General features: G+C 43.4%; 2 protein-coding genes across 3 annotated transcripts; one reads left to right on the top strand and one right to left on the bottom strand.

Moving 5' to 3' along the window:
* The first annotated feature begins 1,563 nt into the window (after positions 1-1,563).
* On the top strand, positions 1,564-29,096 carry FLACC1 (flagellum associated containing coiled-coil domains 1). Its single transcript, XM_066621844.1, has 15 exons — positions 1,564-1,628; positions 3,950-4,015; positions 6,125-6,182; positions 9,335-9,459; positions 10,588-10,608; positions 12,420-12,513; positions 13,472-13,533; positions 14,145-14,242; positions 15,350-15,402; positions 16,085-16,184; positions 19,907-20,010; positions 21,721-21,783; positions 23,438-23,527; positions 24,945-25,054; positions 29,006-29,096. Exons 1-15 carry the CDS (start codon positions 1,564-1,566, stop codon positions 29,094-29,096), a joined length of 1,200 nt encoding a protein of 399 aa, XP_066477941.1.
* Positions 29,097-29,730: 634 nt separating this feature from the next.
* On the bottom strand, positions 29,731-58,434 carry LOC136644903 (caspase-10-like). Of its 2 annotated transcripts, XM_066621155.1 has the most exons (11): positions 58,236-58,434; positions 50,947-51,292; positions 49,775-49,874; positions 48,446-48,581; positions 47,599-47,678; positions 45,624-45,657; positions 41,882-41,953; positions 39,982-40,067; positions 37,785-37,893; positions 35,394-35,919; positions 29,731-32,890 (listed from the first exon to the last, which is right to left on the bottom strand). In XM_066621155.1, exons 2-11 carry the CDS (start codon positions 51,261-51,263, stop codon positions 32,731-32,733), a joined length of 1,620 nt encoding a protein of 539 aa, XP_066477252.1. In that variant the 5' UTR covers positions 51,264-51,292; positions 58,236-58,434; the 3' UTR covers positions 29,731-32,730. The 2 variants fall into 2 exon arrangements, with proteins under 2 accessions (XP_066477252.1, XP_066477334.1); XM_066621237.1 differs by lacking the exon at positions 58,236-58,434 and having other exon boundaries at positions 49,775-49,870; positions 50,947-51,018.
* Positions 58,435-59,821: the final 1,387 nt, after the last annotated feature.

Raw genomic sequence — 59,821 nt, 5'->3', positions numbered from 1 at the left:
CCCTTATCCATGTTTTTTTCATGTGTTGGTTGTGCTACAGGAAACCAACAGTTCTTTACTACTTGCCCACCATCTTCCTCCTTCAGATTCTCTGAACCTCTTTGTGTTCAGAGAACCCAGTCTCTGTGCTGAGAAGTCTCACTTTAGCATATATTTGTCATACTTATTTAGAGAATTGCCTTGTTTCCCAGTGAGAACAATCTAACAGGGCATTATGAGTTCTGAAGCTATGTTTTACTTTCCACCTGCAGGTTTTTGATCACCCAAGTTTCCTGATCAGCAGACATGGCCCACTCACAGTTTGTGTACTGCCCTTGTTGGGATCCTTGGAAGATAGGATGTAAAAGGCTTTTAAGAACCAAAACCGGTCAACTGAATGAGAAGCCCAAGTAAGTTAAGGGTATTAGGGCAAATCTGGGAGGGGGGGTAGTGCACATATATGCATCTCACACACTATATAGACTACTGACCCAGAATTTTTCTGTAGAAAATAATTAATTTACTAACTTCTTTATTTATTTCAAGTGTGTATAAGCTGCTTCTCCAACACATGTTCAAAGCAGCTTACAAGAAATAGCACTTAGAAAGTAGTTATTGTAATAAAAACTAGAGCAAATGCATAACAAAGTAGCTGCAAAGTACAAAAGAGCCAGTCAAAGAGAAATTCATCTAGGAGGAGGACCAGTTATAAGGAGAAGTATTACAATACTTCCTAAATGAAAGCAAAGGGGAATAATTCCTCAACTCCAAAGGTAAATCAACAGGTTGCATGCAATGCAACACAATTGCAATGCATGCAATGCAAAAGGTTGCATTAAATTAAAATCTAAGAGAATTCTAGAAAGGGTCACTGGATTTCAAAATGCTGTAATGTTGATTTGGATGTAAAGCTAAAGGTGCCTGTAAATCACGGATGAATCTGTATGGTATGAATGGATTTTTGCAAAACTCATACTAGAGTTTGACAGCTTAACCCGAGTTACTGCTCCATTCCCCCAATTTCCTCACCTCCCAGCAGCATGCATGTGCAAGTGCATACACCAGCACACCCTTTGTACCAGAAGCCCCCACCCTGAGTATATACATGCACACATGTGGGGCGCCTATAAGTAAACTTGCCTTCTCCTGTTTTTTGTTAGCACATGTGCCATCACTTGTTTAGTGTTGCATATCCTTTGAGCAAGCCAGGCTACCACCACCCAGCTAGTTCAAAGGAAATGGTAGGGGAGGCGGTTGTGGGAACCCTGGCAGTAGCGGCCTTCTCTGCTAGTTCCTACATTTCTCCTGCCTTGTCTTCACTCCGTTTTGAAATCAAGCAGCTTCCTTTTTGGAAAGGGGGGCAGTGTTTCTCCCAACTTTCTTTGCTTTTGGTCTGCTTTGTTGCCCCATTTCAAGAAGGGGAAGGGAATAGGATCAAGATGAAGCAGCTGTGGAGGGTGACCAATGGATGCAGAGTGCTGGTGTTGCAAGGTCAGCAGCAAAGTTCAAAAGCAAACTCAGTAGGCAAGAGTGGTGATTGTCTGCAAGCTTTATCAACGGGCTTCTCATGAACTCTTGTCCAAAATGGAGAAAGCAATGAGAGTCATGTGGGAACTCTCAGTGCCGCCAGAGAAAAGCAACGTTCCAGTGTGAGCCTTTTGCTTATATAGCATTTTGGCTTCTTTGTTTGAAAATCTCACACTGTCATTGGCTGGGGTTATGACATCAGAAATAGATCACTTTACAAACATTTGATTGGCTAGTTTCAAGTTACAAACTGAAAACTTACATTGAGACATATATTTTAACAACCACTAGATGGCACTCTTTACTCATTTATTGGCTTCGGTATGTTTTGTGCTTATTTCGGATAGAGCTTTAATTTCCTTTATGTGACTGTTGTGATGCATAGTGGCATAAACTTATATTTAATTCAAAACAAACTAACTTTATTGTAAATAAAGATTTTAAGAGACTTTTCTCTTTATTTTAATTAAATCCAGCTTTCTCTGTCAGCTTAGGGGCTCTGACAGAGATTCTCAGGAATGTTTTGCTAATTAGGGTCTTTCTCATATTATCTTGTTCCTGTCCATTTCTGCTTATCTGTTCCTGTCTGTTTGCCAAACTCTATTTTAATTAGCAACAGATTTACTGTCTTTTCATTAAAACTGAGTTTCACCTGTGTATAACCCTTAGTTTTATGTTCTTGGTGTCAAGAGATATCGGCTTCCCTGATTAATTGGTGCAGGCATCCTGCCTCCTGCCTCCTTTCTAATTCTCTAATCCTACTTTGTTGTAAATCTGTCTCTGAGTTCCAATTAAACAGAACCTTGAGTTTACAGAGATATACAGAGTTCTTATCTGTAAGGAGTAACTTTGTACCACATTCCTTAGAGTCTCCTTGTTAGACTCTCTTTAATTAACTTTAACCAGACTTCTGCCTCTCCAGGGTTGCAGGGATATTCTATATCTGCAAGACAAATTACTTCTGCCAAGTTTGCTTCTGAATTACAATTTTCAAACCTGTGGCTCTAAGCCTCTTTAATAGTTTTCCCCTTTCTGTGTATTTACTTACTTTCAAACAGTAAAACTTATTCCTAAACTATTACATGTGTTACACTCTATAACTATTAACTATTAAAATACTGAAGAATATTTGGCGTACATGCTAACTTTGTGATCCTTTGACATGAAACTCTGGTTAGTACCATCTATCCAGACTGTATTTTAGTTTAAAAGGGAACTAATAGAATAATAGGTTCCAAAAAGCCTTTTCCAAGGGTATTCTCTGTTCGGTTTGGTTTCATTTATCATACTACTAATTAAACCTGACAGCTGGAAATTCCGGCTTCTAGGCTTTGAAGCTTGAACCTTATCTTGACTTTGACAGCTTTAGTTAAAAACATTCCTTGATTTACAGCTTGTTGGCTTTTGCTGTTTCAGGCCTGCTTCAGACAAACACAGTGATTTTTGCAAATTTGTTTGTGGGCATGCTAAACATATGGACATAACATTTGATTTGTTCTAAGCATACATTTTCCCTATTAAGCTGCTAAGCATATGAACTATAATGTGTGGGCATGGCATAACATTTGCTTCATTAAACATTTGGTCTGTTAGCATAAGTGACTTTCATGGCCTTGTCTCACTGGGAGGAAACTGGCCTGCTACAGTAGCTCTTTGGCTTGTAGATCCGATAACCCTGAAGTCATGTATAGGAGCTCAGGGACCCTTCTGCTGGGCTACAGCTGCAGAAGTTCATTTTGGTGCACATGGCACATTGTCCATGCTAGTGTGAGCCTGAATTAGAAGATGCTCATTTTCTGCAATTGATTTTCTATATTTCAAAGATTTTAGAGAGACTTAGGAGTGTGTTTGGTTTTCCATGTTACTTTATCTAATTGCCAGTGCCACATGGTCAGGTAGATCTGGGCTCCGCATCAAGAAGCCTGGTAGACCTGGGCTCCAAAGACTATTCTAGCTGTCAGCACCCTCCCCCTGCCCTATTTTGTCCTGGTTCTGCATGCCCCCCCATTGCCCCCCTCTCCCTTTGGGAAGGGGCCCAAAATAAATTTTGTACTCCCTGATCCTCACAGAGGCCCTGCATGGGTGGGTCAGCCCTGAGTACAGTATGTGCCTACACTGGCAATAAGATGATTGTTTTTCAGAGATTTGAAAGCAGTCTGAAAGGTGCATTGTCACCCATCCTTTGTCGTCTCCATAAACAAGCTTTTGCAATGCTTCAGAAACCTCCAATGCCTGCTAAAGAGCAGGGGCAGTGGAACAGACTAAATGCAGGCATTGGAATTGATGTCTCTTCCACACCACCAAAATCAAAAACTATTTTTAGCCTTCTATTTTATTGGTTACCTCTTTCCACTGCTGTTTTGAGAAGGCTGAGTAGCCGAAGTGTTTTAGGCACAACTTCTGACAATTTCTGAACAATACTGCTTGTATTTTTTAAAATTAGATCCACTGTGATCTCAGCTCACCAAAAACAGACCCCGTTTTCTCCAAAACCTACAACTACATCCATGTAAGTATTCTTGCGCATGAAAAATAAAAACGAAAATGAGACATATGCAAGATACCACTGGGTTTCCAAAGTGTAGAGCTCCAAATAGCTTTTCTAGAAATGTGCATTACAGGTGGTGCCTTTGTATCCGTGGGAGAGTCAATCCTGGATCCCTGCAGATACCCAAAACTGTGTATAATCAGGTCGGGTCTGGAGCCCTTCTGAGCCTCACAGAGGCCACATGTGGCCTGTCTGAGGCTCAGAATGCCGTCCGGAGCCTCTCTAATGCAATTTCCTGTTTTCAGCGAAACAGGAAGTCACGTTAGAAAGGTTCTAGATGGCATTCTGAGCCTCAGAGAGGCCATGTATGATGGCGTACAGTCTCTCCGAGGCTCAGAAAACCTCTCAGATGCGACCAGAACAAAGTTCTGGTTGTGTCTGGGAGGACTGCACGGGGGAGTGATCCCACAGCTCCTGAAACGTTCTGCAGCCACCTTTAAGTAAAAACACCCCCTTCCACCCCTGTTAGTGACACGATCCTGGGGATTGTCTCTCTGCCCGTGCCCCCTTCCCCACCCCTTAAAGGGATGGGGGACCTTTACATGAACTGGTGTGTCACGACCCACCAGTTTGAGAACCTCTGCTCTAAGGGTCAACTCAGTTGCACACATGGATGTATGGTTTTCACTCTCCATTTCCCCCCCTCTTTTTTAACTAATAGCACTCAGGAGCAGCAGAGACTTTAGTAAAGAGCCCCCATCAAGCATCCACTGGTAAGCAATGCAGCCATCTATGTTCTCAGGAGTTCTAAAGAGTCTTGCTTGCATGCTGGAGACTCTTTAAAATTCTGGAGCACACATGTGGCCACATTGCACCCTCTTCTGGCCTAGTACTCAAAGTGGACCGCCTCCCACTTGCACTGGACTAGAGAGCCTGCCAATTCTCTTACTGCAACCACTCCTTGTTTCTATGTGGTCCCCAGGCATAGGGAACCCAGTAAGAACAGGCACTGGTGACCATTCTCCACTTGGCTGAGTTGAGATCTAGTGTTCTCAGCCAGGAGCTGAGCACGTGAGCAAGCCCAGAAGCCCAGCAGGGAAGGTGGCGGGCTGACCCAGAATAGTAAATAAACATAGCCTTCGTCCCAGTAGTGTTCCTTATAATAGTGGAAGACATAGTACATCTGTGTAAAATAAGAGTGTTGCAATGTACCTAACAGGAGCACACTTATATGATGTTTTCAGGAATCTATTTTGAGTGAATTCCAAGAAAGCATCCCGACTGGATAGTCTGGGTTGTACCTGAAGTTATACAAGTAGTAGGAGTTTTTTAATTAGCAGAGTCCCACCAGAAATGTCAGGGAGAATAATGGATCCATGTTTTTCTTTTTTATCTTTCTGTTTCCCATTGCTTTCCCAGCAGCCGCTCTTGAAGAGTGGGTCATTTGCCCCCTGCCGGTCACCAATGTCCTTTCTCTATAAAGTTGGGTCATTTCTTGCACATTTTAGAGAAAAGAGTAGCCACCAGGATTGCTGTTGGCTCATCAAATTCTGCTCAGTTCACCATTGGCCACAGAGACATGGTTTTTAAAAAGTTTTTTTTAAAGTAAGTCCAACAAGAATAATAAAGGTAAGCCTCTGAAGCAGAGTTAAATCTGTCAGCAGTATTACTGGCAATCTTGTCTTTTTAAATGTCACAAAGCCATGTTCCAAGACAAATAGTTGTCTCCACACACACAGACACAGTTCAAGGACACATCTGGGACACAACTTGTCCCAGATATGTATTGTCTTCTCAGTAAAACGGTACCTTCCTCTCTGAAGAATTCCATGAGTCATGGTGACATTTTTGCAGTCTGCACTTCAGATGCCTGAGAAGACATGCTCGAGGCAACAGACCCACAGTTGTGCCTGGAAATCCCCCTACCAAAGAGTGTGTTTGGATCAGTAATAACCATTTTCTTCAGGACTCTTTTTTGAAATACATTTCAGAAGTAGTGTGTTCTCCCTGTTTCTAGTGTTTTTTTTTGTTTGTTTTGTTGTTGGACACTCTCCCTTGGCTTAGGTTTGCAAGGTTGTGGTTTGGTTTCTTTGCTTGTGATGTTTTAGTAACTATACTTTTCTCTTCCAGAACAGAAATGGCCCCCAAATCTTTTGTTCAATCACTAAGAACTAGGGAACGTCTGAAAGTAAGAAGATCAGGCTACTTCTCATTTTCAACCTAGTGATCTTAATCATTTGGAGACATTTGCAATATGAAAAGTGTTTTAACAACTTTATCTTTGCAACAACCTTGTGACATAGAAAATGAATGCTACTTTTGTATTTAAACAAAAAGTCTGACTTCCCACCTATTCTGGCTTTCAGTTGATGAACTATTCTGATATAGGTGAAAATATATGCCTAGTTAGGTTCTGTTCTGTATTTTCTGATAAAAATATTGGTTACTTATTTCCACTTCCATTTTGTCCTGTCCCAAAATTGCCTGTTACTTTATTTTGGCCATTGAATGCTACCTCAAAGAGGAACATTTTTACTGCTGTTCCAGAGTATATTCAAGTTAGGATTGATGGACCTAGAGGAAGTTCCACAGTTGAATTGTTACCATAGAGAAAAGACATGGTGTGCCTTTTCTGTTCAAATTTGGTATTCTGTTGTTATAGTCCGGAAGGCACTCTCAGTTGTTCTTGATGGTGATGATGGTACAAAAGTGGTCTCTAAAGTAGATAGAGCCCAAGGCACTTGGAGAAGACCTCTGCAACTAACCCCCACGATAGGATGCAGTGGTAGCATCCTATTGTGTAAGGATAGGACAGTTGGGGTAGTTCTCTCACCCTTGTAAGAGAACAAGCCACAGTGTAAAAAACATCATGAAGCATAAAACAGCAGTAACAATGAAATCACAATCAAAACACATATGAAAACACAGTGCAGTAAAACCAACATCAGCAGCATAAAAACTAAAACATAGGAAAGAAAAAATCTGAGAGTAAACCTTTGTGCTGGTCTTGTGTTCCTGATCTGGGACTCCTGCGAGGCCCACGCCAACCTGACTGTCTGCTCTTCCGCTGCCACCAGTCCTTAGCTTGTCAGGTTCTCACTTTCTGCAAGGCCTTGAGAGGTTGGGGACACTCTGTGTTCTTAACCCCTAAATTCAGTTTCCAGTAATCTGATGCTCTACCAGACCTTAGGGCAGGATTGTAGTAGACAGTACAGCTCTCCAGGAAGTAGCGTCACTAGAGTTTACATCACCTGGAGCAGGAAACCAGCGTGTCACCCCCATGACGGACTCCTCCCATGCAGTGGGTGAGGCAACACCCCTGGCAGTAAGCGTGATGATGCATCGTTGCATCATTGCCCCACCCCCGCATTATTAAAATTACACCTTTAAATAGCAATTTCATACACACAGCCTAAATGTACGTACTTATGTATTTATTTCTGTAAAAAACGAATAAGAACAAGTACACAAACAGCGCAACACTTATTCAACATCTTAACTTGTTTCTTTAAAAATGAGGAGGAACAAATAAAATGCACAAACAGTGCAAAACTTAGTGAACAGTTTCAGATGCGTCACTCTGGTATGGACACCCGCTGCAAGAGCTCTTTGAATCACCTGGACCTCGTCCATAATAATACTATAGGTCTCCCAACAAATCAGTAACCGACCAAAAACCAGTGGCCAACTTGATGACAGAGCTGAATGTTCTCGTATTAGCTCTGATCCATGGAAATGAGAGCTGACTCGTACTAACACCTTATTGGTTCCCTGCTGCGTCATAACAACACCTTATTGGTTCTCAGAACAATCAGTCTCGTTGGTCAGTTTTGAGTTAAGAAATTCCCGTTTTTGTTACATAAGGCTGTTGTGTTTTCCTTTTCTGGATATTTGTCTATAACTTTTGTTAAAATAGAGATATTTAAATGCTGTTTGTTTCATTGCATTCTGCATTGTATGATATACAACACAATGGTATTATTTGAAAATACCAAGATTTCACAATTTTGGCCAGTAGTGGTTTCACTCCCCCCCCCCCGTGCGTTACCCCATGCAGCCTGCACTCCCCTAGTGATGCCACTGTCTTCAGGTAAAGCTGGGTTTATTCACAAAGGACACTTCAGTAGCAATCTCTCTCTCTCTCTCTCAAAGTTTAACAGTGCAGTTCAGCAGTGATACTTTTCAGTAGCTTTTAGCTCTGCGTTTCAGCTCCAGATCCAGCTTCGCTCACTGAACAGATAGGAGCTCACCCTTGTATACCAGGGGTGTCAAACATAAGGCCCAGGGGCCAGATGTGGCCACCAGAAGCTTTTCATCCGGCCTTCAGGCTCTCAGATGCTGAGCAGTGCTAAAGTGTTACTGCTGAAACAGCAGTCCACATGAAAATTGGAAACTCCCATATCTTGAAATATGATCTAGATTTGTATATATTCTCTTCTGTCATTTGCAGTTAATGAGTTTCTTTGTGAGAACAAAATCCTGATTTCTGACCATCAGCTGCTTAATGATGTCACTTTCAGCCCTCAGCAGGTGGCCTGAATGCTGGCTTTGGCCCTCTGTATGAAATGAGTTTGACACCTCTGTTATATACATTTTGGGTTACTTACCTCCTCTTCCTTTCAGTAGACCATTTGGGAGAGCATCTCAAACCAAACTGCCCTTTCCACACTTTTTAAACTTAAATGGTTTTGAAAGGAAACCTGAAGTCAGGGATGGGCACCCAGTTTGACTCAACTCAAGTCATGCTAAGCAGCTGTTTTTGATGACTTGGGTCGACTTGAGTCATGAATTTCACTGATCCCAACTCAACTCAGGGCCAGTGACTCAAAAACAGTCCAGTGACTCGAGTCCCTATCTCTTTTGTGTGTGTGTTTGTTCTTGCTTACTTATACACCCCACCACTATCTTCCTTCATTATGTGCATGTTTGCTCAAGGACTTGCAACTCATGACTCAAAATTATTCAGACCCACGACTCAAAGAACTTGAAATTGTTCAAGTTGTGATGGGAGTGCACTATGACTCACGAGTGGAGTTGAGTTGTGGGGTCAGTGACTCACGACTCAACTTGCAACTTGAGCTTAGTGACTTGGGCACATTCCTGCCTGTGATTTGAATTCCATCCATCTCCAAATAGAAAACAATCTTTAATCTCTGCTCATGATAGGCCCATTGAACATAGTCGGACTGACTTCTGAGTAAAGATGTGCAGGATTGCATTGTTATTCAACAAAGAACAGCACCCTTGAGCTGTGTTTTATAAAAATGCATTGGACAGTTTTGCCTTTAATTTTAGGAAGTATGTAAGTGGTTTGAATTTCAAAATCTGTTTTTGCCCCAGATAATACCTGATGTTGAAATGATCTCTTCTGGTTTCACCTTGTCTCGCACTGCTGACCAAATTGAAGCCACACTAGAGGATAAATTATTTGAGAAGAAAAAACCTATCAAGCCCATTGTGCCCAGGTAATCTCATGCAATGGCAAGAAATGTCAACATATCTGTGATTAATGCTAGGGACTTCATCCTGGGGACTACTTCATGCACAACATGCTTTCTCTGTGCAGGTGTAGGAAGAAATATATAATCATTATATATACAACTGACATGTTTAGAATGCTCAAAGAATTTTACATGCGTTTTCTTGGAAAAACTTGGAATGACCTTGTCGAATAGACCAGTATTATTCCCATATCTATCTAGAGGTGGAACTGAAGTGGATGGTGGCTTAAGGTCAAACAACACATGACCCTAAATGTATAAGTAAGCCTTGCATTTTTGTCACTGTGTTTTGTTTTTTTTAAGTAACTAGCATACAGAGATGATGAAATGGGCTGACACTGTCCAGAGGTAGGGGGCGTTAGTACTTTGCCTCTACCATGGGTCCAATCCTGATTGTTACCTTGTGCTGTTTTTAATGGGGAAAAATGCATTCAGAGAAAACCAGTGGAAACTTTTTTCTCCCCGATTAAAAGTAGCATATGGAAGGGACATTAGGATAAGCTTTGCTCCGATTTATTGTTTTAATGTTTTATAATTGTTTTAACATTGTAAGCTGCTTTGATTACCTTCGTCAGGAGAAAGGTAATGTAAATTACCTGGATGTAAATTGTTTAATTGAATGAATGAATGAATGCCTCAGGGAGCACACAACAAGAGACCTTCATCCTGGTGTCCTCTGTTGCATCTGGTAGGTCACTGTGAGATACAGGAAGCTGGGCTACATGGGCCTTTGGCCTGATCCAGCAGGGCTCTTCTTTTCTTATGGTTGTTAATGGAAAAATCCTCAGTTCAGCAACTGGGAGGGGACACTTGTGTCAAGTATTGTGCAATCTGTTTGCTATGCTTCAGCCTGTGGGTCACATCCAGCCCATGGGATACAGTCTTTGTTGTAAAGTGATATGCCTTGATGCAGGTGACCACAGGCTGCAATGTTATTTCAATTGGCCAAGGTCATTTCCATAATTTCCACGTGCATTTCTATAGAATATAGATGACGCCTTAGATACAGCTGCTTTTGTGATTTGAGTGTGTTTGGCTGCCTGCTTCGGTTCCTTAATAGTGTCTCTCTCTCTTTTTCCACACCTTCTGCAGCTCTCCACCTAAGCTTGAGACGTAAGTACCAAATCCCGACTACCATCCTTTCTTGGATTGTAATCAAAATTGTTACTGAGCACCTCCTTCTTACTCTTCCTTCCTAGTTTGATCCCTTCTTCTGGGATATTTTTTTGACAGGTACTTGCAAGACGCACTGTGGCACAACAAGTCACTGAGCATTGTTACCCAGGCAACAAAGCCATTATGGTCCCAAGAAAAAATCAGAATCCCAGCCAGGCACTGGTTCAGTTGTTGACTAGTTCAGCACATGCACATACACCCAGGGCTAGCCCAAGACCTCCTGGTGCGGCTTGTCGAATGCTGCCTCTCATGTTGCTTCTATGCTAGCCCTTTCTTCTGGGCTTGCCATTCTTTGGTCAATCAAAGAAGTAAAAAGGTTTGTCCACACAACAATGATTATAACGGATTTATATGGCTAGCTTACTGGAGTAGCCATATGAGAGAGTATCTATTTGTCGGGAGGGCAGATAACTTGTCAGAGGAGCGATGCACTAGTTTATTAGTTTATTGTTTTGCATGTTCTCATCTTATCTGCTGTGCAATCATGGAGAGTCACTCTTCATTCACAAACTTTATCGTCTGAATGGTGGTTACGCAAATCTGTCTAGCCACTGCAGCTCTATAAGTGCACTCATGGTACTATATTTATCAGATTATTACTGCAGCATCAAGTGTCAGCTTGCATGTGTAATGCAGGATCATACAGCACAAACTGAACCTTCATGTCCCTTAAATGCCTTTTTTTTTTTTGCCCCCAATGGAATCCATTCCTGCTTTCAGTTGAATTAAATGTTGAGAAATCAAATGAAATACATGCTTACGTGAACCAGCCCTGTGTCAAATATTTATAAAACATTTGGTTTTTTCAGGGCGCAATCCTAACTGTACCCTGGGCTTGGTGCAAGTTCCTTGTGCCAACCCGGGAGGGTCGCAAATGTGCCAAAAAGCACATTTGCGCCTCCGTGGAAGTAAGTTGCGGTAAGCTGCCAGTGTACGGAGGTTGCTAGCCCATGGAGGCCAGATCCAGTCTCCGCAGTGGCAGCAGCAGATGAATTTGCGACAGCCGAGCTTGGCAGGGGTCTTTGGGCGTTGTGGGGAGGGCAGGGAGGAGGAGGGAGAGAGGCGTTCTGTGGGTGGGGAGTGGAAAGTGGGGCCAGGACATGGCAGTTATGCTGGATCCTAGCCCCATTCCCAGGCCGCGCAGCACAGCTCTGGGCTACTCCATTTTGCTTGGATCTGCGCCACCTTGTCAGATGGCACAGATTCAAGTAGACCCAGTGGGGCTGCTGCTGCTTTACCTGGGGTAAGGAGAAAAGTTTCCCCTTTCCTCGGGCTTAGTCAGCCCCAACCTTGAGCTGGATACAGTGCAGCACAAGTTAGGATTGCTCTGTCGATGTCTTTGTAACATCTGAGGGTGTGCTGGTGTAGATTCCTGCAGACTGATATTTTTCAGACAATGGGAAGCAAGTGAGTCCCTTTCAACCAAAACCAAAAAATAGCCCTTTTCGTCACATGGAGAAAAAGAGAGTGGGAAAGTGCTGCTCTAGTAATTGCCAATGGGAGCCTGAACTTGAGTTTCAGCAACTCGCTTCTTTTCCCTCACAGGCTTGTATATCCTTCCATGCTTTCTCTTCTATAAGACCAAGGCACCTGTGTTTCCTCTAGTGCTGCCTCCTTTTCACTTGCAGCACCGGGCAGTCATGAGTTTGTCTCATCCCTCCCTTTTCCCTCCCTTCTGACATGATAAGGTTGTTGCAGTCCTTCATTATGCACATTCAGATGTACTGAGGGACTGGCCTGTCTTGCAGGGAGGATGTTATTGCTGACCTCGTGGAACAGATTTCTGAGCTTACAGCCATAATGGAGCAACTGCGCCGAGATCACCACACTACGCACAAGCAGGCAAGCCAATGCAGTGGAGCAGCCTTTCTCTTTAATGGCAGAGGTTGACTCTATGGGGGGAAGGGCCTGAAGCAAGGGCAGTTTTGTCTTAAGATAAGTGTCCACAGTTGTAATTGGGGGTTTGGTGAGGGCGAGTGAAATTTATTACAAACAGTGTTGAGCCTCTCAGTCCAAGAAAGAAGCTCCTTGTGCAATAAACCACCCTGTAACCGGGATTTCTCTGATGGAAGTTTATACTATATATTTTATTTATTTATTTATTTAAGAAATGTATATCTCGCCTTTCCATGGCAAAGCAAATGCCCAAGGTGGCTTTTAAAGCTTTATTATAAAGTACAAAATATTACAACAAGTAAAAACATCAAACAAGGCATTAAAACATTGAATTTGTAACATTACACATTGAAACGTAAATCAAAACAGAGCAAAATCTAACAAATATCATTGGGCCAGTGGGGAACAAATTAACCCAAGAAAGCTATCAAGTCACGTGCATATTTCAGAGACCCAAAGGGCAAATATCCACTCAGCAATCAAATGCAAGACAGAACAGGTGTGTTTTGAGCCCTCACTAAAAGGCGATGAAGGAGAGAGTAGTTCTCAATTCCCCTGGGAGGAAATTCAATAATTGTGGGGTCACTACAGAGAAGACTTGGCCCCGGGCTGCTACCCCTCTCAGTTGGGACAGAGGTGGCACTTGTAGAAGAGCCCCCTCAGATGACCTTAGAGGGTGGGCTGGAATGTATGGAAGGAAGCGGTCTTTCAGATAGCCTGAACCCAGATCTTGGAGGGCCTTAAAAGTTAAAACTAGCACTTTGAATTGGGACTGGAAGCAGATGGGCAGCCAGTGTAGCTGCTGAAGCAGTGGTCCAGCCAAGTCATATTGTCTGGTTCCCATAACCACTCAAGCTGCTGTATTCTGTACCAACTGCATGTATTATCTTTGTTTCCCCCCTAGCTGGAGCAAGAAATGGCAGAAAGATGCACTGAGTTGCAAGAGGAACATGAGAAAAGAATCAAGTATGGCTACTGTTGTACACAAGGTTTATATTTATTTTATAGTCTGTGTTCTGGCACACTTATTTTTATTGCCTCCTCTGTCCCATGGGCAGAAGATGGATAACAACAAGGAGCTCTACATAAGTGATGATTCCTGTTCAAATGGGGGAACAAAATGGAATGTGACTTGAATTATAGTCCATGTTTACTCTTGGAAGAAAATCCAAATGAGTTCAAGGAGATTTACTCCTAAATAAGTATGCACAGGTTGCTTAGACAACACATTCCTAAACCCTATGCTTTTCACATCATATCTAGATATAGAGTGAGTCATGTCCTCCACCAACAGTATTCATTCATTATAGTATTCCTTAGCTAAATTCAAAGCCTCCTTAGGTTTTTGTTTGTTTATCCTCATCATTGCTCATCAAGAGTTACTTTCTTCAATTCATTACTTATCAAGGGTTACTTCCAACTTCTGAATTGGGCTCTCATAAAAGCCTTAAATGCACCCCTTAGACAAGGTCATTCATGGGGAAGAAAAAAAGATGGATGTCCTTTTTGGTTCAAATTTTGTTTTACCGCTTGTGGAACTGCATCATTTGTGCCCCTTTTGTACATTGTCTTTGCAGAGATATGAAAATACATCATGCAACAGAAATGGAAAACTTGGAAGAACAGTACAAGAAAGAATTGCGGTCTGAGAGGGCAACGGCACAAGAGAAAATGGGTACAATTCAGGATCTAATTACAGATTTCATGCAGGTGTATGTAATAGGACCCCCAGTGCTCCCTGTTGTATGCAGGAAAAAATTGCTGTGGGAGACAGTAATTGGGAGCGGAGAAGCGGCAGGGAGGAAAGGTATGCTTAAAACCTTTTCAACTTGTCGTTTCTCCTTTTCAAATCACACATCCTTGCAAATGCATTTGGAACTATACAGAAAAAGAGGAAAGCTACTGAGGAAATCTTCATCAATTCCGTTTCTCATCCGCGAGTGTGAAATGTGTGCCACTGAGTGCAAACACCTCCCCTTGTTCATTCACCAAACAGAAGGTTAACATGGGTTGGGGAGAGTTCCTGGAAGGAAAAGTATATTTAAATGACAGAAACTAAGATCAATCCAATGCCAGCATTCCACCAGTGCAGCAGCTGCTCTGCAAGCCAAAGGTGTTGTGAGCATGCCATAAAGCACGTTTGCGCCACCCTGGGAATAAGCAGCATCTGTGGGGAGGCCTGTGCCATCCCACTGATGCTATATCCTGTTGATTGACTGCTGGCAGAGGTAAGAATTCCAGTGAGTGACTGAGAGGTGGCTGGAGGGTAGATTGGAGGCAGGGAGGGGTTGTTTCAGGGTGGGGGAAGGGCGGAACAGGAGGAGGATCAGGCCCAAGAGAGGGCAGGATCAGTGCAGGCCTCCTACACTGTATCCTAACTCCCCTTCCAGGCCAGCTGGCATTACACCAGGCTGCTTGGACTTTGCCAACTATTTAGACTAACTGGCAGAGATCCAAGGCGCCCCATAGGAAAGGCTGGGGCTTTACTTGAGGTTGGGGACAAATATCCCCTTACCCCACGGAGACCTTCAGCCACCAACTAAGTTGTGCTGGATACAGCACAGGTCATGCAGCCTGGTTGTGCCAGTGCAGATTAGGATTGAGCTGTCCTAAACTTAAATAAATGCTGACTACAATCAGATTTCTAAGATGGTATTAATTTCTGGGCGGGCAAGTCACTGAATGAGTGCCCAGTTCACCTGCACTTCAGGAAAAAAAGACCTTTGGAAAGTGGTGCAGTGTGGGATACACAGAACATTTTATTCCTTTTCTTTTTTTCCAGCTGGGCTCCAGAAGGAATACAAGTATCTGAAAAATGCATTCCGTGTATACCAGGTTAGATTTAATTCCCACCACCACCACCCCAATATAGAGAGATGCATCTAATATGCAAAAAAAAAACAAAAACCCACACACAAAAAAATATGAAACATCTCAAAACCTTGTGACCCTTTATGCGAAACTATTGTGGCCTTACCTTTTGTAGACTAAAACCCACTTCATCAAATGTATGAAATGTTATTCTTTGTTGTTGAGATTCAAAATATACTTTTACTTTCTCTTCTTACCTGTTTAGATTTTACCAAAAAAATCCAATTCTCTGAGCTGCAGAGATTGTCCCACCATCGATCCCGTCACAATCTGTTGTGTATTTTGGGAGTTTCAAAGTCCCCATTTAAATTGCCATTGTCTGTTGGCAAATGATGGCAACAGGTGCCTTTTGGAATCAGCATGTAATCAAATAAATGAAATGCCCCAAATCACATTAAAGATAAACCTGCAGTGTAGAGGACTTGCAGAATGCTGAAAAGCTACTGTTCCTCCTTTCTAAACCCCATGTGGAACAGAAGGGCCATGGATGCCCCTGCATGGGACTTTTTCTTGTTCTCCTTCAGCAGGAAACCTATATCCTTATACTGTACAGTATTTTAAACATCTCCAGGTAAAAAGGAAGCTATAACTGCCATCTATACTTTTCATTTTGAGCAATTTCTTTCCGCCCCTCATTTTTTTGCAGGATAGCATTTCTGATGAAATGGAGGAAAAATGGTTAAGAAGACAAGCAGAATGGAAAAAAAGCGAGAGGACTGAACGGGAGAAGGCACTGTTACAGCAAAGTGAGGAGTCTTGCTCTTACCTATTAGGTGTATCATCCATGTGCAGTTACCTGTATCTTCTTTGTGTTGCCATCTCAATAATGATTGCAATTTCAGTAGAACCTCCAAAGTTGACCACCTCTCTATATTGACCACCTCCTTAAGCTGACCTAATTTCACGGTATGGACAGACACTGCATATACACTATGGGAGACCAACCTCTCTATATGGACCACCTCTGTAAGTTGTATCTTGACCACTTCAACCATTGCACAGAGTATTAATTTACCCTCTGTAAGTTGCCCACTGAACGCGATACTGTGGGCCTGTGTTTTGTCTGGTTTGTCCCATCTTGGAAAAGCAAGAAGCCACACGACAATCCCTTCCCTATCCCTGCTAGCGCGTGTGCAAAAGGGTTTCCATAGGTGCGCTCACTGCACATAGCTGACAGACCTGCGCTGGCTGCCGATTGTACCTGGACATGTACCAAGTTGTGAGGCACATGAGGTTGCTTGTGCATAGTGAAGCCACTGTCCTTTCACTTTGGTTTCCATCACCGGTGCATTACTTTACACTTATATTGAAACACAACTGCTATTTTGCTGCCTATTCTCCCTTCTGGAGCACTTCACAATCCCTTCTGGTCTTCACCACTCAGAAAAGTTTAGTGTCATCCACAAACTTGTCCACCTCCCTGCTTATCCCTGTTTCCAGGTCATTTATGAAGATGTTGAAAAGCACCAGTCCCAGGACAGATCCTTGAGGCACTCCACTTTCCACCTCTCTCCACTTATTTTTTCAATTGCCCATTGATACCCACTCTGTTTCCTGGTCCTCAACCAGTTCCCAATCAATGATAGAATCTGTCCTCTTATTCCCTGACTGTGGAGTTTTCTTTACAGCTTTTACTGAGGGACAGTATCAAACACCTTCTGGCATTTAGTGAATCTGAGGAGACTCAGTGGAGCCCAGGCAGCCTAAGTAAAAAAGTGTATGGTGTTTTTTTTTAGCTGTTGGGGCTATGTAACATGCTACATGCTATGGGCTGGCAAAGGATAGCATTGGTCTGCCTGTCTGCTATGAAACCAAGTATTTTTTTTAACATACAATTTTTTTTAAGCTTATGAATTTTCAGAGTTTTTTTTTAAACACTGATTGTGGGTTATTTATTCTCTGTCTCTTGATATAGATATAGATGATATAAATAGAAAGCATTACAAGAGGATAAATTCTCATTGATATTTGCAATAAAACTTTTTAAAAATCTAATCTAAATAATGACTTGGCCTTGCATTTGTTGTCCTGGGAGCTAAACACGATAATATTTAAATGCCTTTTTTCCCCCTGTATGTTGACCACCTCCCTATGTTGACCAATTTCCTCCAGTCCCTTGAGTGGTCAACTTAAAGAGGTTCTACTGTAGTTGTATGGTTGCCAGGTCTCCAGGATTGGCCTGGAGTCTTCCGGGATCAGTATTGATTTCCAGGTGACTAACCAAAGGAATCCTGGAAATATTAACAGGGCCTCAAACAGGGTCTTAGAACTGATGAGAGGGGAAGTGTCACTAGGTGTTAAATGTTGTGGAATAGTAACCATAGTGGCATACGGTTCAGCACATATATAATTAGAAAGTTACCAAGGCACAGACACTCTGTACTTTAACAATAAGGGGACTAGTAAAAAGGAAGTGAAAAGGGAAGTCAAATCAAGTCTATCCACAGTACATGGAGCTTATTTAAAACTTGGAATAATGGAAACTCAACAAGAATGTATACCGCGAAATAGGAAAGGCATAGTAAGGTCCAGGAGGTGTCCAGTAGTGTTCACAAGCAGAGTCAAGGTTAATCTGAGTCAAAGTGGTGTGAAATCCCCCCCCCCATTCTCTCATGTCCTAACACGTGTGTGTTACAGATATGGACATGTGGATACAGTAACCATAGATACGGAAGGGATACAGTAACCATAGATACAGAGCAGCCCTATATAAAGCATTGTACAATGCGCTGTCCCTCTCGTCCATTACCTTCATTTTTCTGTACTTTACTTTCTCTTATTTTCTTGCTCAACACAGGAAGAGTTTCTTGCTTAACACAGGAATATGACATGCAGGCAGGGAGCCTATACGCTAGACCAGTGTTTCTCAAACTGTGGGTCAGGACCCACTAGGTGGGTCGCGAGCCAATTTCAGGTGGGTCCCCATTCATTTTAATATTTTATTTTTAATGCATTAGACTTGATGCTACCATGGGATGTGACTGCATTTGGGGAAATGTGACAGATCTGTACTTTGAATAGTTTATGTTTATGCTTTTTACTCCTCGGTAAGTGTGGGTAGGATTATAGCCTAGAATTGTTAAAAATTTTCCTGCTTGATGATGTCACTTCTGGTCATGACATCATTTCTGGTGGGTCCCAACAGATTCTCATTCTAAAAAGTGATTCCCGGTGCTAAAAGTGTGAGAACCACTGCACTAGACTAACTGAATATTAACAAGAAGCAGGACAATTCCTGCTTCCTGTTAATGTTCTGGCTGTGTCTCTCTGGCATGCTGGCTGCCTGTCTTCATGTCGCACTCCTGTGTTAAGCAAGAAAATAGAAGAAAGTACAGAAAAACAATGGGGGGGGGCCCACAGAGCAGGGCCCCCATGGAAAACTGAGGATGAGTGAAACAGCAGATACCAGATCCACAAATATGGGGGGAAACGCCTATATTATATTGCCCTTATATAAATCTACGGTGCAGCCAGATTTGGAATACTATATTTAGTCCAGTTCTGGTTGCCCCAACTCAAGAAGGATATTGTAGAGCTGGAAAAAATGCAAAAGTGGGCCATCAAACAATCAGAGGGCTGGAATACTTATTATGTAAGGTTATAGCATTTGGACTTTTTTGCTTGGGTAAAAAGTAATTAAGATGTGATGACTAAGACCTATAAAATTATGCATGGTATGGAGAGAGTGAATACAGAGAATACTTTCTTCTTCTCACACAGTGCTAGAACCAGGGATGATTAATTGAAAATAATTGGCAGGAGATTTAGAAAAGTCAAATGGAGGTAGCTTTTCCACAAAGAACAAAATTAGACTGGGTTGCTTTAGAGCAGTGGTTCCCAACCTATAGTCTGCAAGACTTGGAGAAGCGGTCCACGAAGTCTGAGGAAAAATAGCTTTTGATCACTTCCAATGTCTTGCCAAGCAAGTGCTCCCTCCCATATCACCAGAGAGGGCATAGAATGGACTGGCCACATTTGCTGCCGGTACTGAAGTGTTGGCTGGGGCTGTGGGTGTTCTATACTCTACCCTCTCTGGTAGTCCATGAAGGATTTCTCACTTGGGAGAAACTTCCCCATGGACCACCAGAGAGGGGAGAGAATGAACTGCCCACAGCCGGCACTGCATGTGGTCCGTGAATTTTTGCCTCAGTGGTCCGCAGGCTCCTAATGGCTGGGAACCACTGCTCTAGAGAATATAGCAGTATGTCAAGTGCTGTGTGGAAAGGCTTTTTCAATTCTGCTTTCAGCTGATTGCAGAAGAGCTATGTCGTAGCAAGACTTATGGGCCTTTGTGTGGAAGCAACTGTGCATGCCCCACACTGCCAAGGTTAGGAGACATCTCTGTCTGCGAATACTGCAGCTTTAAAGCACATCGACATTGCTAAATAACACAATACATGAGAATTCTTAGGATGCAGCCCACATGCGTATGATTAACACATATCCCAAAATCTCATTCTTTCCTTAGGACAATCATTGACCAAAAGGTTTGAATCGGAGTTAGAGGAACAGAAGAAAATTATTCAGAATGACAGCTTTTTGGTAGATAAAATCATCCAAAATGAAAGAGAGGTTAGTGAAAGCAACAATTGTGGTTTATTAAGCTATAAAGGGTCACTGAGTACTATGTCTGCAAAATAAACCTATAAGCCTGCAAGGGGACCAGAACATTATCTAGTTTCAGGGGAGCCCATATGTGTCTTCTGCCCATCCACCTTCAAATTCTTCCCTTTCACTCCTGCAAACACACATTCCAGCATCCCCCTTCTCTGGCACATGTGCTCATACACACACTGCCAGTACTGGCCTCATTGTCATCCTGTAAAGTGCTTCGCCAGGAGCATCCTGTCCCTCCCCAGCAGTCCACATTACAAGGAAAGCAGCAATCCTTTCCCTGTGCACTCAAGAGAGTGCTTGAGAAAGGGCTGGAGGAGCTGGTAAGCTTCCCCCCCCCTTTTTTGCATGCTTGGAGACTGTGTAGTAGGGCAGGAGCTGGGCATCATGAGTTTGCCTCCTCCCAAACCTACTGCTCTGTTTCAGCTAGCCAAATGACTGGGTCACCCATCTAGTTCAGCTATGCAGTGGTGTAGCAGGATCTGCGCACTCTAAGCGGCGTCTGCTCATGCAAAGTGAGCTAGTTATCCCTTCAGTTCTGTTTTAATGTCCTGGAAATAAACAACCAACATTTACAAATACAAATTTACACATGCACACACACACAATTAAACCACCAGAAAATGCAAAGCACATGTAGAATTAAGTGTTCCTCCAGAAAGATTACCTGCAACCATCCCACTAGAGACAGCAAGAGCAAAGGTTCTCCAAAATCACTAGCTAATTAGGTCCCAGGGGACCGTTTTCTCCAGAGAGTATCCTAGAAGGGGAATGCATGTGATTTTAGCAGTTGTTGAGTACACCGACTTCCATGTGTTCAGCCTACGATGTTGCCTTTATTCTCATCATAAATGAACACAGTTTTCTCAGGAACAATGCCTTACTTCTGTGTTTGGTTGTATATGCTCTGTTGTCATATAGTTACGCAAAAATACACACGAGCGATTTAAAAAGATCTTTCTCCAAACCTTCCCAGCATAATTTTCCTTCTTAGTATCCTGTTTTGTCACAATTTTACATGAAGTGATTCAGGATCTATATACACAAAGCTGGGCAATTAGAATTATCAGTTGCTGCCTTCATTGCTCTGAGATAAGGCCAAACTACATGTCATGTTGAATTCATACTTTGCCCTTCCAGTTTTGTTTTTAATTTTGTAAGTAGTAGCTGCAGAAGGACCCAATTAGGATTACAAGCATGGCAAGGAGGGAAGGAGTTAACCCTTGTTCCCATTCTGTGGCCCCAAGGAAAGGGGGACACATTTTTTCCTCCTGGGACAAAAAGCTGTTTGGGGGAGTTTTTTATTGGACCAATGGACAATGGCATGCAGGGAAAGAGTTAACCTCTCTCCCTTCACACACCACAGTTTTAATTAATCAAGTTCTCTCCCTCTACCCTACAGCTACTACTACAAAAGAAAAATGCCATGAGTGAACAACTAAATGTTTAATGTGACATGTTTGACCTTAAGAGACATGGTGATAGCTACAGGTTACTAACATTGTCCATGAAATCTGGTTGCTTTCAAGGTAAAAATCTCCCCAAGGCCTCATGGTGAGCCCACCAGAAAACATAGAATTAAATATTGCTTATTGGCATATCATTTTCCTGATCGTTTTCCCTATCACACAATTCCCTATCATCACTTAGTAATTTTTGCATTTCAAGGAGCATCAAAAGCAACACGCAGAAGATTTGGAAAAAATAGCAGAATTGGAGAAAAAGATTGAGGTAAGTATCAATCATGTTGAATAGGTGCACCTGAAGTGTCAGTAAAAAGAAGCACTCTCCCACTGGGCAAGGAAGGACCATAAAAGGGAGAACCAAACAGCTTGTTCCTCTCATATCATGTTGCATGAAAACAGTGACTCATTCTACTAAATTAGCGGTCTCTAAAATTTTTGGCCAGAGGGCCACATCAAATATCTGGCACGGTGTTGAGGGCTGGAAAAATAAATACATTTAAATATAAAATTTAAATAAATACATTAGAAAGCCTAAGGCCTTCAGATGGCCCAAAAAGTCGCATCTGGTTTTTCAGAAAAACCGCAAAGTGATGTTTTTAGGCCTTTAGAAGGAATTCTGAGGGGAGGTGCGTAGCTTCTCCGGCCCTCAGAACACCCTCCAGCCGCGACTGGAGCTTAGCTCTGGTCACATTCAATGAGTGGGTCAGAGACTTGCAGGAGACCAGAGATTTGCCACTGGCCAGATACAGGCTTGCTGTGGGTCGCACCTGGCCCCCAGGCTGGCGTTTGTAGACCCTTGCACTGAGTGAACTGCCACTTTAACATCATCACTATTTCGTTAAACACTCTCTTTCATCCAGCAGTCCATTGTCATGTGGTAGGTGTGCAGAATGGCTAGTTTCTATGCAGATGTAGAGTGTCTCTTAAGGTCTGGCAACAACTGCAATGGTGAGCCCTGCCCCGTCAGCAACTGTAATTAACCCCACTGAGAAGTACAGCATTTGCCCAAAAAGTCATATGCTGAACCTGCAGAGGGATCCTCTCTGTGAGTAGAAATATGGGGTGCTCAGCATCCCTGAATCACAGGGAGAATCTTTCCATGTTCACAGCATTTGTCTCTTCAGAAAAATGCTGTCCGTGCAGGAAATAGAGAGCACAGCAGTGGGTAGTCAGGGCTCACTGGTGAACTTACAGATGTTGGGAAACAATATAAACTCTTAATGGTTTCTTGTTCTTCAAGCCCACCTGCCAGAGGTGGCTGACAGCCCTGTGTCTTTAAAATAAAATTCTAAATGTTCAGCCTCTCTCTCCTTCACAGCAGCTCTGAGCCACCAGATGTTTGAACCCTGGAGCTTGCCAACCAACATCATGAGTCTGCTGGATTGAACATTTTTACATTTTGCAGGAGCTCTGTGAAATTGTTAGAGCTTGATAGAGCTTGTACAGTTTCCTCAGGGACCCCGACAGTCCTAAGCCAGTACCAGAGACAGTCAGATACATTTGACAAAATTTTTCGGCTCTAGGTCTTTTCAATGAGCAGTAGGCAATAATTCATTGAGTTATTAGAAGTCAATCAACTGTATGTTAACCTGGTGCAAAGTCAATGCAAAACCAGCAGGCATTGATCAAACTGCCAATTAAGGTGACAGCTACCCAATATTTACTGTCAAAACGCAACATCTCTCTAAATGTCAGACGGTCAACCAATGTTCTTCTCTTCTGGCCTTTGTGCATCTCAGTAATGCGTACCTGGACTGGAAGGCCTTCAGTTAGGACTATGCTTTGGGCTTGGTGGTGTGGCTTACTGGCTTAAGAGTTTTTCGCTACATGAAGCTGCATTAGAGTGATGTTACGAGTTGCTTAGAACAATTGTGCAAATGCAGGAAGTGAGCATTAAAATTTGCTCTATTCAATAAAAGGAGTTGCAAGAAGTGATGAAGGAGAAGAATGAGACGTTGGATGCTATCGCTTCAACCCTTCACAAGACAGAAATGGAGCTCAGGAATGAGGTGAGAATAAGGAAGGACATGACAAAGCTTTGGAAAAATTTGATAGGCTTCACTGGTTGAGGATCTGTGTCCTTGTAGTTTTCTTGTGCTTACCATGATAGTGTTTTCATTCATTGAAGATCACCACATATAATTCTACAATGCCATCTGCAGAACTTCTTTGTTATCCTGAAGTAAAATGAAGTCCATGTGGAACAGCACTTTATTTTTCCTGACAGATACAGTGGTCCCTCACCATCATGGTGTCAGCATCTAACAATCTGCAGATGGTGGAGAATAGTCTCTAGTGATCCCAGAAGCCACTTCTGGGTCATGCCAGACACACAGAAAAATTTTCCCTTTCAAAATGTTTTTAAGTTAAAAATAATTTTTTTTAAGCATTCTTTACCTTAGCACCACAAGCCACAACACCTGCAAGGCAATCTCTGGTCCTCTCAATAGCCACTTCCAGGTTGCGCCAAGGCTCGGGAAACACTTCCCCAATTCATTCTGAGGTGCACCAGAGCCAGGGGAGGGGTTGTGGGTCTCAGTGCAACCTGGAAGTGGTTTCCAGGAGTACTAGAGACTGCTGTGCAGCTGGTGCAGTTTGCAGCACTAAGGTAAGTGCTTTTATTTTTTTACTTTTTAAAAAATCTTTTAAAACATTTTTAACATGGACCCCGGTATCTGCAGTTATTGGTGTCTGCAGCATGTCTGGGAATCAGGAATAGTACACCACCTAAATGATTCCACATTAAAATAATTAAAAACCCAAAGTACTGGAAATGCTTAAAGCCACAAGATCAAGTTTTTACTAGTCATTAGTGCCAGACCTGGCATTCACTGTAGTTTTATTCACAGGTGCATATGGATCTTTTTGCATAAAGAACTAACCAGAGTTCTTTTTGTAGCAGCATGACTGGTATTTGCAAAAAAAAAAAACTGCAAGTGACAGTCGCAACCAATACACAGACTGGTACAAAAATTTTTTGGATCATAGCCTCAAATGAAAAGATGACACATCAAAGTCATACATTAAAGACTCAAATTTTATACTATTTGATTGTCTTTCATTCAGTTTGTAAATGCTGTAGGCTTTGCATATCCACTTCCTGGTAACCTATCATTTGCATGGAAAGATCTTTTGGGATAATTCACCCTAAGAGCTAAGAAGAACAGCTAATTTCTTAAGGACAATAAGTGACTCTGTTCAAAAACAGTGACTCACTGCTCAGAGACCACAGAATTTAGGACCTCACCTAACTGTGTATTGTACATTTTTGTATAATTTGAGAATTTTATATAGCACTCCATAAATCTATTAGAAGTTTTGTTGTCAAAATTCATGAACAGGTTAAAAAAATACTGCTTCATAGACTCTCTTCTTTCTACCCAATTCACACACACACACACCCCCAACATTCCTTCCTGTTTACAGAAACTCAATATAACAGAGATGGAGAAAGCTATCCAACAACGAATTGCAGCAGTTGAAGAGAAACATCGGATTAATGTCACTGCTTTGATAGATGAAAATGTTACTCTGAGGTAGGAAAAAGCTTTTTAAAAAAAAAAAAAAAAGTCCAAATAGTGAAATTTAGGGTGGGGTAGGATTGTAGCTCAGTGGTTGAGCACCTCCTTTGTATGCAAAAGGTGCCAACTTTGATCCCTGGTATTTTCTGTCTGGTACTTCAGAGCCACTGTAAGACACTCAGTAGACAATACTGAGCCATATGGGCCAGTTATCCCAAACCCCCCCCCCCAGGTGTATGTCGAGAATGTCTACATACACCTGGGTCACCACAGCACTGTGATCACTGCGATGTCATTGGGACACCTGTTCCTGGGCCACTCCCCTTAAGAGAGAATGGCCCCTTTTCTCTTCCTATGGTGTGTTGCGACCCACCCACCACACTGAGAATCACTGAGCTAGAGAATACAAGTTGTAATAGATGACTACATTACTATTGGGAATAGTGATATATCCTCTGAACACTGAAAGCTCTGCTCAGAGCCAGAGCTATGTATTCTGGCTTGCACTACACCAACAAGAGCAATGTATTTTGGCAAGCACAAGACCAGGGGTGTCAAACTCGTTTCATACCGAGGGCCGAATGACATTCATGATGTCTGCTAAGGGCCGGAAGCGATGTCGTTAGGCAGGAAGTGATGTCATTAAACAACTCATAACCGAAAATAAGCACTTTTTCTCACTTAGGAATTCATTAACTACAAATGATGGAAGACAAAACATACAAATCTTTATCATATTTCAAGATACGAGAGAGCCCAATTTTCGTAGGGGCTGCCCTTTTACCAGTAACACCTCAGCACTGCTCAGCAGCTGAGAGCCTGAGGGCCGGATAAAAAGCTTCCATGGGCCGCATCCGGCCCCTGGGCCTTATGTTTGACACCCCTGCACAAGACTAATAGTTTGTTACCAGGAAAGGCTTTCGGAGAGGAAACAGCAGGCAAGGAAGTCTATCCTAGATGTCTCTTTGGCAAGAGGTGTGTAGTTCCCAAGGATGATCTCAGAACCAGACAGTGGTGTCGCTAGAAGTGTGTGGGCCACACCAGGTGATGCCCATGGGGGGATGACACCACTAATCGCCAAAATTTTTCCCATCTTTGTTGTTTTGAATAATACCATCATGTTGTATATCATTCAATGTCTAATTTCATGCGGAATGCAATTAAACAAACTGCATTGAAATATCTATTCTATCAAAAGCTATAGCCAAAAACAGCAGGGGAGGCAGTGCATCACCACACTCACTGCTTGGAGCATTGCATGGAAGGAGGTCCATTGGGGGTGACATGCTGACCCCCTGTACTGGGTGATACAAACTCTAGTGATGCCACTGGAGCCAGGCTACTCACATGTTCCTAAATCTTTTTATGTTACTATGGGTACTCAAAAACCAGGCCATTAAAAAGGCCTAGAGCAGTGGTTCTCAAACGTTTAGCACCGGGACCCACTTTTTAGAATGAAATTCTGTCGGGACCCATTGAAAGTGATGTCATGACTGGAAGTGACTTCATCAAGCAGGAACATTTTTAACAATCCTAGGCTGCAGTCTTACCCACACTTAAGCTAGGACTAAGTTCCATTGACTATCATTGTTAAAAGCATATACATAATAGTCTGTCAAAAGTACAGATGTGTGTAACATTTCTCCAAATGCAATCACATACCATGGAAGCATCAAGCCTAATATATTAAAAATAAAATATTGAAACGAATGGGGACCCACCTGAAATAGGCTCAAGACCTACCTAATGAGTCCCAACCCACAATTTGAGAAGCACTGGCCTAGAATCTTAGAAAGCAGTTATTTTGCAATGAATAATGCAGGAAGGGGAAGGCCAACTGCTTTCCAGACAAATAGCTCATCTTTTCTGACTCCTTTTGCTGGAACCATACGGTAACAGGGGTAACTAACCCCCGATGAGCAGGTAGCTCTCATCAATTTAGCAGCAGGCAAGCAACTGTCCCCATCCATTCCAGCAGAGCATCTTTGCTTGTGGCTGTTTGTTGGTGTCTCCCTTGCTTCTGTTTTCAGACTGAGAGCCCTTCTGAAACAGGGAACCATTTCCACATTCCTTTTGCAATGTAATGTATTTATTTGCCCAAAAGGTGGTATACTGTATAACAGTTCAACATCATCAACCATGAAGGAAAGGCACTTGCCACATACTCAAGAATCAGTTTATTTTCATGAATATGTGTTTACGGGCACGCCTACAGTGCAAGCAGTTTAGATAGAACCACTGATGCAAAATATACCCTAATTTTTCTTTCATAAATCAAAATATGGGATGGAGTTCTCTTCTTCATGTAGAAATGCACCTTACATATAGTTCTTTTTTCTGGAGCTGCCACTGTTCCTGGCATGCCCTGCAGGGCCTGCGGCAGCTCAGGCCAGGCCCTAAGGCAGTGTTATTCAAACTGTGCGTCGCGGCTCTTTAGGGAGGCGCCAGGAACTCAAAGGGGAGGCGTGGGATATCCTCTCGCAGCGATACAGTCACACCCCTGGGCAGAATACGAGCCCGTCGTCTGCACTTTTTTTAAAAGCAGAAGAAACGGGAGTTGCTCAGCTGCTCCCTCCGAGAGTGACTGCAAGAGTGGCTGCTGCCGCCCCGCCCTCTTCTCCCTCCACTCCGAGGCTGCCGCCTTCTGTGTTCGATGCATGTTGTTCCCAAAGCTCTTTGACTCCAATCCCCATCTGGCAAGTACCGAGCATACTCAGCTTGTAGTGCTTAACCCTCACTGATCCTTGTCTGGTTGGTTCCTAGTTCCCAGCCTGGGATCGCTTCTCATCAAAGTGAAATCTCTCTTTTCAACCCCCTCCCTATTCCACTCCCCCCTTTCAATCTCCAAACCTTCCTACTTTCCTTCCCCTCCCCAAATAAAACACTTCCCAGGGGTCTTAATGTTGTTTCCATGCAGTTGGCAAAGGGAGGGGGGAGAGAGAGAGAAGCACACACTTTACTTGGCCAGGAGCAGAAAAAGGGTACTGTTTTGAAAGTGATTTATTAATCTTGTTGTTTGACTGAAGAGGAAAGGCTGTATTTTTAAAGTGATGAATCTTGCTATTTGAAGGGAATACTTATCAGCCATTGATAAAGTGATTGCCAGCCCAATCCTAGCCACACTTTCCTGGGAGTAAGCCCCATTGACTCTAATGAGACTTACTTCTGAGTAGACATGCATAGGCTTGAGCTATGCATCTCCTAGTATAGGAGACAAATCAGCTTCCTAAGCAAACCCTTACCAGCTCTGATATATTTTCATGGTCTATTTTTGTTTTCCCCACCAGCTGCTGGAAAAATTTAATTTCATTAAATTAATAAAGGGTTCAATCCTATCCAAGGAGAATGGGAGAAATGACTAGTTGGACTGGGGTCCATAGGGGTGTGTAATGTTGGGCAGACCGGTTGTTCACAAAGTTCATTTGATAAAACCATTCTATTGGTATGCTTACAAAGTTAAAAAAATGAGTCTTCCTGGACCAGACAAAATCTACCTACTCCAGCATCCTGTCTCCAACAGTGATCAGCAGCTGATCATTTATAAAGCATGTATATTGCTGTGTATTAATAATATATTTTTCAGATCTGCATTTAATTAATGATATGATTAATATAATTAATATTAATATAGCTAATATTTCTGGCCACTTCCTGTTTAATGATGTCACTTCCAGCCCTCAGGAACATGATGGGGAGTCATGGCCAACAGCCGCGGGGGTCAAGGGAGTCACTGGCCAGAAAAGTTTGAGTACTAGTGCCCTAAGGGAATCCCTAACCCATTAATCAGTGGAAACAAGAAAGCATCTATCCAGATCTTGCATGGACAATTCTTATCACTTGGCTAAGTTGATCAAGAATTTGGACCAGCTTCCCAGCAAGCAGGATCTAATATGTAGTTCAAGAACAAACTATTCAGGGATATACATGTGCTCTATGTAGCTATAATATTTCTTTTCTTCTTCTCAGGCGTAAGCTTATTGAGAAAAATGAAGAGATCTACAATGAGCGTGCCCGAAAAAGTGGCATAGGCGGGTCAAATGTTTGGAACCAGATGTGAAAAGCTGGCAAGCTGAGATGAACCAATGTTTCTTCAGCAGATCCTGCATTTAAAGCCAGATCTGTAATGCAGCCCAGAGTTTCTAATTTCTCATTATGTTAATAATATCAGCTATAATCAGTGTGACAGATTATGGTATAGTGTTCCTCTTTAAGATTGGGTAGTTGTGCTTGCCTCGCCTGAGCTTAAGAAGGGTCTGTTTGCTTATGGCCATTGCAGTTTGTACATATGGAGCTCTTGTGAGACATACATTAAGAAAAAAACAAGACAAAACGCAGCCAAAGTTAATGACTTTTGAATTCTGTTGATCTTAAAGGAAGAGGTTAAGCGTAAGCTTAACATACCAACTGAGATCAGTAGAACTTGAAGTACTTTTGTCTCAATAATGCTCAAGGGCATGTTGAGAATTATATACCTTTTGCATCCTAATTAAAACTTGGTATGATATTTTGTAACTCACCAAGCAACTGAGTTCTACTGTCAGTTTATGTGGATTTGCTTGCAATTCTTACTAAAGGGAACTGACCAGAATGGATTCTTTCTGCTACGACCACAACTTTGTTTTGCAACTGCTGTGCAATTTATCCAGCAGTCATGACAAAGGCTATGACAAACACCACATGAAGAGCCAGTGCAGTATCAAACACCAGTCAGTTTACTCTTTGTTCAATTATCACAGGCCAACACACATTTTGCTTCCTGAAACGTTACACCAATTCATGGGTATATTTGGGATGCCCATTCCAAAAATGGTATCTGTTTTGCCCTATCATGTCTAGTTTTGGAGACACAGCATAGCCTCTTTAGTGAATGGTTCAAGCAGCTTCCTCATGCTGCTTATTCATATCAAACCATCATAAAGTTTGGGAAAAATGTTTCTGACCCTCAGTGTTGTAGGCCTGTGTTATTTATCATCTCCCATGTTCTTATTTTGATCTCTTGGGAGGTAATTCAGGCCCCAATCCTATCCAATTTTCCAGTGCCAGTGCTGCTGTGCCAATGGGGCATTTGCTGCATCCTGTGGTGGGGAGGCAATCACAGAGGCCTCCTCAAGGTAAGGGAAAGTTTGTCCCCTTCCTTGGTGCTACAATTTGGCTGCACCGGTGCTGGAAAGTTGAACAGGATTGGGACCTCAGTCTATTAAGGGTGCACATTAATAGTCTGGCTATTTTATAAGCAGCCTCCCTTCCTTTAAGTCTTCTTTCATACCGCTACAGCAGTGCAGCATTCCCAAACTTATTGTGGCCACTGCGTTCTTTCATGGTGGACTCTTATTCCTGGCTCTCTCGAGCACTGCCATCTTGGATCACCTGAGATCTTGCACAGATGCAAGATGGCAGCACCTGGGAGAGCCAAGAAGCAGCAGCCAGCAGGGACATCCTGCAGCACCCCTGTGAATTTTGCCATGGCACTCTCTGGTGCTGCAGCACAGTTTGGAAAACCACTGCAGTACTGTGATTTATATATTGATTTTCTTCCCAAAACAGAGTCTTCTGCTTGTTGAACTATTCAGAGTTCTGTTTCCAAACCAGCATATACTATGGACTACAATAGTCCATTTTTAAAACTATTTTTCTGGGGCAGGAGAAAATCTGCAAGTTAGATGTGGCCTTTGTCTGGGAATTACTTATCCATGTTGCCACCTTCCTGTGAGAAACCTTACTGCCCAATCTCCACCTGCTGGAGCCTCACAGCCAACTCATAAGACAATCATACCTACTGGTAGTTCTATTTCGCCTTCTAAAATATCCCAGTTTTTCTAGACTTTGAGCAGATGTGTGGCAAAGAATTCTCTTGGCCTGTGGGTGATCACTTATGCTGTTGTCCTCTTAGTGATATGGTAAGTTACTAGTTAGTAAAAATGTGATTGTTCTGTTTGCTTAGAGGGGAACTGTTGTCACCTATTGAAAAATGAATATCTCCAACCCACCATGCACATATCAAACTCTAGTGACTACAGTTCCACAGCCAGGCACTTCAAGAAATGAAGAGATAATCTCATCTATACTGGTATCTGCCTAGAGAGGCACTTTATATTAACAAGCAGGCAACTTCATGGATTCCCAAGGGAACTTACAGAACTTCTGATTCTTCTGTGCAGAACAGTTTCCAAGAGGCCACATCTTTCAGTACAGTTGCTACAGCTATTGTCTTCTGTTCCTCATTTAAATATATATCCAGCCTGAACATATATCTGAACACTGTTTCCATTTTCAGCATAACACACTAGTACAAATGAACAGTCTCATAATTATGCTACTGGGCCAATAACCTCTAGTGCTTCTGTGATGAAGAGCAAGCCCTCCCTGGCAAATCCAAAAGCAGAGCATGTCTTTGTCCTCATCTTCATCCAGGTTGAATGGGTCCATTATTTGTGGCCAATGACACAGAGCCAGAAAAAGTCCCTCACTTGGAAGTCCCTCACTGCTTGCTTCAGTAGAGTGTGAAAGTCTTGGGGAAGATATAGTCTGAAACACAAAAAAATCTGAAAATCACTTCTCCTGAGAATTCCCCTTCTTTCTGAACAGGGAGCTGAGACTTTCTGGCAATCTTGCTCATCCCCACCTAAGGGCAATAACAGAAGAGGCACCAGAGTCTGAGCAAAAAGAAACCCAATTGGGGGGCCAAGAAAGCCTCAGATCTGCCCCTTTTGTTTGCTAGAGGACAACCCTGTGCAGTCTAGTGACTTAGTAGGTGGGCTACTGAGTCCTTGCAAGTCTTTAGAGTTCTTCTTCCCCTTGCCACCTCTGTGGAGACTTACTGGCACCTAGCAGACCTCAAATCCTTTGTGAGAGACCTGCAAGTCACTGCAGTCTTACTGGCACTTTTGTGCTAATCCTTATTGCTCTGATCTGTGTCACCCAGACTGGCTTGTCCTCCTGGGGTTTAAAAGGAAGCACCTTGGAAGCAGACCTTGCAAACATGTTTTCTTATGTAGAGGAGTGGTTTCTTGGCATTGCAAAGCAAGAGCCCAAATAATGCAGCATAAGGCAGGAGAGAGGCAGGGCCCCATTTGGTGTCAGGCCTGGGAAGGGCTGCCTACAAGGTTAGGACATGACCCTGCCTGCAGGATTAAGCAGTGGGACAACTTGTGCAAAGTATGCTTTCTTCCACTGGTGGAGATGGTAACACCATATATAGTGGGCCCTTAGCATCCATGGATTCCAGCAACCATGGATGGCCCTCCCCACCACCATCTCAGAACAGCTCTTGGATGCAATTGGAAGTCTCTTCTGAAGCATGGGGAGACCAATGGAGGGGGCTGCAGGCCCAGTGTAACTTCCAAGTAAATGATTGTGGCTCCTGGACTCTGCGTCCACATTGAACTTGTGCATCTGTGGATTTTGGTATCTGCGGGAAAGAGGTCCTGGAACCATCATCACTCCACAGAGACTGAGGGCCCACTGTACAAAGGCAGTTAGATGGACATACAGTATGTACAAGCAGGCAAAATGTAAGTCCACACACAGGTGTGGGATAGTGATAAACTGAGACAATACACTTCCCCACACACAAGATGACAGTGGAAAGGCAAGTATATATGAAAGCAAGAGAGAAAAGTTTGCTTTCTTTACCCACTGCATATTATTCTCCAGCAATCCAAACTGAATGACAGCCAATAAAAATCCTTTGGCTACTGAAATGATGGTAAAGAAACAACAGGCTTGGGGAATATCAGTTTTTTCCTTAGGGTATAAGCTGGCTGTGGCATCTGTTTCCTTTCCCCCTTTTCATCTGCACGTTTGCTCACATCTTCATTGACTTCGGTTAGAATGGACAGGATATCTTCACCTCTGCAGAGAGAATGGAAAGAAATTGATTAGGCCAGACTTCTTCTTTCTCCCTTATTTTGACATTAATCTTGAGTGCTAGTTCATAACTGAAAAGAGGAACGCTCAAGGCAAGTCAGAACTGGTAATTTTCTTAGAGTCTTCTGAAATTCCTTTTTCTTACCCTTCTGTTAATAGTGAAAACTGGGTGTGTCACCTGCACAAATGTCCCAGTAGTGCCAACCATTTATTCAGGGGGCAGTCAGTGAAAGAAGGCAACAACTGAATCCAGTCCTGCAAACATGGGCTTTTTAGTGCTGGCAGCTGGACACAAGTCTCATCTTGCATCAGTTCCTTCTCCTCTTGCCCATGAGCCAATGGGATGTCCTTCCACATTCCTTTTAATTTATGCAGAAGCCTGCCTGGGGGAAAGCCTCACTGGTCCATGGGAAAGAGAGGAAGTAAAGCACACAGCATTTCCTCCTCCTCACACCAACTAGCCAATGAGTTTTCTCCTTGCAGTAACTTAGGGCCTAATCCTATCCAATTTTCCAGTGCCAGCACAACCACGCTAATGAGGTATGCACTGCATCTTGTGGTGAGGAGGCAATCACAGAGGACTCCTCAAGGTAAGTGAACATTTGTTCTCTTACCTTGGGGCTGCATTGCAGATGCACCAGTGCTGGAAAATTGGATAGGATTGGGCTCTTAGTTATCTAAGAGCTCACTGGCTGCTGTGTGAGTCACATAAATATAGAACTAGTTCAGTGGTCCTCAGTATCTACAGACAATGTATTCTGCAGATAATGGAATCTACGGGCAGAGTCTCAAGGACCCCCTGGATGTGCCTCCGGGAGGCCTTCCAAGGCCCAGGGACACCCTTCCAGCTGCATCCAGGACCTTGAGACTTCAGACATGATGTCAGCACCTGCATTGAGTCAAACACAAAGATGCTGAAGCCGCAGATAAGGAGAGCCCACTGTATAACAAAAAAATGGAGTTGAATGATGTCTCTGATCTTCCTCACCTCTACAAGAGTGTCTCAAAAAAGGTGCACACATCAATGAGCTCTAATTCATACACATGCCAGTGTAGAAAACCTGCAACATGCAAACGTCTAAGGCAGCGGTCTCCAAACTGTGGACCACTGTGTAGTGACAAAGCCTTCCCTGTTGTGCGGGGTGCTTACTGTCCTATACTGTTGCCTGTTATTTTTCCAATCAATCTTGTCAGAAAGTTGTCCCAGGCAGCCACTTCTGCCCTGAAATCAGGGTGCAGAGCCTGCTGGGGTGACAGGCAGCAGAAGTGGCTGCCCAGTATACAATCAGCAGGCAACAACACATGACAGGGAAGGCTTTCCCCAAGCGCTGGATTTGATCTGTGGGCTGGGATTTGGCATCTGCTGGTCTAAAGCAGGGGCCTCCAAACTGCATCCCGGGAGTGACATCTGGTCCTCCACAAGATTTTATCCAGCCTACAGCAACTTCTTTTTTCCCCAATCAGAGCATTTGATAATGTTTGACGTTTTCACTCATTATATATCTATTCTCAGTTTAAGCCCAGCATTGCTTCTTTGTCACATTTCTCTTTCGTTCTGAATCATATCATGCTGATTACCAAAAAAAAATCCAAGTAAAACGAAATCATTCAATTATAAACCTGATTTTTTTTGACCTGTGAAAAAGTGTAAAGCAGGGGTGCTCACACCTTTTTGGCTCCAGAGCTACTTTGAAACCCAGCAAGGCCCAGAGATCTACCAGAGTTTTTTTTACAATGTTCGCGCCATCATAACATATAACATTTATGTGTACCTTTATGTTGGTGTACCTTGAGCCCCACTGAGTATAACAGGACTTACTCCTGAGTAGACATGCCTAGGATTAGGCTGTGAGGCTGCAATCCTAGCCACACTTACCTGGGAGTAAGCCCCATTGAGTACAATGGGCCTTACTCCCGGCGTTTCCTCCCAGAGGCACCTGAAGGGGGGGGAGTCGGCACTCCGCGATCTACCAGTAGATCACGATCCACCTATTGAGCACCCCTGGTGTAAAGTATATTATGTGGCGCTCATCCTGAAAAGTTTGGAGACCCCTGGTCTGAAGGAAGCAACTGAAGAGATGTGTGGAACCATCCCAGCACAGATATTGGTGGATAGCTGTAGGTCACGTAGTCAATTATATCAGAGGTATATCAACACCAATGGACATTTCGAGTACTTAATTAACAGGATCAAACAGCTGCGTCTGTGTACACTATATGCTGTATATGTATGAATTATAGCATAATAAATTTGACACTATAAAGTGTGTGCACATTTCTTGAGATGCCTTGTCTATGCAAGTAAATCACCCTGTAGCTTATATTCTCCTTACGCTAGTTCAATATTGTCACAGCTTATGCAGCAGTTCTCACTAGGATAGATAATTCTCGGTGAACCTTTGAGAGGGCATGGGCCCTTGGGCTCATGTCCGAACTGACCTATTAAACCCTAGAAAGACTGCCACAGTCCTCGTCAATGAAGCCCTACCTTGGTACCAATTCCTGCAGCTTCTTACAGAGAGCCTGAATGTACCACGTGCCTTCCCGTACGTGCCGAAAAGAAAAATAACCATCCACTGTGGCCATGCCAAGGAGAAAGTCTGCTTCGTCTGGAATACTTGAAGCCATCTGCTGTGGTGAGATGTATCCTGAAGTCTGTGCATCTGCTTGAATCCCCATAGAGTCTCCTGAGTCTGCTTCCAGTATGAAAGCCTGCTGTACCTTTTTACCTTGACACGCCTGGATGAAAAAAAGTTTCGGCTTTTGAGCCAGCAGCGGGCACCGTTTGGCTGTGAAGTAGGACATGATAGTACGAATTGGGATTAGCTCTTCATCTGTCCCATAAACCTGTCCTGATTCCCCATGAGACAAAATGAAGAATACTAGACAATCGTTGTCTTTCCATTTTTGATCAGACTGCCATTTTTGCAGAATCTTTCTCATTTCTGTTGATGTCTGGTTATCATATATTTCCACTTCTAGCCCAAGCCAAGTAAACACACGCTTCAGTTCCCCTATTAGAAAGAGGAGAGGGAGAGAATGAGGTCATTGGTGTGCCAATTTAAAGAAAATCACAATACATCCTGGGGTGCCTTGGTGCAACCAGGAAGACTGCCTGTAGCCCTCAAAACACAGCTGTTCTTCTGCACAAAGGTCGGCAGAGCTATTTTTCTTTTTACTTTCCCTACCTTTTTAAAGGGTGTCACTGGCATCTGCAGGCCTTGTCCCCAAAGGCCTGAAAAACGTGACTGTAATCAAATATGTTTTCCGAACACTTGGATAATACTAAGTTTTGCTCCGCCAGCAAAGCAGAGTCTGTTATGCTATCCCACACCCCAATTCAACAGTGAAATCAGACATTGAGTGAGAACTACTTTGTCATGTACTTGTATCAAAAAGTAAACTTCTTTATAGAGGCAACTTTATATTGCCAAGAGACTGGTAAAAGTCACCAATCCATAGGGATTAGCGCTAAAGTTGCACTGAGCAACTGCAAGTGATTTGTCTTAGTGGGTCCCCATTTCAACCAGCAGCAAATTCATTAAGGCAGTGTCATCAAACTATTTAGCACCAGAACCCACTTTTAAAAATGACACTCCATTGGGATCCACCTAGTTTTATGAGACTTTTAAAAAGGTGACCTAGAAAGAAATAAAATATTACTTGTAAATAAATAAAATATTTATTTTTTGCAAAAAAGAAAACTTGATCCATTACTTGTAATGAGGCAGTCCTAATGAATAGCCTCAAGACCTAGGGCCCAATCCTGTGAAAACTGTCTCAAACGTGCCACAAGGCACGTTTGGGAGCCTCACTGCTGGGCACCCGCCGGTGCTAGCCCAGTGCCTGCTGGTGCTGGGCTAGCACAGGGCGGTTGCCTAGCTTCCACAGCTTGGCGGTCTCCTGGACTGCCAAGCTGCAGAACAGTAGGTGGAGGCAGGGGCAGGGAGGAGGCGTTCTGGGGAGGGGGGAGGCTGGTAGGGGCAGAGAGAGGGCAGGGAGGAGACTTGGCAGGGAGGTGTGACGGGGGAGGGGGCAGGCTGGAGGCATGCCTGGGGGAGGGATGGGAGGCGGGTCTGTGGAGTTCTGTTCTGCAGGATCCAGGGCACTCATGTAGGGCTACGTGCCCTACACAAGTGCCATTACCTTACTACCAACTTTTTGGTCGGCAGTAAAGTGAATAGCCCCATTGTGGGGCTGCTTACCTTACCCGGGGGAAGGGGACGAAAGTCTCCTTTTCCCGAGGGACCTCCTGCGGTAGCTGGGGGGGCACAGGATCCAGCGGCAGCCCTTTCCACTGAGCCTGGGCGCCCCTGGGCAGCTCAGAATTGGGCTGCCCGTTATGTGACCCAGCCTTCACCTGCCCCAACTACCCGTCATTGACAGACATGGAAAAAAACACACCACACAAAAGGCACTCAAACATTTATCTCCCTGTATTTACTGAGCTTGTAAACTGCAAGAGCTCAGTTCTTTGCACGCCAATTAGCAGGTGTCTTATTTCTGAATAGCCTCAGGGCTTGAGGCAATCAGTTATCTGATGTTTTCATTGGAGGCTATGCAGAAGCCACCAAATGGTTATATGAGAAATGCTGCATTAAGATAAAAATATGTTAAGAAAAAAATTAAGGCATGCAGAATCCAAAAAATACTTTTCTAAATAAGCTTTAGTAGTTTTAAAAGTTGTCTTCAAACTTTCAGCCCACATGAGTCAGTGGGCTTTCTTCATCAGTCACAGGAGCAAAAATCTGGCATGAAACTGTGAACCAACAGTTCACTAACTCCCTGTTCTATGTAGGCAAAGTACTTCTTGGAGAGGTATACTCAAACAAGAGAGAGGGAAATAATGAACACAAATATTTCCTTTTAGGTCACTTACTGACATCAGTATGAGATCCCCTCCTCTCAAGAAGATTCACAAAATTGGTATTATTAACAATGAGACAATAGCCTCGATGTGGTCCATCCATTTTATACTGAGCTGGTTTCTAAGGAAGGGGAAGAAAGTCAAACATTTAATAAAGATGTAAGAAAACAACCGGTTTCGAATCAAGGCTTGCAGCACACAGAAATGACTAGGAGACTCCTCAAAGTGACAGAGGCATCGCAGGATAATTTCAACTGTGTGATCCTCAGGGCAAATTTAGAAGTGCAGGATCTCTTCCATGATGCCATTTGCTACACAGGCAGAAGGCTACTTCTGCTCACAGATCTCACTTGCTAGCTTGCGACAAAAAGGTGGGGAAGTCCTGAACTTTGCTAGTTGACATTATTGCCTTTAAAAAAATAAAAATAAACCAACCACCGGTTAAGATTCAGGGTTTCATTTCTAGTACTCCTCAAATCACACCTCTGTTCAAAACGTGAACTTTTCTGAATCTTAAAACATTTAAGGAAAGGGAATAAAGAAATAAGAAAGGAGTAATCTCGAGAATAAAGACCTCTTTCTGCAATGACGATGATAAAGCACCAGAAACAAACTCCAGAGCAGATAGGTGAGGTCAAAGAGGCTTGGTGTTCCAAGAACCCACACAAGGCTATCCAACTCCAAGGCAGGCTATCCCCCCCAACTTCCTGGCACATTTTGGTCTGTCTTTCTTTACCCTCCCAGGTTAGGTCCCTCTCACTTTCTAAGACCTCTCCCAACTAGGAGGAGTCCAAGTACAGGTATAAACTAATTATCCACAGATTTTTTGTACCTGTGGTTTTATCTCAACATGATGAGAAGGGCCCTTAAAGGAAAAAAGTCCTTTAACAATAGCCTTGTTAATGTGAGAGGGCACAGCCAGCTGACAATCCATCAATCAGTCTCTCTCCAGGCACTTAGAACAGCTTCACACTGAGGCAAGCGACTCCTCCCTTCCCTCTAAGCATGTGAAAGAAGGCTAAATGGCAGTGATTATCACCTCCTCCATTCTTTCCCCCACACTGTGGCTCCTGGTGAAGAGAGGAATTGTTGCCTCAGAGTGACGCCTTTCTAAGTGCCTGGAGAGACACTGATTGTCTGCTTGATGCATTACAAAAGGTCAGCAAGGCTGTTTTTAAATCACCTGGTAAAGGGACATTGTTTTTTAAATGGATTTGCTTTAATGCAATTTTTGCCATCCACATGAGTTCTGGGAACAGAATCCTCCTGAAAAATGAGACTCAACCTGTACTCTCAGGCACTCTTCCTGCCTCCCCATTTCACGCTTTATCAATAAATAGTCCCCCTGGCCTGCTCCTAGATCCTGCCCCTCACCCATCATCCACTGTATGTTCCTGCCTGAGCAAGGCTTCCTGTATCTTTTCTCTCTGTCCTATCACTGGAACTTTTCTCTCTCCAGGAGGGCACAAAAGTACAGAAAACTGAGGGGGTCAGGGGAGAACCCAAGTGGCACACCAGGCAGTGCTAATACCACATGAAATGACAAGGAAGGAAGCATAATCTGCAATATGGGGCTCTAGCTGGTTTTAGGATGGAGGAAAGCAAATCAGCTCCCCAGTCACCAGTAGATGGCTCCTAACACTCTTACTGGGCTAGCTAGCCCTGCAGTTCCCAAACTACTCAGGAGTTTGGGAACAGGAGTAATTTGTTGCAGGGGAGCGGCGAAGGCAGTGACATGATCCCCAGGATAGTGCCACTGCCAGGGCTGAACGGATTTTTTTAAACATACCTTCTGCAGTGCCAGCCACTGGGGGGGGGGGACCCCATGGAGCTCTCCATGGGGCTCCCCAAGCTTCAGTATGAGTGAAAACAGCAATTGGAAAACTTGTTGTCTCCAGCACTTGCTATTTAAACTAAACTGCTTCTGAAAATGGAGAGTCAGTTCAGCTATCATGGCATGTAAACAAAATAATTCCTTCCAAGGACAGGCTCTCCTCTACCACTACTCCAAATCCCTTCTTAGGGGATTTTCTAGAGATCAGCAAACTGTCACAGAACAAAGACTCGTGGCTTGTGCCATCCAAATGAGAAGTACATTTAAAAGTGCCGGGTTCGACAAAATCAGCAACATTATGTTAGCCCAAACACAAGTCTACGCATGTACTGACTACACCTGTATATTCAGGAAACCGTTCAGGATATGCCAAACCTCTGCAGTAGTTTTTGATTCCTCATTTCCCGCAGATTGCTCAGAAATAAAATTTCTGCTGACAGCAGTATTTCCTGCTTTGACATCTGCAAAACCATTACAAACAGACATTTTAAAAATCCTATCATCTTCATTTATATGTGTGTCAAAATGCTTACCATATTTAAAAAAAAGTAATCCTCTAAAAATGCAAAATTGCTCATTTTATAGATCTCTTCCCTTGCACCTTTTGGATTGTGCCTTAAGGTAGTGTTCTGCTTGGGGAAGAAGCCCAGTTTGCCAAAAACTGTCCACTGATCTTGTACACTCTTCCCTTCCCCCCTGCACACTGAAAATTTGTTCCTAAGTATTGTGGAATGCCAAAGAGCAACTAGATAGCAGGTATTCACAAGAACAGAGGGAGCTACAAAGGAAAAAGAAGATCTTTGAAAAGCACCCCTCTTCCCTTGCACAAACAGGGCTTCTTGCCCTTGCAGAAGACCACCTTAAGATAAAATTCATTCATTTCAGCTAAATAGGTTAGGGACAAGCCTTTACTTTGCTGATTGATTGGTAGCTCTTGTTGAATGACAGACGTTTTACTACTAGTAAGACAAAGAGAAAGCTGGGAAAGGGCACTAATTTATGGCTTAAATGCTAATAACTTGTGATTTTTAAGAAACAGAACTCTCTCAATAAGGGTTTTAAAAATATTTCTTAGCTGCCTTTTGACCTCACTGAAAAGGGACACAGCACAGCTCACAACATTTTTTTAAATAATTGGATAAAAAAATTAAAACCATTATTACCAACCACAGAATAAGAATAACTCAGGAGAAATGTCAGACAAAAATGTTTTCATTGTTTGCTGAAATGTAAGCCTCCTAGCCGAGAGAATTCCACAGATTGGATGCCACTACCAAGATGGCGCTGTTTTACATCACCACCACTGCATCAGCCAGCAACTACTTTGTCTCTCTCAGCTCCTAATACAGCAGGCCAGGTTTCATGGAGTACCAACACAGACATCCATGAACTTTAAGAACAGGGAACTCCCCTGCTGCTTTTATCATTCAAAGCATTTAGATGCAATTGCTAAGATACAGCCTCTCCCAGTGCCGAATGCATATATGCTTTCATAAGGACACAAAGCATTAATCCAGTCATGAGAAGCTATGACTACTGGCTCTCTGCCTAGATAGCCAAACAGGTCACCTCTTTGTGTCTTTCCCTCATGTACCTTAAGGCACTCCAAAAACTCCACCTTGCCTCACTTTCTGTAATGCTTTTCATGATGCAAGCAACACCAGAGTTAATTTTGTTTTCTCTCAGGTAGAAAGCCTACGTTTCACTTTTAATTCAGATTTTCAATTTAAACTGCTATTTACACTGTATGCAAAATAAAAGCGCCTGCTGTGAAGGATTCTTGAAAGATGAGAAAGAATGCATGAAATGTATCACTCGCCCTGAAACACTTTAATTTCTTTGATAAACAGAAGCCGGGGCCGGTCCCCATAGCCTCAATCCACCTTGGATGCTTCCCTTGATGGTGGGATATAAATGTTTTAATCAAACAACATCCAGTGGCTGTTTACCATGGAAAATTAATGCACAGCATAGCAAGTGATGCATTTAATGTCACGTGTAGTTTGGTCCTATGTGGTATCCTGCCTCTGCACTGGGCTTTGTGAAGCTGGAGGGCATCATTCTCTCCTCTTCCTCAACTGTTCTGCTGGTGAGCACACAGAATTTTGCCACCAACAAATGCTCTCACCAAGAGGGTTGCTTGTGAGTCACACATCTAATCTTTCATGTCAACTCTCCCTCTGATCTCTGCTCAGTGGTATTTTCCTTTCACAGATCCATGGGCAGAAGCTTAAAACAAGGAACCCCAACATCCACAGAACATCTCATATCAGACCTTGACGTGCAGGCAAGGAACCAAAGCGTGCAACATGCTGCTTCAGGCTTCCAAATTCTTCAGTGTAAGAATCTACATGAAAACAAAGAGAAAAGAATGATGTTGCCATATATGGGCATACAGCTTTCTCCATGTGCTTTAATAGTGGCTGTATTAACAGCCTTGTTCTCATACACAAAATATAAACTTTCAGATATACAGTTACCTTCTGACTTTTAGGTAGAAAGACCCCTTGAGGACAATCCTGAGTAAGCATAGGATTTCTCAGTTTCATTCTGTAAGTGTGTTTAGGGTTGCAGTTTCAGTACTTCATCAGGATATAATTTTGATTCATCAGAGTTCAACTTTTGTATATATTTTAAAGCGTTCTATCCTACCTTGCAAAAATTGTATCACTATGATAAAACACAGCAATTGAAAACCGTTAAAACAACCAATTCAATAAAGGGTTAAAAACATCAGGAACCTAACCAATGTTTAAAATATAAATCCAGATTGTACAGGTGAGCATCTCTTAGCGACATACTGACCAACAACAGACCACAAAGACAACAGTTTGTCTTTGGTTTACTGTTCAGTAGCTGAAACTCCTTACCTTGTGGTTTTGCGAGTTGGTGGTGTCATTAGGAGACCCAAAAGGCCTTCTCTAGATTGCTCCGGGCTTCCACGGGCCTCAGAATGGCCTGAAGAAGCCTCAGGAAGCTACTTCTGGTTTGCTTCCATGACCTGGAGGAGGCCTCTGGGGCCTCCTAATGACACCAACACAACACAAGGTAAGGACAGCATGACAACAAAATCGCTTAATGGCAGGGTTTGGAGAATGTATCCCTGTCATTAAGGGATGCACACCTGTATTCTGAATCACCATCTGACATTCATTTCCTAGTTAGCTGCTTTTGGCTTTATGGTTGTATTCCACTGTTTGTTTTAATGTTGTTTATTGCACTGGTTGGCAACCTTCAGTCTCGAAAGACTATGGTATAAGCCTACAGCACCTGGTATTCCCAGGTGATCTCCCATCCAAGTACTAACCAGGCCTGACCCTGCTTAGCTTCCAAGATCAGACAAGATCAGGGATATTGCACTATTCTTTATTATTTTTTATTTTTATTGCACTTTATATATTTTTTCTTTTGTTTGCATTTTATTGTTTTTTTCTCAAATTGTATGCCACCTTGAACACTTGAACACCTTGAATTGTTGGAATGGAAGGGTGGGATATAAATTATTTAAATAAAGGAATTCCATGGCTAATCAAGAAGCAAAACATATTATTGGATTGGTCTCCAGCAGAACTAGAAGTGGGATTCTGTGAATCCCAGAATCCATAATAGATTGGATCATTTGTTACAGCTGTTTTGAACTGTATACATACCCGCATGGTTGAAAATAGACACAAGATGCCTGTACAGTATTTATACTCAATTTAAACATGCATTGTGAAAACTATTGTGTGGATTGTAAAAGTAGTATTCTTTGTTTATTTACAAAGAGCTTTATGTTGCCTTTTTCTCTTCAGAAAGGCAACTAAAGCTATTTACAACAAAACAAAGATCAGAATCAAATATTTAAACAGAAGATAAAATGAATTCTAAACAGAGCATAAGCACACAGCAGTCAAAATGAAGTACAGCAGACATCAAGTGGAATGTATGGTGGAAAAGGGTGACAAAAGTTAGTTTTTGGAAAGCAGCAGTGGAAGAAGCTAGACAGGCCTCACAGGGGCTCCATAAAATGGCCAAGGAACAGGCTTTGTCCAGAGTCCCTATCAGTTATAGATCAGTAGGCATTGGATCCTGGAATACAGCCACCCCAGATGACCTGAGTGGGCGGGTTCATAAGGTAGTCCTGAACCTAAGTAGTGCAGGGCTTTTAAGGTCAAAACCAGAATATATTTTCATTCATTTACAGCCTCTATGGCATCTCTCCAGACACAACAGCTATACATTTTGCAGTTACTTGTAATTCTTGTTGGGTGTTTGTTGTACTATTCCTCCCCCAGCCTCTCCTTATTCTCTGATAGAAGCATTGTGGAAAGATCATGAGAAAATTACTGTAAAATGTATTTATAAACTTTTTTTAAATCATAGAACAAACGCATATAGCCATGTACATTTGACTTAAAATCTACTCCATTCATGGGCTCTGGGTGAGTAACTGGTAACTGCCCTCATTGCCCAGTCCTATCCTTGCCGGTGCCCAGGGCTATGGCAGCGCCAAAATGGTGACCCTTATATCCTATGGGTGCCAAGCTAGCGCCAGGAGTCTCCTTAGGGTAAAGAAGCATTTTCTGCCACAGTGCCAATGAATCTGTGCCCACTTTTGAGCAGGCACAGACCCAAGGAGGCCCATGACAGGCTGCCCAGGTCGGGAGTGAGCATAGGATACAGTTTTCTGAGCCTGCTGCCGCTTCCACTCCCCTCCCAGGCCTGATCCTCACCTCCTCTCGCCCAGTTCCACCCTTCCCACACAACCCCAGAAGTTGCCACCTGGTGGTGCCACTTACTGCTGGCAGTTGTGTGGAATCTTCTTCCCAGCACTGAGGCTCAGTGCCAGTGCTCCTTACACTCTGGTGCCACAAATGTGCTTTATGGCACATTTGCAACACCCAGTGCCGGTGCTCAGCCCTCATTGGATTGGGCCCTTAATCAAATTTGGAGGATATGATCAAATGGAGAAGACTGAACAAGCTAACAAATCCAAGCCAGTGCTAAGTGATGCCAGGGAGAAAAAAAATCTAGTTCCCCTGAAGGGGGATGATTTGTCCCCCGCCTTGCCAGTGACCTGCTAGGGGTTAAATGTCTGGAAGTCTCTGCAGGCTTTACCTAAATTTTGATATCTTTTAGTTGATTTGATGTCTTGCCTTTTATGTTTGCTTGACTGTTGTTTTAAATTGCCACTCTTGTTTTACTGTGTATATTGTATTGATTGCTTTTATCTGATACATGGAAGCTGCCTTGAGTTCCTCAAAAGGGAGAACAGTGGGGCATGCATAAAAAAAGGTTCATTGTTTTGTCATCATCCTGGGCCTGGGGGATAAGAATAGGACCTCAACTTGGCTGTACTTGTCGGGTAGATGGGACTCCTCAGCCTAGGAAGGCAGCTCATCTGAAGAAGGAAAACTCTGATCCCAAACCTCCACTGCTTCGTGGCTACATCCAGTTATGGAAAAGGCTTCAGGAGTCAACCTCGAGGCAAAATCCGGAGCCGGAGTCCCTGAGGCAGTTCATGGCTGAACACAGTCACGTTCTGGCAACTCCTGCAACGCCGCTGGAACCAACCATATTGGCTTCTGCCTTTCCATTGGACCATTTCAGCGATGTGGAGAGTGGGGATTTGCTGCATGGGTAACAGTCTATCTTCCATATCTACTTTACCCAGGCTTTGTACACTGGAGAGGACACTCTGTTCCAGAACCACCATTCAGAGCACGATACCAGTCTTCCGAGACTGAAGGATGCCAACTAGGGCCTGGAGATGATTTTTGATCAGCTGTTTTCTGCCAATTTCATCTACTGTATAACCATGTGTCCATTTCTCCTCCTGGAAAACAGGGGACCTCAAAAAGGCCAAACTATACATGTAATACAACACAGAGTTTGGCCTTTAGTCGAAACCCACTTATCAACAGGATGATTAATCCAGAATAAGTGCACAATTCCCAAGCCATTTAGAGCAATGTGTTCAGACAAGAAAGACTCTAATGTCACTTTCACCACTACTACATTCAACAAAGATTTACCTTTAGTGTTTGGTGCATTTATGCTGGAGGATTTCTGTAAAGAAAAACATCATTAGAGCAATTTACCATTGGAAAGGGGCAAGATGGTTACCAAGGACAGTACAAAAGTTCATTTAGGTACATTCCTACAAGAACTCCCCTCACAACATTTCCTACCCCTCACAATCACAGTACTGATCATCATGCATTTCCTAAATGTGCATGCTTCCTCCTCTCAGAAATGAACATTCAGGTTTTTGTTTTTTTTAAACACAGTCAGTCAGACCCATGAAGTGGTCAGTTACCTTGAATCTATAAGGCAGCCCAAGATCAACTATGTAAACAGGGAGAGAAAGGAAAAAGACACACAGAGATTAAAAATGAAGTACAAAAGGCATGGCAAAGGGGAAGGAATTGACTGAGATTCAATTAATTCTGCAGAATGAGGCAGGCAAGTAAATAGATAAGTATGCTGTCTAGAGCAAGGGTGTTCAAACTTCTTGGCATCTCTCTGACACTGTGTCAGGGCCCAGGAAAAAAAAGAGTTAATTTACATTTCAAATTTGAATAAATTTACATAAATGAATATATTAAAGATGGAATTTAAACAAATGAATAAAGGTCTTGCAATAGCTCATGGCCTATAAAAGGCCTTGCACAAAGCAAGGCTGGCCTTTCCTTTGCTGCCACTGCTGCATCACAGATGTGAAACAACAAGCAGTGGAGGGAGCCCTCATCCCATAGCTCACATGAGAGGTCGAACAGTTGGCTGTCACACTGAGAGCAGTTGCATCTGGCCAGTGTGGGCTCCAGCAAGTCTCCAGAGGGCCAGAGCTCATGGAGACTGAGAGCTCCCAGCGGGCCAGACTGGGAGTCTTCAAGGGCCACAGGTGGCCCCAGGGCCGGGGTTTGGGCACCCCTGGTCTAGAGCAATAATGATTACATATGGTTTACATATGTTTGAGACATTTACGAAAGGATCATGATCAAACAGCAGAAATGCCAATGCTATGGAGATGCAAGGATTACTGAGGAGAAAGCCATGTTAAGACTCCATACAGATGACCAGGTTGCTCTGTAGCGAGTTCCCATATCCCCAGTTAGCTTGTTGATCAGTATCATTCTGCAAAATGTTCAGAATACATTTTCCACATATTTGGTATAGCTTTACACTAAAACAGGTATCTGTATGGACCTGAAAAATGTTAATTAAAAATATTAAGTGGTATCAGTTGAAAAATTGCAGAAGCGCAAGTAGTACAATATGTAGAAAGGTAACAAGAAACAATAGCAGAAGGTATGAGACTGAAAGGCAAGGTGGGTGTAAGTGAAAGAAACCCTGCCAAGCCGTGCAGCTATCCCAAGAGGTTTCACAAAAACCTGAAAGTGTAGTGTTGAAAGATTAACAAGGGTGCCCACAGTATGACTGGATGCAGACAACCAACGATAGATGGCATTACATGTTCAGTACAAAAGAACTGAACTTCTGGATCGGGCCAAGGGCACATCTAATCCAGCGTCCAGTATCTCATGATGGCTTACCTCAGGGAGCACTGAAGACAACAAGATATTGATATCCTGTTACTGCTCCATTACGTTTGGCATTCAGAGATAGGCTACCTCTAAAATCCAGGGGAGCTGCATGCAGTCATTATGACTTATGACCCATTATGGACTTTTCATCCATAAATCTCTTCGACACCTAGAAGTACGGTAGCCCCCCTCCACCAGCAATCAACATTTTGAAACTATATTAAGAACTCTAGCAACCATCTTCATAGAGAGAACCAAGTGCCAATCTCCTATTCCTATCAAGGTTGAGAAACCTTGTTTTAAATGCCAAGTATTTCCAAGTCAAAATTAGAGGGCTTCCACAAAATAATTTTACAGGAGCTTCCACAAAATAATTTTCACAAAACGCCTCTTTAAATATTAGCTTACACAGAATTAGAAAAACATCAAGTGAACTATACAAAACATTATCTTTTCAGCATACCTGAACAGTTGTAACGCTGTTTCCAAAAGGTTGCTCTGTAAATGAAGAGCTTGCAAATTCTTGGTTTGCTTGACCAATCTCTGAAAGTTAAGAGCAAACATACAATTAAAAACTTTCCTCTACAGACTCTCAATTGCAAACAGAACAGAACCCAAAGTTCCCAGCATCTCCACTTAAAAATGAATTTCAGGCCAAGGAATTAGGATCTCACCCGAGACCTTGGAGGATTGGTTGGAACAGAGCAGAAGGAATAGAGAACCAATGCCCTGACCCAGTGCAAGACTTCACCCCAAGTCTCCCGCCATTGCTTCCCTCTAGCCTGCCATGGATGTGAGTCACATTGATTCATTTTGTGGTCACTAAAAGCAGATCATTTGCTTCCATACTGTGCTCCATTGTGTGAGACTCCTAGTTTTATTTAAGGGATCACACAAAAGAAGGAGCAGCTTCATTCATACGGTCTCTTTAACTTAAACCAGAAAACCACACGATTTAGAGGAACAGTTAGAGTCCCCCAAAAGACCTGTGGCAGAGGCAGCAGCTAGAGGCGGTACTGGAAGCATTCCTATTCATGCGATCCCTGTGGAGATCAGAGGCTAGAGCAATTTATCCAAGGCTACTCTGCTAGCCTAAAACTAAGCAGGAATCTCCGTTCTCCTAGATTTGTATACTGTGAACGATACATACGCTCATTTTACACAATCAGCAATAAATTGGGAATAAATCCAGGCCTCTGTAGTTGTGCCACAGCAACTTAGTCACAGGATGCAAATACAGGTAATTTCACTCAGCTGTGATGGTGTTCATTTCAGTGCACTAAGAAATTGACTTATTCAAAACTAAACACCTTTATTTTGTTCATATCTATTCACTCTGCACAGAAGCTCAGGTGATATTTTATAGCAGGTCTCTTTCAGCAAACCCAGGTTGTTCTCTGCTAAGAGGTCTTGCTTTTCCAAGGCAGTCAGTAGTTCTAGGGCAGTCTGAGAGAGAAAGCAAAAGAAACATTCATGTTCTTGTGTACGAAGACGCCACTCAAGAGCAAGTCTCCATGTCTTTCCACAGCTTACCCAAAGCTCATTCAATGGATATGCAATTTACCATTACATATTGTGGATTATCACATGAACGTTGTACAGCTCCCAACAGAAGAGAGGTACTTCACGTGTTTGGATAAAGAGACTATTACTAATGGACATGTTGCAAGGGTTACCCTACTTTATGGGGGGCCATATCCACGGATCCCGTATCCGTGGATTCAGTTATCTGTGGATCGGGTCCATGCACCCCCGCAGGCCTCCCTCGGACGTGAGGTCCACTGAGCCCAGCAGAGGCTGCGAACATCAGTCCACAGCCTCTGTCAGACTCACACTAAGCTTGGCAGCTCAACCCATGTGACTTCTGGTTTCATGGAGAAACTGGAAGTGATGTCTTTACTGCCTCATAAGGCATTGGGAGGCCCATGGAAGCCCCTCTGGAAGGGAGGGGAGCCAGGCTCACCTTCAGAGAGTCCAGACCGCAGGGACAGGCATCTGCTCATAGCCAAAACTTTGGATATCTGCGGGGGACGCCAAAACTGAACCCTCATGGATAGGGGGGCACATCTGCATTTCAAGCACCATCTAAACCAGGGGTGCCCAAACCCCGGCCCTGGGGCCACTTGCGGTCCTCGAGGCCTCCCAGTGCGGCCCTCAGGGAGCCCCCAGTCTCCAATGAGCCTCAGGCCCTCTGGAGATTTGTTGCAGCCCACACTGGCCCGACGCAACTGCTCTCAGCGTGAGGGCAACTGTTTGACCTCTCACGTGAGCTGTGGGATGAGGGCTCCCTCCACTGCTTGTTGTTTCACGTCTGTGATGCAGTAGAAGCAGCAAAGGAAAGGCCAGTCTTGCTTTGTGCAAGGCCTTTTATGGGTCTTGAGCTATTGCAAGACCTTCATTCATTCATATAAGTTCATCTTTAATATATTCATTTATGTAAATTTATTCAAATTTTAAATGTAAATTAATTCTTTTTTTCCCCTGGCCCTCGGCACAGTGTCAGAGAGACGATGTGGCCCTCCTGCCAAAAACTTTGGACACCCCTGATCTAAACCAGCATACTACCAAAATTATTTCTTCGGGTATTTTCCTCAGTGTCATTAACAGTTAAATTTTGTTAGCCCTGGCAGAGTACTCACCATAGTGGATTGCTTCTTTGGGAGATGGAGCCTCAGAAGGAACATGGCAGACTTTACATCATCTTCAGTGAGATTTTCTGATACTTCATACAGCATCTGCCTGTGTGACAAATCTGGTAAGATGAGCTAGATATTTTTATATTAAGCCTTGTAAAATTCCCATTAGGATCCCATACACCACCACAATCCAAACCCTCCACAGTTCTGGACTAGAAACAGAGGGCATTTATTCAGGGATATGGTGAAAAGCTCAGTCTCAAATCCAGGCCTTTGTGGACCCCCATATCCACAGAGCCCATATCCGTGCTTTCAATTATCCGCAGTTGCAGCCTCCCCCCCTTGTGCCCATTAACGTGTTTTTGAAACTTACCCCAGTGAAAATGCTGCTGCTTAAGAGGGTCGCTAGAAGCATACAAGCTTAGACAGATGTTCAGGCTGCCTGTCAGCAGCCTAGACCAGTAGTTCCCAAACTGTGGGTCAGACCTGATTTTTGTGGGTCGAGAAAGGGAGATGGAAAAATAAGGTAACTAGTTGCCTCGAGCCCTGAGGCTAGTCAAAAGTCAGACACTGTAGCTGCCAATTACCCAGCAAAGAGCTCAGCCCCTGAAGTTCGCAAGCATATGTAAACATATTGAGATAAATGAGAGTATTTTTTCTGGTTATTATTACTTACAAATAAAGTATTTTTTTTCTAGATCTCTTTTTTAAGAGTCTGGTAAACCTAGGTGGGACCCAATAGAGTGTTGTTTAAAAAAGTGGGTCCCAGTGCTAAAATGTTTGAGAACCACTAATCTAGATGCTTGGAGAGAGGGAACTATATCAAGGTTAACAGGAAGCAGAAGTTAATTGCTTCCTGTTAACCTCAATCTAGTATTCTTTTCCCCAAGCATCTTAGGTTGCTTGAATTTTGCTATAAGCTTGTATGTTTATAGCAACCCTATTGTAAGACCATTTTTGCGGGGGTAAGTCTCTCAATCATGTTAATGGGCAAGGGGGGGCATGGAGACAGGCATCTGAGATTTCCGTATTGGGGGGGGTGTCCGTGAAACAGATCCCCACAGTTATGGGGGCACACCTGTAACTAATCCAAATGTTTACATTCATCAGAAAGCAGATAATATATCAACAGATGCTATTTCAAGCAGGAAGAACCTTCAGGCATGGACACTCACCGATATGCAGACACTCTCCCTTTCAGAGGCAGCTGCTCCTGGACGCCTTCTTTAGTATAGCCAAGTTTCTTCAGCAGGGAGTTAAATTTAATTCTGTAGAGAAGCTCCGCAATGAGAAAAGTATCCTCCTTATTTAGCAAGTCATTATTAATGAGGTGCTGGAAGATTTCCTGGGCTGAAGCCACAGATTCTAGCTTCTTTGAAGAGATCAAGTCACGGCAGAGAAATTTGAAGGCCTCCACTCCATCCTTTCCTAAGTTCTCATCAATGGACAAAAGCTGCCCGCGAAATTTCACGCTGCTATCAGTTTCCTCCATGATGGCTGCTTATGTCAGAAGCTACGATTCTTAAAAAGGAAAAAAGAAAAAGATACTAGAACAAAAAAGGTGATGCAGGTGGGCAAGTAATGGTTCAGCGGATGGTAAAAGAAGAGAAGGAGAAATGAGCTCCTTCTCTTGCACCCCGCTACACTATATTGAACCTCCTCCAAGCCTGAAATTAGCCTTTCTGGGTAAAATTTTGTTGTCATTTAAGCCTGTGTTTATGCTACATAGAAAAGACATCTAGCTAGACTTTCATAGTGCTAACAGAAAAATTTTGAACCCCAATCATGAGTTCGTGGATTGTTCCATCTAAAAATATTTCCTTCCACTGAAGACTCTCTTTCTCTCCTTCCCCTTTACCATCTCTTTTTGTTTCTGTCCTCTGGTTTGTTTCTCTCTCACCCACAACTTACTTTTTCTAGCAACAAAGGGTCATTTTTCCCCTTCCACCTGCCTAACCTCCTTCTAAAAAATACTTACAGTATTCCCATATTTTTGTAGTACAAGTTTTCCTGCAAACCTCTCTCTGTTATGTCTATTCTGTGCTGTTTCTGGACCCTTCAATGAAAAGGACAAGGAAATTTATCTTCTATAGTCAAGAGATACGTTGTCTCAGAGTAGGTTTTCTGCAAGGTAAGGGCGCACAGGAATAACAGTGACACTTTGGCACTAATAGAAAAGGGAACGTGCACTCCTCATCAAATTCTCATCCCTCCACAGACAAAGAGGTACCTGGAAAATCATAGAATGTTAGAGCTGGAAGGTACCTTAGGGGTCACTCCATCCAACTCCCTACTCAGATCTGCTACAGCATCACTGACAAGGTGCCATCCAGTTCAATAAAACCATCTTTAGAATGCCAACTGTGTACATTGTACAACCTGCTTGGACTGGAACAGAAAGACGGGGAGGTTAGATGCCTGTGCAACAGCAAGGAAAACTTGCTACTGGGAGGCACCTTGTGGCAGTGACGTCACTGGGGGTGGGTGGGCTGCACCTGGTGACATCCACAGGGGTTGACACCACCAGTGGCCAAAATTGTGAAAATCTTGGTATTTTTGAATAATACCATCATGTTACATCATTCGATGCGTAGTTTCACACAGAACGCAATAAAACAAACTGTACTGAAATTTCTGTATCCTATCAAAAGTTACAGCCAACGTGGGTGGGGCAATGGCACATCACCACGCCCACTGCTTGGGGCACTGCCCAACCCACTGTGTGGGAGGAGGTCCATCATGAGGTTGATGCGCTGGCCTCCCACACCGGGTGATGCAAACCCTAGTGACGCCTTTGCCTTGTGGTGTTTTCTCTGCTGCCACTGGAACAAGGACTTCCCTATGTCCACTTTGCTTCTCCCCTCCTTTTAGGTGGGCTGATCTAACGCATGCCTGCTCAGAAGTAAAGTACACTGAGTTCAATGAGGCATACACTGAGCATTGCAGAGAATTATAAAGATTGCACAGACCATTATTAAGACCCACCTACCAGTTCTGGATGACATCTTTATAACCCGCTGTTTGCAGAAGTCACATAGCATTCTTAAAGATCATTCTCATCCAGTTCATAATTTTTTTTTTAATTGTTGCCTTCTGGCAAACGATACAGATCTATCAGGACATGCACCACACAATTTATGAATAGCTTTTATTCCAAAGCAGGAGTGCCCAAACCCTGGCCTGGGGGCCACCTGCAGCCCTCAGGGACCCCCAATCTGCTCGCATGGAGCCCCCAGTCTTCAATGAGCCTCTGGCCTTCCAGAGAATTGCTAGAGCCTGTGCTGGCCCAATGCAACTGCTCTCAGTGTGAGGGCAACTGTTCGACTTCCTGCGTGAGCTGTGGAAGAAGGGCTTCCTCCACTGCTTGATGGTTCATGCCTGTGATACAGCAGCAGCAGCAGCAAAGGAAAGGAAAGGTGGGCCTTGCTTTGTGCAAGGTCCTTTATGGGCCTTGAGCTATTGTAAGACTTTCATTCATTCATATAAGTTCCATCTCTAATATATCCATTTATGTAAATTTATTCAAATTTGAAATGTAAATTTTGTGGTTTTTTTCCTGGTCCCTGACACACAGAAATGGTGTGGCCCTCCTGTCAAAAAGTTTGGACACCCCTGTCCTAGAGCTATAACCATATTGAACAATAAACTTAAAAATCATTAGGAATATGATGACACAGCATCTTCAAACGTTTACTGGGTTTTATTATCTATTTATTACATCTCTGAGTGAAACAGGAGTATTATTTTATTTATTTTATTTTTGAGATATTTATATTAATAGATGTATACGTAGCATTGAATGTGGGATGGATCTGAATGTGTTATATGATTGTTTGATCATTGTATAAATGTTTTATGTCCATGTCTTGGAGTGCATTGAAATTTGGTACTTTGTACAATGACAATAAAGTATACTAATAAAGTATACTATACTTTCAAGAGTGAGAAACACTGCAGCCAAAGACAAATAATGAACTCTGAGTTGTCCACTTGAGCCTGTGGGTTTTATGGAACAATGCTTTCAGGTGTTGTACATCATAATGCACTTAAGTTTCAATGAGTTGTTGGTCAGAAGTAATTTTATAAGGTGAAAGGTATAAATACATACCAAAGGTACAGAGACAAATTTCCCATGCAATGGAGCCCAACTTACAGAACATGAATTCATAAGAACATAAGAACATAAGAACAGCCCCACTGGATCAGGCCATAGGCCCATCTAGTCCAGCTTCCTGTATCTCACAGCGGCCCACCAAATGCCCCAGGGAGCACACCAGATAACAAGAGACCTCATCCTGGTGCTCTCCCCTACATCTGGCATTCTGACTTAACCCATTCCTAAAATCAGGAGGTTGCGCATACACATCATGGCTTGTACCCCATAATGGATTTTTCCTCCAGAAACTCGTCCAATCCCCTTTTAAAGGCGTCTAGGCTAGACGCCAGCACCACATCCTGTGGCAAGGAGTTCCACAGACCGGCCACGCGCTGAGTAAAGAAATATTTTCTTTTGTCTGTCCTAACCCGCCCAACACTCAATTTTAGTGGATGTCCCCTGGTTCTGGTATTATGTGAGAGTGTAAAGAGCATCTCCCTATCCACTCTGTCCATCCCCTGCATAATTTTGTATGTCTCAATCATGTCCCCCCTCAAGCGTCTCTTTTCTAGGCTGAAGAGGCCCAAACGCCGTAGCCTTTCCTCATAAGGAAGGTGCCCCAGCCCCGTAATCATCTTAGTCGCTCTCTTTTGCACCTTTTCCATTTCCACTATGTCTTTTTTGAGATGCGGTGACCAGAACTGGACACAATACTCCAGGTGTGGCCTTACCATAGATTTGTACAACGGCATTATAATACTAACCGTTTTGTTCTCAATACCCTTCCTAATGATCCCAAGCATAGAATTGGCCTTCTTCACTGCCGCCGCACATTGGGTCGACACTTTCATCGACCTGTCCACCACCACCCCAAGATCTCTCTCCTGATCTGTCACAGACAGCTCAGAACCCATCAGCCTATATCTAAAGTTTTGATTTTTTGCCCCAATGTGCATGACTTTACACTTACTGACATTGAAGCGCATCTGCCATTTTGCTGCCCATTCTGCCAGTCTGGAGAGATCCTTCTGGAGCTCCTCACAATCACTTCTGGTCTTTACCACTCGGAAACGTTTGGTGTCGTCTGCAAACTTTGCCACTTCACTGCTCAATTCCTATCTTCAAGGCCGCCCAATCACAATTAAGGTACATGTCTAAATGTCTGCACTGTTTCTTCAGGACATCTCTCACCTCTGCTTCAGGAAAGAATAAGCCAGGATGGTGCAGTGGTTCGGGAGTTGGACTTTGACCGGGAAAATCCAGGTTCAAATCCCTGGTCAGCCATGAATCTTCCTGGGTGACCTGGGACCTGTCACTAACTCTCAGCCTCCCCTACCTCACAGGGTTGTTGTGAGGACAAAAGAAAGGGAGGAACTATGCACACCACCCTGAGCTTGCACAGCTATGTAATTCACTTTATGAACTTGTTTTTAATAAGAACAGTTATGCTACCTTTCAACAATATATATAGGATATTTCAAATCTACAGCAGTTAAATTCACAATTATATTACTATAAGATAGTTATTGTGCTTGAAACTAAAACTGAAAGTATAAAGCAAGACAGTGAAATGAGAAACACAAAGAGGCAGTTCAGTAGTGGAACGTTGCTGACGGAAGTGGACTCTCCCTCATTGGAGATCTTCTAGCAGAGGCTGGACAAGCACTTTTAAGAAATGCTCTAGATAGAAGGATCTCCTGCTACAGTCAGGGGGTAAGATTAGATGACCTATTAGGTCCCTTCCAACTCTATGATTCTATATAAATCAGGTTAAAATCTAGGAAAACAATGGGACAGTAGGATTGCAAACAGGTGAAGGAGCCTGGCTTACTAGATCTAGACTTGCATCTTTCTCTCCGGGATTCCCATTTCGTTGCTGTTGCCTGCATTTATTTTCCACGCAGTCATAAAAACAGAAATATTAATTGCATATGGAAAAATATTGTCTCAACTAGGACTAAATCAAAGTTCATATCCTCTTGCAAACTGTAACAAAAAGCTACCTAAAAAGACAAAAAAAATCTTACCATGAAGACATCAAGGAATGGTTTTAGACATGGAACCAGGACGTAAGTTGTTGAAGGAAAAGTTAGGTGCAATACAATGCTCAAGAGTAAGTTTGACACATTTGAATGGGATTTACTTTCTAGCAAGCATGCAAAGGACCCACAGCCTTGATTAACAGGTGGTCAGTGGGGGGCGGGGAGAACGGATGACTCTTTTTGCTTCTCTTCAGCAGCAGAGGGGAAACTGCTGGATTGCAATCCATCACACTCACCCATGCTACTTCGGTCAGGTGCTCATTCTACTTCTCCTTTGTCAGAAGGAAGAATCCAAGAGATCCTTCTCAGCTACACCCTGCACCTTCTACCCTGCACCTTCTACAATTTGTCTCCTACCTCTTGGGGGGAAGCTCTTGACCTCCATTATAGAATGATCTTCAGGCAGGCTAGGGGTACCTCAATGGCTGGGACAGGGGGGCTAGCACCATCACAAACACTAGCCAACACAGTGCTCACAAGTTTTGCTGCCTCCATAAGGGTCTGCCCAAATGTGAGAGCAGAGAGGGGTCACGTGACCCTTTCTGCAGTTTCTAAAATACCCTTGGTTTTCTGACTAAAGCCACCAACCTCAATGCCACAGAGCCTGGAGCCCACCATCTTGGCCGTCCTCATCGACATTTATTTATTGATAATATTTGTATCTTGCCTTTCTCCCACTAATATGGTTGGCGAACATAAAAGATATAGGAAGACAATAAAGTAGAACTATGCACAAAATTGCCAATCAGCAGCCAATACAGATTAAAATATATAGATATGAAAGCAAAGAAAGAACATGACATTAATTAAAAAACAGCTGCAATACATAAGCTTCATAAAACAGTACACAGCACTAATGTTCATAAAGAAGTAAAAAGGAATGAAGGATAAACTGGGAAAAGTCCACTCTATTCCTGCACTTATTTTTCTCCCACACTCCCCTTTCAAAACTCCTGTGGGATAAGAATAGGGCTTTTGGTCAAAAGATTTGTGGCTCAATTTGCTTCTAGTTACATATGAAAACATTTATTCCTTCTTGTACATGTCACAGTAAGGTTATGTACAATAAATATTTTTTTCTGATAATCTGCTTTTTTCCCCCTCCTTAAAACCTCCAACTGCACACAATACGTCCATCTTGGATTGCCTAATACAGTGGATCTCAAATTTTTAGCACCAGGACCCACTTTTTAGAATGAGAATCTGTCATGACCCACCTGAAGTGATGTCATCACCAGAAGTGACATCATCAAGCAGGAACATTTTTAACAAGCCTAGACTGCCATCCTACCCACACTTACCCAGGAGTAAGTCCCATTGTCTATCAATGTTCAAAGCATCTACATAGTAGCCTATTAAAAGTACAGATCTGTAACATTTCCCCAAATACAGTCACATACCATGGTAGCATCAAGTCTACTATATTAAAAATGAAATGAATGGGGACGCACCTGAAATTGGCTCACAACCCAGGGTCTAGGAGAAGGGGGTAATTTGTACCTGGGCCCAGGGTCATAAAGGGGGCCCAGGAGCCCAGAAATTTCCTGGGATCTTACATTTTCCTACCTATTCAGACTTGTTGCCCGCATGGGATACTGGGGCACTACCAAGACCTTGCGGCTGCAGATACTGGCAAGCCATATATGCTTGACAGAAGAATGCATTCATGACACTTCTTAGCAGTGTCAAATCTGGGAGGAAACTGGCCTGCTACAGTAGCTCTTGGGCTTGTGGATCTGCTTGCCATGATCTCCCCCACCCTGTTTTGCCCCTCCCTGTCCCCATTGTGCTCGCCCACCACCACCCTTCCATGCTCTGTTTCAGCCCTTCCCCTTTGCAAAGGGGCCCAAAAGAAACTTTGTACCCCCTGATAAAATTCCTCTCAGAGGCCCTGTCGCAACCCACCTAGACCCACAGTTTGAGAAACAAACTCAAGCTCTGATATAATCAACACTTCTCAAAAGTCCCCAGACTTGTGGGAAAGTGGATTTAGGAAAACACACTTCTCCAGCATTTCCTTAGAGTGCCATCCTAGGAATGTGTACTCAGAAGCGACCGGTGGAAGGGCGGAGAGGATCGCAGCCCTAGAGCGTTGATTGCAACGTGCAAGCAAGGAAGGGGGGGGGCAGCGAGATATGAAAGCAAACAGGCTGATTTCCTAGAAACTGGGGCGTTGGGCATTGCTTGCAGGACAACTCCCTCCCTCCTCTGCCCCAGCCTACTAAATACTACTACTAAACGTAGCTCCATCTGCGCCTGTACGTTTCTAGCAGATCTGGGTTCTGATTTCCAGGAAAGAGACTGTTGTACTTGTGCCTGTACTTACCCCGGTGCAACTGGAAAGGAGTTACTCGCAAGATCGCAACTCTGCGGGGACAAAGTGCGCGCGAGGAAGCAGCATCGCTCTTGAGCACGAAGTTCTCTCTCCCCACGCTGCCGAAGCCCCGCAGGCTCCAGCGGTTTGAATTTCCTGGTTGGCCAAAGCGCTCACACTCTTCCCCCTCCTATGCTCTTCATGGAGCTGCTCGACGTAATGCAAAAGTCCAACACACTGCAAAGACCTACCGATTTGAGAAAAAAAAAAAACAGTTTCCGCCCCTCTGGGCTGTTTTCATTGGCCAGAGAAAGCCTGAAGTGGACCTTCTGACACCTCCCTAGCCCGGGATCTTCCACCCTGAGGCTTGCACTGAATATCCTATTAGAGAGGCAGAAAAATGCCCATGCCCTGCAAAGCCCTGGAGGCAGAACTTCCTCCTTCCTTTGTTTTCTCCTCTCTTTCTTTAGTGGCTGCCTAAGGAAAAAGTAGACCAACAACTTTCAAGTTAGCAGTGACTAAGAACAGAAGCAGAGCCCTGCTGGATCAGGCCCATCTAGTCCCTCTTCCTGTATCTCACAGTGGCCCACCAGATGCCTCCAGGAGCACACAAGACAACAAGAGACCCGCATCCTGGTGCCACTCCCTGGCATCTGGCATTCTGAGGTGGACTGCTTCTAAAACCAGGAAGTGACACAAATGCATCATGGCTTGGAACCCATGATGGACTTTCCTCCAGAAATCTGCCCAATCCCCTTTTAAAAGGTATCTAGGCCAGATACCATCATCACATCCTGTGGCAAGGAGTTCCACAGACTAATTCCGTGCTGGGTAAGGACTGGGCATCAGTGTCGTCCCCCCAGAAACAAAAAGTAGCAGCAACAAAAAGACAGGAATGCATGATCCCCAAGGCTTATTTCATGCGATAAGATGTAGATATATGTCTATAAGCTTTAAACATTTGCTTTTTTAAAAGTGTTCTGCCAACTGCAGATGCGATTCACCATGTTGCAATTGTGAGGGGAAGACTGAGAGTGGGCTACAACAGTACTATGCTCTCTAAGCCATGCAGGTAAGGGGGGGGAGGCTGCCTTTGATTCATGTACAAAATACCTTTCAGGTTGTGGCAAAGTCAGTACAGACACGACCTCTTCCCAATGCTGAATCCCATGCAAACACAATTATGTGCTGTGCTTTTTAATAGCTAAACGCATTTTTCATATGCAATAAGACTCAAGATAGAAATAGATTGAACTCCCATTTTACTGCTGCCATTTATGGGAGGGACAGGAGGATGGAAGAGATGCTACTGCCCAACAATACATAGGGTATCATCTTCAATTTTTTCTATAGACAAGACTGACTCAACTGCAGTGGATGTTCAAGGCAAAGCTGCAATCCACCACTACCAGGGACCATGGCTTTCTGTCTCCCTGTGCCCCCCTTTCCTACTTCCATTATGTCACTCCTGTTCTGCCTCAGTTCTATGAGATAGATCGTGGTACCCAAACCCTGGCTCTGGGGTCACACATGGCCCTTGAGGCCTCTCAATGCAGCCCTCAGGGAGCCTGCAGTCTCCAATGAGCCTCTGGCCCTCC

Source organism: Tiliqua scincoides, chromosome 1 (genome assembly GCF_035046505.1).
Source record: "Tiliqua scincoides isolate rTilSci1 chromosome 1, rTilSci1.hap2, whole genome shotgun sequence".
Classification (NCBI taxonomy): Eukaryota; Metazoa; Chordata; class Lepidosauria; order Squamata; family Scincidae; genus Tiliqua; species Tiliqua scincoides.
Note: the sequence above shows the minus strand (reverse complement) of the source record. Positions and strands in the feature narration are given on the sequence as shown.

Coding starts and splice junctions, on each gene's coding strand:
- LOC136644903 (XM_066621155.1), bottom strand. CDS start 51,263: ATGGAGGAAACTGATAGCAGCGTGAAATTTCGCGGGCAGCTTTTGTCC. Junction 47,679..48,445: donor TAGATATGAACAAAATAAAG/GTGTTTAGTTTT, acceptor CTTAACTTTCAG/AGATTGGTCAAGCAAACCAA. Junction 45,658..47,598: donor ACAGCGTTACAACTGTTCAG/GTATGCTGAAAA, acceptor TTTTCTTTACAG/AAATCCTCCAGCATAAATGC.
- FLACC1 (XM_066621844.1), top strand. CDS start 1,564: ATGGAGAAAGCAATGAGAGTCATGTGGGAACTCTCAGTGCCGCCAGAG. Junction 1,629..3,949: donor GAGAAAAGCAACGTTCCAGT/GTGAGCCTTTTG, acceptor TTTTAAAATTAG/ATCCACTGTGATCTCAGCTC. Junction 10,609..12,419: donor TCTCCACCTAAGCTTGAGAC/GTAAGTACCAAA, acceptor CCTGTCTTGCAG/GGAGGATGTTATTGCTGACC.